The 72,089-nt window shown below is 41.8% G+C and overlaps 2 protein-coding genes across 2 annotated transcripts in view; one reads left to right on the top strand and one right to left on the bottom strand.

Moving 5' to 3' along the window:
- The window catches only part of LOC145393707 (uncharacterized), a 4,941-nt gene extending 4,747 nt beyond the window's left edge, over positions 1-194 (top strand). The window contains exons 4-5 of the mRNA XM_080267754.1: positions 1-40; positions 179-194. The exon at positions 1-40 is cut by the window's left edge and continues 249 nt beyond it. Coding sequence (XP_080123880.1) covers positions 1-40; positions 179-194 — 56 coding nt within the window. The remainder of the gene's footprint in view (positions 41-178) is intronic.
- A 27,722-nt stretch (positions 195-27,916) lies between these two features.
- LOC145393706 (uncharacterized) lies at positions 27,917-63,052 on the bottom strand. Its single transcript, XM_080267753.1, has 10 exons — positions 62,955-63,052; positions 62,497-62,592; positions 61,790-61,958; positions 60,454-60,569; positions 58,778-59,011; positions 54,499-54,625; positions 51,129-51,266; positions 49,832-49,999; positions 35,030-35,154; positions 27,917-28,079 (listed from the first exon to the last, which is right to left on the bottom strand). Exons 1-10 carry the CDS (start codon positions 63,050-63,052, stop codon positions 27,917-27,919), a joined length of 1,434 nt encoding a protein of 477 aa, XP_080123879.1.
- Between the last annotated feature and the right edge of the window lie 9,037 nt (positions 63,053-72,089).

The raw sequence follows: 72,089 nt of genomic DNA, 5'->3' as shown, positions 1-72,089 counted from the left end.
AACCTGCATCAAAGAAACAGGGAAATGCAGATGCTAAAATGTATGTAGAAGGAATCCTGTATTGTCTCTCAATTGTTCATGAAGAAAAAAAAAAACTGTTGTGTAACACATGCTGTAATTATGTATGTCAAAACTTGTTATACTAAAGTAATGCTTTCTTTCCATAAACTCTTTGCAGAATTCAGTTTGAGTGATATTAATTTTGAAAGGTTTGCATTGTTGGGTTTTTTAATGTACAGTGTATTGGACTAGCTGTTACTGTCCAGTAGATCTTCGTTATGTATTGCGTTTTTTTACCCTTAGCTTTACCATGAAGCCTAGAATAAATGACAGAAAGTTGTTCATTAAAGTTCTGTTGCTGCTTGTAATTACATAAGAGTTTAATATTACAGCAGTTTCTTCTGTTTTAAAGGTTGAAGGTGAAGGAGGAGTTAATTGACGATCAATTATGTGGTGCTCCATCGACAGACCTGGGTGAGAAGACCTTAGTCTATTCTGTTTTCATGTAATCACTGGTCATACTGGGTACTGGTATAGTGTTCTTGTTTTCATGATTCTCTCCCTCTCTCTCTCTCTCTCTCTCTCTCTCTCTCTTTCTCTCAAGGGGAGAGAGGCTGGGATGATGATGTCAGTGCTTTTGGATTGTGCTGACATCATAGCATTACTGAGAAATTGGTTTGATGTAATGGTGATGGTGATTGTTTACAGTCACTTTCTTGCTTTCTCTTCTGTGTTTCTGGACATAACCCATCCTTTTGAAATAGAAACTGGGATATCCTTTTCCCAGATGACAGATTTTGTATTTTAATGTTGCTACCACCAGATTATTTTCTTCAGCTTTGAAGAGAGACCTGGTAGTGAGGGGGCTGGAAACAAACTTCATTATTCCATATTGCAACAAGAAGTATCTCTTAAATTGAATAATGTCATCTTAAAGTAGCAGAAATACAATGAAAAGCATGTCATTGGAGAGGTGTTAGGAGGAGGAGGAGCAGGAGTAGTACTGTATTTTGCTAATACCACTCTTGACATTTATTATAAAAGAGGTACAAGGTAGGGTAGTGGATGTTGGAGTGGCCCTGGTGAGAAAGGATAGTGTTTGGAAACTCCCTGTACTGTTGTTTGCAGATGATACTGTGTTGTTGAGTGAAGACGAAGGGGAGCTGCAAGGCTTGGTGGATGAGTTTGGGAGAGTGTGTAAGAAATGGAATATAAAGGTGAATGTAGGGAAGAGTAAAGTGATGGTCTTTGAGAGAGGTGAAGTCAGTGAATGTACAGCGAGGTTGGATGGTGAGGAATTGGAAAATGTGAGTACGTTTAAGTACTTGTGTAGTGTGATGAGTAAAGGCCCGTCCAGACGATCGAGCAATGCCCGCGGGCACAAGCGAGCAGTTTGCCTGTTGACGGGCTCACCGCTTGTGCCCGCGGGCAAATGTGTAAATTGCCACGGGCAAGTTACGCATTTGCCCGCGGGCACAAGCGGTGAGCCCGTCAACAGGCAAACTGCTCGCTTGTGCCCGCGGGCATTGCTCGATCGTCTGGACGGGACTTTAGGATGGAGGTTTGGAGGGTGAAGTGCTTGAAAGGGTACAGCAGGGAAGAAAGGTTGCTGGTTCTTTGAAAGCAGTGATAAGAAACAGGGAAGTGAGCATGGAAGTGAAAAAGTTACTACTTGACAGTATTGTGATACCAGCTCTAACGTATGGAAGTGAAGCTTGGACGTTGTTGGAAGGACACAAGTCAAGAGTGAGAGCAGTGGAAATGAGTTATTTAAGAGGAGCCTGTGGAGTCACATGGAGAGACAGGCTGACGAATGAGGATATAAAGGAGCGTTGTGGTGTGGATGTGGATGTGATAGGAAGCGTTATGAGGAACACACTGATGTGGTTTGGCCATGTGGAGATGATGGAGGGTGAAAGACTGACGAAGAGAGTGTATGTGAGTGAGATGGAGGGGGGAAGAGGGAGGGGGAGGCCGAGGATGAGATGGAGGGATGGGGTGGAGAGGTATATGAGAGAGGGGAGTGTGAGTTGGGAGCAGGGCAGTGAAATGGCGGGGGACAGGGCGATGTGGAGGTGATTTGTTTGTGGCCACCCCAAACGGGATTGAGGCTTCTGGCAATAGATAGATAGATAGACATTTATTATTAGTGGCTAGAGTGGTTATGGGACAGGGATTCAGTTGAAATAAGAACTGAGTATATGGAGAGCAAGAAACACGTAAAGAGACTAATGAAGAGGAAAAAGAAGGAGGTAAATGATGTTCTAGGAAGAAAAATGAATGCAACTTACTTTGAAAATAGGAAGTTATTCTGGAAAGAGGTGTGACACTGTAGAAGTGACAGTAGAAAGAAATGTGAAAGTGTGAAGAATGTAAGTGGTAGATTATTAATCCATGGGAGATAAAGTAAGGACCAGATGGAAAGAATATTTTGAAAACTTGATTGGGAATAGAGAGAGCAGGACTGTTGTAAACGTGATTGGTTTTGGGGATGTGCAGAGAAGGAATGCAGTGCCAGGAAACGTGACACTCACATAGGTGAAGAACCTGTGAAGCAGCTGATAAAATGGGAATGCAGCTGGGGTTGATGAGGTGTATGCAGAGATGATTAAATGTAGTAGAGAGAGCAGAATGAAGTGCTTGTTGGAGATGTAAGAAGGCATGGATGAGTTAAACTGTGCCAGCAGAGTGGAAAAAGGCTGTGATTGTACCCCTATACAAAATAGAGGTGAGCAAAGTGAGTGCAAGAATTACCATTGCTTAAGTTTATTGAGTGTTGTAGGGAAGGTCTGTCTATCTATTGCCAGACGCCATAATCCCGTAAGGGGTGGCCTTTTGACTTTGAGTTATTTGTTTTACTGAAAGGGGCACTAACCCTCCACCAACCCACTTGTTGACACGTAGGGAGCACCAGCGTTGTAAATGGTTTCTTGGCTTACAGGAAACCATTAGGCTTGTCACTCAATGTAAAGCCACCTATAAAGGAAAGAAGAGCAATAAGAAGTGACAGAAAAGATGGGAGAAATAGGAAGAGAGGAGGGCAGCTACAGAAAAAGAATGATAAGGGCTAAGGAAGAAGTAGGCATCACTACATCGTGAGTGGATGATGGTTGCCAACACTATGGAAGAATTATTATAAAGTAAGAGAGATATCAGAAGTCGTAGTGAATGATGAACAGGATGGCTTTAGGAGTGGCAGAGAATGTGTGATTCAAATATTTGCAGTGAGACAGAGGTGGAGAAGGCTTGTGAGAAGGACTATAAGGTGTTTATGGCATTTATGGCTCTGGAAATAGCATACGACAGAGTAGACAGAGAAGGATTGTGGAAGGTTTTGCGCATGTGCGGTGTAGATGGTACGCTGCTAGGTGCCGTCAACAGTTTATATGATGGTAGTGAGGCATATGTAAATGTAAATGGCCCATCTGAGTGAATGGTTCACGATCAGTGTGGGCATGCGACAAGGTTATGTGATGTCCCCAAGTTTGTTCAATATATATGGATGGGGTGATGAGAGAAGTAAAAACATGAGTAATGGAGAGAGGGATGGCATATATGGATGGGGTGATGAGAGAAGTAAAAACATGAGTAATGGAGAGAGGGATGGCATTGGTAATGAATAGTGATGGATGGAATATCTCAAATTTGTTGTATGCTGATGATGTAGCGCTACTTGCAAATACCGGACAAGAGCTTGGTAAACTAGTGCATAGTTTTGCTGATGTCTGTGAGGGTTGTTCCTTGAGAGTAAATGTAGAAAAGAGTAAAGTGATGGTAATTGAGGGAGAAGGTGACTCCCAATGTGATGTTACAGTAAATGGAGAGAGACTGGAGTTGATGATAGAGTTCAAATATCTGGGTACAGTGATAGAAAAGAGAGGGATATGGGCAAAAGAAGTGGAAAGTAGAGTGACACAAGGAATGGAAGTAGCTGGTGCTATGAAGGCCTTGATAAGAAACAGAGGCTTGAGTGTTGCAGCTGTGCGAGGCCTACATGAAGGGGTGTTAGTGCAACCTTTAACATATGGATGTGAAATTATGGTGTGGCATGAAAATGAAAAGTCAAGAGTGAGAGCAGTGGATCTGGGACTGCTTAGAAATGTATGTGGAATACAGAGAGTAGATAGGATACGAACTATTGTGATTTGGGAATCCATTTACTACACAGGGTGGTAACCATATAGCCAAATATTGATATTGGTGCCTGGTGGTTTAGTGGGTAATTATTGCACTCCATTTGGATTGAGCTGGTGAAGGTTTATATCCAAGGGGTGGTTGGGGTTGATTGCTCATGTAATGCCACTCAGGGATGAGTGAGGTTGGTCACTCTCATCTTAAATGTCGGGACCAACTGCCTAACCCCGGGCTCCTACGCTCCTCATGGGGCGGTGTAGGATTGGATGATGGATGGATGGTTGGTGAAACATGCTGAGTGAGGAAGTCTGTGGACACCAGAATCTAAGAGAGTGCAAGGTATTGAGATGGTATGGTCATGTGGAGAGAATGGATAACAATAGAGTGGTGAAAAAGGTATATCTGAGCAAATTTGAAGGAGGGAGGAGACAAGGTAAGCCAAGGAGAAGGTGGAGGGATATGGTGGATGAGTGTGTGAGGAAGTGAGGTTTGGAAGTCGGTGAGGCTAGGGGACAGACAAGAGATCGAACTGGCTGGGTGACTGTTGCGAAAAGAAGTACATGATCAGGGACCTGACACCTCTTTCTATGTGGCAGCGTTTGGATTGACCCTGTCGGATACATTTATGTGAAGCTGCAGAATGTGGTGAAAGTTTTATGACATATCAGATGGAGCCAGGATTCTGGAGGCTTGAATGATGAGTGAATGGATGCATGGCCCATTGGAATGGGCAAGCTTGGGCTGTCTGGACGTTGCTATTCCTCACCCTGCCCTAGGGTGGGAAAGGAGGTCCGGATGATGATGATTGTTTTTAAAAACCTTTTTAGTCCTTTGTGGCATGGGAAGTCGGAAATCTGTGGTAGGAGCCAAGTTATCCTGATTACTGTGGTTGAATCAAGTAGAGAGGTGTATGAATGAGAGGGATTTGAGTTGGGGGGAGGGTAGCAAAATGGCAGGTGACAGGGTGACATGGAGGTGATATGTTTGTGGCCACCCTGTATGGGATTAAAGCATCTGGCTGTAGATAGATAGATAGATAGATGGATAGAATTAAGATTTCTTTTACCAATATTATTCACTTCAGGTACCTAAATAATAGAACAGGAGATGGTATTTAACACTTAATAGTATAGTTGTATACTGTGCTAAGTATTGAAATGTTATTTAAACTGTTTACAGTAGTAATGGTATCATCCTATTCCTGTTTCTCACTTAAATAAATTGAGTACATAGGATGCAGAAATATGAAAAACAAGCATAATTAGCCCCATCAGTCAGATGACCCAATTTTTATTAAGGCACTTTGATTTAGATTTGGAGAGGTTTTTAAATTGGATGGGTATGATTTAACCCTCACTTAGCTTGCCTTCGTAAAAGTTAAACAGAAATGCATGGAAGTAGCAAGAATATAATGAAAATGTTTATTCTGGCTGAAGGTTTTTATATATTTCAACAGATGAGGACGTGGGCCCGTTAAGTAATAGCACAGATGAGAGAACACGGACGTATGTTATGGCCTTCATATTCAACAAGGAGGAACCTGCCGAGCTCAACCGAATTCTGCCACATGTAATTGTATATTCATTAGTGCTTCTGCGTAGTCGCATATATCAGAAATTAAGCAACGTTGGGTCTGGTTAGTACTTGGATGGGTGACCGCCTGGGAACACCAGATGCTGTTGGCATCCCTACGTCAAGTGGGGTTGGTGGAGGATTAGTGCCCCTCCCTGTAAAACAATTAACTCTAAGCCCTTGGCCACCCTGTCTGGGATACATGGCGTCTGGCAATGAATGAATGAATGAATGAAGATCACTTTTAATTTTCTATGCTGATCACTTTGCATGTTCTCTTCATTATGTGCTGGAGGTTAAAATTTGTACCACTTTAATTTTAACTTTATCTCTTACTTGAATCAGGCCTTTTCTGATATGAAGGAAAAGAATAAAAAGTCTTCATTCGTCATTCCAGAGTCATATTAATTATAAGCATTTGTTGATGCAGTTCTACTTAGTTGCCGTGCACAGACATAGAGCAATTACTGCCCTGATGCTATCTTCCAAAAATCTGTTCTGGTGCACAGATATTTCATTATCATCATCATCATCCAGACCACCTTTCCCACCTTAGAGTAGGGTGAGGAGTAGCAGCATCCAGACAGCCCAAGTGTGCCCACTCCAGTGGGCCATGCTTCCATTCATTCATCATTGAGGCCCCTGGAATCCTGGCTCTATCTGATACGCCAAAAAACTTTCACCACATTCTTTAGCTTCACATAAATGTATCCAATAGAATCAGTCTGAACGCTGTCACATTAAAAGTGGTGCCAAATCCCCAATCATGCACTTCTTCTCACGACATTCTTCCAGCCAGTTCGATCTCATGTCAGTCACCTAGTCTAACCAGCTTCCATACCTCTTTTCTGCACACACTCATCCACCATATCCTTCCACCTTCTCCTTGGCCTGCCTCGCCTCCTCCCTCCATGAGATTTGCTCAGATATACCTTTTTCACCACTCTTTTGTTATCCATTCTCTCCACATGACCATACCATCTCAGTACACTCTCTTCGATTCTGGTGTCCACAGACTTCCTTACTCTGCATCTTTTGTGAATCACATTATTTCGTATCCTGTCCACTCCGTACTCCACGTACATTCCTCAGCAGTCCCAGCTCCACTGCTCTCACTCTTGACTTTTCATTTTCGTGCAACACCATAGTCTCACATCCATATGTTAAAGTTGGCACTAACACTCCTTCATGTAAGCCTCGCGCAGCTGCAACACTCAAGCCTTTGTTTCTTACCAAGGTCTTCATAGTACCAGCTACATACCTTCTTTGTGCCACTCTACTTTCCATTTCTTTTGCACATTTTCCTCACTTTTCTGTCATTGTACCCAGGTATTTGAACTCTCTCACCAATTCTAGTCTCTCTCCATTCACTGTAACATCACCTTGGGAGTCACCTTTTCTCTTGATTACCATCATTTTACTCTTTTCTACATTTACTCTCAAGGCAAAACACCCACAGACATTAGCAAAACTCTGAACTAGTCTACCAATTGGGCTCTTGTCCGATATTTGCAAGTAGCACTACATCATCAGCATACAACAAATTTAAGATATTCCATCCATCACCATTCATTACCAGTGCCATCCCTCTCTCCATTACTCGTGTTTTTACTTTTGTCGTCACCTCATTCTTGTAAATATTGAACAACCATGGGGACATCACACAACCTTGTCGCATGCCCACGTTGATCGTGAACCATTCAGTAAGATGCCCATTTACCTGTACACTTGCCTCACTACCATCATCATAACTGTTGACGGCACCTAGAAGCATACCATCTACACTGTACGTACGCAAAACCTTCCACAATCCTTTTCTGTCTGCTTTGTCGTATGCTTTTTCCAGATCCATAAATGCCTTAAACACCTTATAGTCCATCTCACAAGCCTTCTTCACTATCTGTCTCACTGCAAATATATGATCCATACATCCTCTGCCACTCCTAAAGCTACCCTGTTCATCACTCACTACGACATCTGATATCTCTCTTACTTTCTCTATAATAATTCTTCCATATACCTTCCCTACAACACTCAATAAACTTATGCCACGATAATTTTTGCACTCTCTTTGCTTGCCTTGTATTTTTGTAAAAGGATACAGTCACAGCCTTTTTCCACACTGCTGGCAAAGTTTCACTTATCCATGCTCTCTTATTTATCTCCAACAAACACTTCATTCCGCTCTCTCCACTACACTTAATCATCTCTGCATTCACCTCATCAACCCCAGCTGCTCTCCCATATTTCAGCTGCTTCACAGCATTCTTCAACTGTGCAAGTGTCACATTTCCAGTCATTGCATTCCTTCTCTGCACATCCCCCAAACCAATCATGTTTGCAGCCATTCTGCTCTCTCTGTTCCCATTCATCTGGCATTCAATATAATCTTTCCATCTGGTCCTTACTTCACCCTCATGGGTTAATAATCTACCACTTACGTCCTTCACATTTTCACATCACTTACCGCTATCACTTCTACATTTCTGCACATCAGTCCAGAATAACTTCCAATTTTTGAAGTAGTTCGCATTAATTTTTCTTCATATTTCATCATTTACCTCCTTGTTCCTCTTCACTAGTCTCTTTATGTGCTTATTGCTCTCAATATATTCAATTCTTATTTCAATTGAACCCCTGTTCTGTAACTACTCTAACCACTTCTTCCTCTTTTCCTCTTCATCCCACCATGCTGTACAGATATTCCCAGATTAAGTGTTTGTATCCATACATAAGTTTTGAAAACTTTGAGTATGCTACCATTATTGCTTAGACAATGAAGTATGTAGTGCTGCTCTCGGGTGTCTGCCCTTTCCTCTCCTTCATCCTTCTTTCCTTCCATCCTCTTCTGTCTTTCTTTCCTTCAGTCTTTCCTCGTCTTTCTTCCTACAGGTGACTTTACACTCCCTCTTCTGTCTTTCATTCCTTCATTCTTTCCTCTTCCTTCTGCCCGTGGGTGACTCTACACTGAGTGACAAGCCAAATGGTTTCCTGTACACCAGGAAACCATTTACTATGCTGGGTGGTAACCATATACCCGGTAACCAAATTTTGGTGCCTGGTGGTTGAGTGGGTAATTATTGTGCTCCAATCGGATTGAGCCGGTGAAGGTTTATATCCAGAATGTGGCGGTTGGGATTTATGGCTCATGTAATGCCACTCAGGGATGAGTGAGGCTGGTCACTCTCATCTTAAATGTCAGGACCAGCTGCCTAGCCCCAGGCTTCTATGGTCTTCGTGGAGCAACGTAGGATTGGATGGTGGATGGATGGATGGATATACTGTCTGGTATCTCTGAAGTCTGGTGATGTAATGTCCCGTCGTTTCAACCTGGATCAGTTAGGCAGTGAAATTATAGAATTGTAAAAATGCAAAAACAAGGTTATAAGGCATGGGACAAAATACTGTTGACCGTACACAGTCACTGGTGGTTTGGAGTTTACTTCTCGTTATCCTGACGATGCTTGATTTAACATTTCTGTCCTATTCAGCAGTAAAATATTATGTGTATGCCTCGGTAATTAATTGTGTATTGTACTGTAAGTTTGGGTTATTGGGGAGTCAGGTGGGAATAATATAGGAATAAAAGGATTATTTATATTAATATCTTTTGCCTCATCTTCTGCAGGTGATGTTTGCAGGACTTGGCCTCTACCGAAAGATGATTGTGGCATCAGGGAAGTATGAGAATTGTACACAGGACTGGGAAGACAGAGGGTAAGCTGTAGTTACCACCAGGTCCATGTATAGTTGTAATATGGCTTTAGGCAGGTGCTTAAGAGGTCATTTTTACTAGTGTAGTATGAAATAAATGTCCTTTGAGTAAGGCAGTGAAATATTTGTACTTTACTGTGACTTTTTAATTTTTTCTCGTAAGCTATTTATATACAGTCATTACTGATTTTACGATGATTCGCTTTACAATAATTCACTACAACGATAATTGAAAAGTTCCACCCCAAAATTCGATTTACAATATATTTCCCGCTATAATGATTTTGCCATTGGAAAGCGCCAGGCATATGCAAGGTGACCGTAGCTTGTCTCAGGCAAAATGGCAGCCCCGGCGTGCAGGCATTGTTATGGTTTAGGTCCTGCCACCCGTTCAAAGCCCTGTCTTTTCAACTTGTTCATGTGTGCCCCTGTTATCGTCACCTCTCAGCCAAACATCGTACTACAGTACAGCACTGTGGATTTGTGTGCTCAGTGGTAAGGTCAGTGCCAGTGTAGGCCTCAGTGCTATGGTTGGTCAGGAATGGGTCCCAGTGCTAAGGTTGGTGCAGGTATGGACCAGATTCCCCTCCACCTAACCTGTTCCTGTCTGACTCAGAGGCTGACCACTAGTGCATGTAAGCACAGGCTGTCCCCCAGCCTTGGGGGAGACGACTTGGACCAACAGAGGAATGAATGAAGGTGGGTTGTCATTTATGGTTCAGTCTTGGTCAGGTGACTTTGGGAAGTTGAGTTGACATAACCCCCCCTTTTATAATGGGTTTCAATGTACCAATTTATGATAAAATCGGTATAGGATAAGGTATGACCTGACGTAACCCCATCGTAAAACGAGTAATGACTGTATCATAGTTGCTTTTGCTCCATTGATATCCAAGATGAGCTCTCTGAGAACTATTGTATAATTTACCTATGACTTAGCTGAATGGTGAGAATGAGTGGACTTCAAAAAACTGACGAGGATGATTAGAGAGAATGGAAGTAAACCATAGTGTGCAGTTATTATTTTAGAATTTGGGTGAACAAGATGGGTCACAGAATAGTGTATCATATTTATTATAAGTCCTCTTTGTGACATTATAATATATATACAGTATAATTATACTGTACTGTATAAGCCTATTCATTTTAATAAGTTTTACTATATTGGAAGTATAAACCATTTTTTTTCATGAAGTGCGATGCAGTATTTATATGTCGTGTTTTAGCAGGTGATTGTGGTGTGTTTTGTTTATGAATACTTTGCCTGACAACCATTTCCAACAGGTGTGGAATAGTTGTGACATGTTCAACAAAACCTCACCTGAGTTTAAGTACAGTTCTTTAGTACATTGTAATCTTTTCTCCAGTTTATATTCTGCGCATGTGTGCCAATTCCTTCTTGATCATCCTAATTACTTTACCAAGAATATAATTTGAATATTTGTCTTTCTCACCTCATCTTCAGGTGGGAAGAGGGGTCAGGATGATGATGATTGTGATGACAGTGATAGTGATATCTTGTGTACGTCATGTTTCAGAGAGAAACAAATGTTCTTTTTTGTGAAGAACTCATCAGAACTTTCGTCACTACACCGCCTCTCCTGCAACCTCAACCTGCTATCCTGCCTAGTCCAGACCTCACTCACATCCTGCAGTGTCCTAGGTGTCTTTGTCGAGGAGGATATGGCCGGCAGTGTCCTTGGTAACTTGGAGCTCATAGGGTCTTAATGCCAACCATACAGGTAATAGGGTTAGATTGCATATAGTTTATTTTTTATTGGACCTCTAACAGGGATATATTAGAAGTAATTGGTGTAGCTTGCATTAATGTTGGAATGTGTAAGGATATGAATGTCTATCTGCATGTGTGTGTGTGTGTGTAGCAATGTGGGGGGTTTAGCAAATTGATTTTTAGCTTACCTTTAAAGTATATTCTTTTGCCTATGAAGTTATTAGCTTTTATGTGTTCACTATGATAAATTACTTAGATTTTGTAGAAGAAGGTTTTGACCACCATGGAAGTTTATTTGTAAGTGATCTTGGAACAATGAGATGTTAAGATTTTCAGAGCTGAAAGTCTTGCCATTACCGTTGCCTATGTTATTCATATGTACCTGTTTTAATACAGTATACAGTACACTATATTTTATGAAAGTGTAGACACTTGCAGGTTTATCATGCCCTATTTTTCTTATATATTTTGTGAAGACTTATATTGCTTTTTATAATTATGCTTCTGTATTTTTGCCTTTCCTCTGTGTGTGTGTCTTATTTATTTGTGTTAAATTGATTATAATAATTATTTTTCTTTCAGGAGTAACAAATGATGCTTTAATTATAATTATTAGAGTGTAGTATTTAATGAGTTAGTCAGTTATATATTTAAGGAAACTTGGTATATCTCTCTTATGTACATTACGCAGTACCAATTATTTCAGAGCAGTGATTCAATAAATGCAAAATGTGATTTATGAGAGTGGATGTATAAAATATGATGGTAAAGTAGAATAATGGAATATATTTATTCTTGCATTTCCTGTGGTTAATTTTAAGCTGTATTTAAATGCAGGAGAATGTAGTAATGAGTGGCAAGAGAGAGAATGTTTTTATTGCAGGCACCATGGTTGGACTTTGGTATTGAACTACTAGATGGGATAGATATAACTGTCATCATCCCATTCACAAAGAGGGGTTTCTACTAATCTGAAAATTTTTTTCTGGTATTAAATAGAACATAAGAAGGTGCTGAAGTTGGATGCCTTCATGTGGTGGCATGATTATAACTGGATAGATCTGCTTCGTAGTTATATATCCCTCCATTTCCTCCTTATGACCTGAAATAAGAAAGGTGGACTGCAGGAAAAGGGCAACTTCAGCCTGCATTCTAGTAGGTTCACAGCCAGATGAGCCATAGGTCACAGAAAAAATAAATAAATAAATGAAGGTCGAAGGAACTAATTCTCAACACACAATGATGTATTTTGTACTTATTCTTCATACTGCCAGAGAGCTCTTAATTTATGTTTTTTTTTTTTTTTTTTTTTTTTTTTTTTTTTTTTTGAAGCAAGGAAGGAGGAACCAAAGACCAGAAGCCTGTAAGAATGTAGCATTTGTTAATTCCTTCATAGCTTGAGGTCTGGCCTAAGCTAAATAAAGTCATCCATTGGTAACAAGAAGAAGTCATGCTGAAATGATAATGTAGAGAAGTAGAAGAAAGTGTGGAAAGGATTAGTATGACTGTACTTGTCAGGCTTTCACTCATATGTGCTATTGTACTCAGTCCTCTTCAGCCCAGTGACGTAGTTTATTAATTTTTTTTACTCATTTGTTTTTCCTTCCTCTGTTCTGATGTTAAAAAAAAAAAAAAAAAAATTACTCTGATGACCACCAGATGACTTCATTCAATGTTGATCAGACTTCCAGTAGTGAAAGGGTTAATGAGAGCTACATGAAACTCCTTTTGTTTGAAAAGACTTTTCAAAACTGAGTAGTATTGTCTGGTGGAAGGAATACAGTTTGTATATATCAGTGGATTGAAGAAGTTAACGTTTCCTAAAATTGCAGTCTCTCTGTGTTAAGTGCCAAGGTAACATATTTTAAAATTAATTCTTACCACCTCTGGACAGTGTTAAGTTAATTCTTACCATCTCTGGAAAATGTTATTCAACTCATGAGAGCGAGGTTATATGTAACTTCCCTTAACCCCTTCAGTTTGGGATGGCTTTCCTAAAATGAATAAAACTGTCTGGGGGTAGCAAGAATTAAAATGTAAAAATATGTCACTGTAGTGAGGGATTAACATTAAATGGAAATTGGTGTTCAAACTGGATACATAATTTTCATATACCTTGTATAAGTGCAAACTATTATAGGTGATTTTATATTTCCAGGCATGCAGTATGTGTTTGAATCACAACGTAATTACTTTATGTTGGAACTGTTAGTTGTAACGTGTATATTAAAAGAAGCTTACATTTTAAAGAAGCTAGGGACCAAATTAATAAAAATGCACATTAAAAGAATAGTTAAAGTACTTATTTGTGTTCTTCATGCATTTTTCATTCACAGTTGAAGAGCATTATTGGGCATTCTTTTACCTGTACATAGTTCAGATTGTCAGTTGCAGAATATATCATCATTACAATCCAGACATGGAAAACTGTCCTTAGATGCTGCTGATGATGAAATATTTTGCTATTGACACTCAGAATCAGGGATTCAAGGGCCACACTGTGAAACTGTTTGGTGTGTACTGTGGCAGTAAGTGTGAGTTATGCTTATGTGGCCACAACTTGCACAGCATCAGCAAGAGTGTGGGTTTTGCTGGCATGAGTTTAAGGCATAGTCTTTGTGACTCAAACTGAATTAACATCAGAATAAGTTGTGGTTTTATAGGTTGAACAACACTGGTGTGTGTCAGGTTATGTCCACACTCTAATTAATGTGGTGGGGGTTAATCATGGCATGCAGATACTTATAAAGGTCATATAATTCAGTTCTGTTATAGAATTTTATTATTATTTTTTTAAATAACATGAAATAGTTCATATGCAGCCCGGAAATATCAATAATCTGAGCATTTCTCTTCCTAATTATTCAGGTGTGGCAGTGGTTGGTGAACTTCTGTCATCCAGTTGTATGTGTTTTTTTAGCCATGAGGTAGGTTATAATTTGACTTATTGCAGTATAGTGATCTCTAGGGATAGTAATACCATTTTGTGGTCTCATAATGTGAAAGTAAGGAATAATCACAGTATTAGAACATGTCATATGGGGGCCAGAATCATGCTGGCGGCAGTTAATCAGTGGTGTATTTTAGTTTCACTCATTCTTCCTCAATGTTTATTACTTTTGCAGTGCGTTCTTGAAATAAAATCAGCACAGTACATCAAAAGTTATATTCAGAACGGGTGCAGAGTAATATGATACAGTTCTGGAGACAGTTTTTTTATTTGGGGGGGGGGGAGAATATAAGGATGTATTTTTCTTGATGATGATTATAATAATTGTGTTCATCATTTTATACATAGTATTTAGACATAGTAGATGTCTCAGTTATGTAGGATCTGAACCTCTTCCTGTTCCTCTTCCAGATTGTACCCATCCCTTAGTAGTAAGGGGAAATGGGTTATGATGCTGATGATAATGATGAATGATATATTTTTAAATAGAAGTGTGTATTATAAATTGAATGATATTTACATAGTTGTACTTCTGTGTATTTATGATATTGGATAAATTCTAGTTTTACATCTGACTGCAGTATTATTGCACATCAAGCCTTAGAGTTAACCCACTGAGTTTTGCATTTTTTTTTTTAGTATACAATAAAAGTCCTTTAATCTGATCACCAGTAATCCGAATATCCCAGTACTCTGAAATTTTTAGACCACTGTAGTTTTAAAGAAAACAGTAGTGATAGGATAATTTTGAGTGCAGTAATAAATTTAAGTGAATTGAGTGAAAATTAAGTGAATAACTGTAAGTTACTGTTGAGTGATTTGAGTGAAAACTAAGTGAATCAAGTGGATTTTATTCTCTGTGCTTTATGGATTTATCTGGCTTGGGCATGCTCTTGGGCTTGGATGTACCTGCCTGCAGCTATTCAGCTACACTTCTATGCATTTCCAGTGAGTAAGACAATAACCCATATCATTTTAAATGTTTATTTAATGATCATGTACATATTTCTAATGTTTTCAGAGGTCCCACCCAGTAGTCTGAAAAAATACAGTAGTTTGAAAGACCCTGCCATTCGGATTACAGGACTTTTACTGTATTATATATATATATATATATATATATATATATTGTTACGCTGTCCGCCTTTCCGTTCCCACGGATGCAGCCGTTACAGCTGGGCTAGGGGGATTATGCAGTATGTATCCGTGTCATTCGCGGAGTTTACATTAGCGAGTGTTACAAGTTCTTTTGTTTCTTTCGTTCCTGCCACTTAGGGCAATTTTATTTTATACCATGCTGAGTATGCATTTGATTATTTTGATTGTCTTATGTGAGCTACCAGTATATTTAATGATGTTTTGCTTGCATTAGAAGTACCAATTCATTGTATAGAGAGAGAGAGGGGCACGAATATAAGTTCTTATTAATTAATTTGATTCATGCGTTCGCGCTTGGCCGTGCGCGAGCCTTGATCAGGGGCAGTCTCTTCCCAGCTAGCTTCCGTATCGTGCGTGTGTGCACACTCTCTCTCTCCCCAGTCATTTTTTTTCTGCCGAGCTGGCGTTTTCATTTAAGTTTATTTTTATTCTTTTTGTTGCTGACTGAGGGAAGTAGATATTTTATTTGTTTTTGTGACCTTGTTGTCTTTGGAGGGCCAGTCTAGCTCACCGTAGTCTCTCGCTGCCTTTGTTAACGTTCCCCAACACACGTACATACACACACACACCCCTAACCCCTACACAGTTAATCCCATCTCTTTGCTCAAGGCTAGTGAGAACCATCGTGAGCTATTAACTGCGTTCCCCCTTGGACACGGGTTAAGTAGAAAGTCGTCACCACCGGAAGTAAGTGGGAGGTGTTCCTGTATACTGTCTCGGGCGGTATTACTTCCGGTAGTGACGATAGTAGGCTAGATCTATAGGTAGGCTGTTCCGTTTTATTATCAAAGTACAGAGTGTTGCGTTCTTAAGTAAGTACCTTTCCGTTGCGCAGTTTTTCTCTAGTTTGCGGAGTGTCAGTGCCGGGGTCTGCGTTATTTTTGCAACGCAGTGGAGGCCGATCATCTAAGGCTGACTTCTTGTCTTTTTTGTAATAGCCCCGGGCTGGCGCCACCGTAACAGTAGCGACCTCGCATCAGGATATCCTAACAGTGCCTTCTTCTTGCTAGGATATCGTTACCTTGGCGTTCTCTGTGCTTTGAGGTGAAGTTGATGTGTTTGTAGTTTCTCAGTCAGCATTAGTATTTCATTATTGAGTACTGCCATTGATTTGTCGCCATGGAGTCACGCGTGTCTACACCAGATCGCGTACGTGCTGAGTCACCTGTGGATATGGAACAACAAGAGGCACATAGCAAAGGTACTCCCCGTGTGAGCCCTGAGTTTGACTATGGTGCTGAGTTGCCTCGTTTCGCTACCCCACTATTACCATCTATGATGCCGCCGAGCCAGTTTAGAGCAGTTCCCCCAGGTATGTCTAGTGCTTTCCCTGGAGTTGTTCATTCCACTCCCATATACCCTGGAGTCTTGTCACCGGAGGCTCAGTTGCAGTTGGAGTTGAAAAAGATGGAGATGCAGCGTGCAAAAGAAGAGAGGGAGATGGAGATGCAGCGTGCAAGAGAGGAGATGGAGTTGCAGCGTGAAAAAATGCGATTTGAGCTGGAGAAGACTCGCTTGGAGGTGACTGCTAATAGACCAACTTCAGATACCCAAACCTCAGGCCGTGCAGAGGATAGGGAGAGTTGGTTCTCAAGGAGTCTAAAATTAGTGCCAGCATTTGATGAGTTGAAGGTGACAGAATGGTTTGTCAGGTTTGAGAAGAAGGCTAGGGAGTTTGAGTGGCCAAGGCAGCGCTGGGTGGGGTTGGTATCTAATGTGCTGAAGGGAAAAGCCTTGGAAGTGTATAATGGGTTGAGCCCTGAGGATGTAGATGATTATGATGAAAGTTGGTTTGAAACAAGGATGTGTCATGTCTCCATGGTTGTTCAATCTGTACATGGATGGGGTAATAAAAGAGGTACAAGGTAGGGTAGTGGATGTTGGAGTGGCCCTGGTGAGAGAGGATAGTGTTTGGAAACTCCCTGTACTGTTGTTTGCAGATGATACTGTGTTGTTGAGTGAAGACGAAGGGGAGCTGCGAGGCTTGGTGGATGAGTTTGAGAGAGTGTGTAAGAAACGGAACCTAAAGGTGAATGTAGGGAAGAGTAAAGTGATGGTCTTTGAGAGAGGTGAAGTTAGTGAATGTACAGCAAGGTTAGATGGTGAGGAATTGGAAAATGTGAGTACGTTTAAGTATTTGGGTAGTGTGATGAGTAAGGATGGAGGTTTGGAGTGTGAAGTGCTTGAAAGGGTACAGCAGGGAAGAAAGGTTGCTGGTTCCTTGAAAGCAGTGATAAGAAAACAGGGAAGTGAGCATGGAAGTGAAAAAGTTACTACATGACAGTATTGTGATACCAACTCTAACGTACGGAAGTGAAGCTTGGACATTGTTGGAAGGACACAAGTCAAGAGTGAGAGCAGTGGAAATGAGTTATTTAAGAGGAGCCTGTGGAGTCACGTGGAGAGACAGGCTGACGAATGAGGATATAAAGGAGCGTTGTGGTGTGGATGTGGATGTGATAGGAAGCGTTATGAGGAACACACTGAGGTGGTTTGGCCATGTGGAGAGGATGGAGGGCGAAAGACTGACGAAGAGAGTGTATGTGAGTGAGGTGGAGGGGGGAAGAGGGAGGGGGAGGCCGAGGATGAGATGGAGGGATGGGGTGGAGAGGTATATGAGAGAGGGGGGTGTGAGTTGGGAGCAGGGCAGTGAAATGGCGGGGGACAGGGCGACTTGGAGGCGATTTGTTTGTGGCCACCCCAAACGGGATTGAGGCGTCTGGCAATAGATAGATAGATAGATAAAACAGCCATCCTGAAGGCATATGAACTTAGACCAGAGGCTTATCGGTTGTTGTTCCGTGGTGCTCGGAAAAGGCCTGCTGACACCTATATGGCCTACGCTAGGTATCTGGAGGAGAGGTTAGACGAGTGGTTGCTGAGTGAGAGCGCCACTTCGTATAACGAGGTGCGTGAACTGCTTTTGATGGAACATTTTACCAACATGGCTGACAAAGAAATTGGTGTTAAAATTAGGGAGAAGAGATTCAAGACCGTGAAGGAAGCAGCGACGTGGGCTGATGACCGGGTGTTTGCCTTGCGGAGTATGGGGGTCAAGTATGCTAATTTTCAGTATTCCAGGGAGAGGACTGTGAGTGGCCCTGCCTGGGATAAATCTCCCGTGAATCAGTCCAAGGGAAGTACAGAGGAGAAAAAGAATTCAGGGAGAAAGAGCCCTGTATCCAGTTCGAAGCTAGTTTGTTACTTTTGCAAACAGAGTGGGCACATCAAGCCTAACTGCCCTAAGTGGAAGGCCTCCCAAAATGCCAAACCAGTGGCACTAATTGTAGGTTCGAGTCAGGTGAACGAGAGGAGTTGGGAGAGTGGTAACGGTGAAGGAGAAGTCTGTGGAAAGCTGGAGTGCAGCCGGCTGTGCTCGCTGCCAGCTCAGGCTGAAAAGGTTACCCAACATGCTACGCCACCTCCGGATGAACTGCCTCAGAAATCGTCCCTAGACTGGTGTAAACCTTTTATATGTCACGGCACAGTGAAAATTCATGGGATCAGTTATCCAGTTACTATGGCTCGTGATACTTGTGCACAACAGTCTGTGTGCAGAAACGTGACTGGAGGGCCTGTAAACTCAGGGAAGTATGTGCTGTGTAGAGGCATGAACTCAGATGAATACTATGATTATGTTCATGTGGAACTCGATTGCCCCATTGTTCAGGCTGCAGCTCAAGTAGCTGTTGCTGATGTAATGCCACTAGAGGGGGTTGATTTTCTGCTGGGGAACGACCTGGCTGGAGAGAAAGTATTTCCATCTCTTCCCCCACCAGTTGTTGTGGCAGAGAAGTGTTTTGACGCCCCAGAAATTGGTATTGAAGTTGATGCAGAAGTGGAAGCCATGTTCCCGGTCTGTGCAATTACACGATCTATGGCACAGGTTGCAGCCCGGGAGGAAGAACTGGTGAAGTCACAGGTTCTTGGGGTCGACTGTGATGAGGCAGGGCCACCAATGGAGGAACCTAGTGAGCAGAGTGTTGCTGTGGTGGGTGAGGAGAGTGGGAATGCGTGCATGGGTGCCGCCCCACTTCCCACTCAGGACACTAGAGGTGGTGCTGAGTGTGTCTGTGTGGAGACTGAACCCAGCCCACCGACTGAATTAAAAGAATTTCAGGACGCTGGGGTCGACTGCGGGGATGCAGGACCACCGTCAAACGCGCCTGAGGAACAGAGTGCCTCTGTTGAGGGTAGAGGTGATGATGTCAGTGTGGAATCTGACATTCCTCCCCCTGTCGAGTGTATTAGAGGTGACGCTGAGATTGATTGCCCTTCGCAATCCAGTGTCCCGACCAGTCCCTTATCTCAGTCCTCAGTAGAGCTGGCGGGTGTTGGGTCAGCAGAATTGAGGGTGAAGCAACAGGAGGATGTAACATTAAAGCCCTTGTTTGCTCGAGTAGGGGAAGAAAGAAGTATGGAGTGTGGTAAGGAGGAGTTCCTGATTAAAGACAATGTTTTACATCGCCGATGGACGCCCACTGGCGCCACGATGGGTGGAGGAGTGGGTGAGTTAGTGCAGGTGGTGGTGCCTGTGCAGTATAGGGTGCCGTTAATACAGTTAGCACATGAGGGACCTTTAGCAGGTCACTTGGGAAACAGAAAGACAGTGCAGCGCTTAAGATATAACTTTTGGTGGCCAAGTATGCCGGGACAAGTTGCTGCGTACATCAAGAGCTGTCACACGTGTCAGATAGTGGGCAAGCCTAATCAAGTTCTTCCTGTGGCCCCTTTGACTCCCATTCCTGCAGTTGAACCTCCGTTTACCCGGGTAATCATTGATATTGTAGGCCCTTTACCTCCTACTTCTGCTGGAAACAAGTATTTGTTAACCATAATGGATGTTACAACGCGATACCCAGAGGCTATACCAATCAGAAGCATGCAGGCGAAGTCAGTAGTCAAGCAACTTATCCTGTTCTTTACTCATTTTGGCCTGCCCAAGGAGTTGCAGTCAGACCGCGGAGTAAATTTTACATCTAATTTGTTTAAGCAGACAATGACAGAGTTGGGCATCAAACATATTTTGTCCAGTGCCTACCATCCGCAGTCACAAGGTGCCCTGGAGAGGCATCATCAGACCTTAAAGACAATGCTGCGCACCTTCTGCTATGATAGTGGAAAGGATTGGGACCTAGTGGTACCCTTTGTTATGTTTGCAGTGAGAGAGGTACCAACTGAGTCGTTAGGGTTTTCACCCAATGAGTTAGTGTTTGGGCACAGAGTTCGTGGTCCCTTGGATGTGGTGCGAGAGGCCTGGAGTAACAACAAATCTGGCAACCAGGAATCCATGCTTGACTATGTCTGCCGCACTCGGGAGAGACTGCATTGCGCTTTAGAGCTTGCCCGTGACCATCTAATCGGGGCTCAAGCGAAAATGAAGGCTCATTACGATAAGAAGGTCAGAAGTCGTGAGTTTAAGCAAGGAGATGAAGTTTTGGCACTGCTGCCCATGCAAGGAAAACCTCTGGCGGCTAGATTCAGTGGTCCTTATATTGTGAAGAAGAGAGTTGGGGAACTTGACTATCTAATTGTTACCCCAGATAGGCGGAAGAGTACTCAGTTGTGCCACATTAATATGTTGAAGCCATACTACCGCCCAGTTGATTCTCATTGTGGGATGACTGCTGATGTCTCTCACCTGGGATGTGAAGGACGGGGAAAGGAGGACGTGGCATCAAAGGAACGTGCTGTGGAGGGAGCTGTTGGTGCCGGTGATGTGAGTAGTGGACCAGGGTTACAGCCACAGTCCCTGGAAGGTGATTTTGGAGTGGACGTTGAGGGAACCAGGGATAAGAGCGCTCCTGTAGTTTTGGTGGTTGGTAGTGAGTTGGAGGAGCAGGAGGAAGTGCTTAGTCGTGGTGAGATGTTACCAGCTGACCTATGGGAGGGCAATGGTTATGCAGCTCTGGTGGAGAAATTGCGACACCTTGATCCAGTAAAGCGAGAAGAGCTGTGCAACAGATTATGGAAACATCCGAAAGTTTTTGGAGATTCACCGGGATTGACAACTTGGGCTACTCATGACATTGACGTTGGGGATAGTAAGCCTGTAAAATTAGCTCCCTACCGCATCAACCCTATCAGACAGAAAGCTCTCGATAATGAGATCAAGTATATGTTGGACCATGGATTGATCAAGAGGAGTTTCAGTGAGTGGAGTTCACCAGTTACCTTGCAGCCGAAGCCAGATGGGAAGGTTAGGTTGTGTGTGGACTTCCGGAAAGTTAATTCACTGTCTAAGACCGATGCTTATCCTTTACCTCGGGTCGATGACTCCGTGGACAAGGTGGGAAATGCCACTTATATCACCAAACTTGACTTAGTAAAAGGATACTGGCAGGTCCCGCTGACGGAACGGGCTAAACAAGTGGCTAGCTTTGTTGTCAGTGGTGCAGTATATCAGTGCCAGGTGATGCCTTATGGATTGAAGAATGCTCCAGCCACTTTCCAGAGGCTTATGGATAAAGTGGTGGATGGCATACCCAATTGTGTCGTTTACATCGATGATGTCATTGTGTATGACACCAAGTGGGAGGAGCACCTTGATCATGTGGAAATGCTCATTAAGCGGTTGGAGGAAGCTGGCTTAGTAGTCAACTTAGACAAGTGCGAGTTCGTTCGTGCTAAGGTCCAGTACCTTGGATTTGTTGTGGGACATGGGCAAGTGGCTCCACCTCGGGCTAAGGTGGATGCCATTTCCAACTTTGCAGCACCCCAGTGTCGCCGTGCCCTCCAGCGATTTTTGGGCATGATCGGCTATTACCGAAGATTCATTGGGAATTACTCCACAGTGCTTGCCCCTCTTACTGACTTATTGCGCAAGGATAAGAAGTGGCAGTGGACAGCCGAGTGTGAGCAAGCTTTTATTACGGTTAAGTCTCTGCTGTGCCACCACCCTATATTGCGTGCACCAGATTTTGACAAACCTTTTGTGCTGGCAGTTGATGCTAGCCGAGTAGGGGTAGGAGCAGTGTTGATGCAGCCAGATGAGGGCCAGGTTGAACATCCCATATCATACTTCTCAAAGAAGTTTAATAGAGCCCAGAAGAACTATTCCGTCATAGAGCAGGAGTTATTAGCGATTATCCTGGCCCTGCAACACTTTGCTGTCTACCTGCCCCCTTTTGGCCCTGTGATCAAGATTTATTCAGACCATCATCCCCTGCAGTTTTTGAACAAGTTTAAATTTAAGAACCAGCGTTTGACCCGCTGGAGTTTGCTTTTGCAAGAGTACAATTTAGAAGTTAGGCATATTAAGGGGATTGATAACGTAATTGCTGATTGTTTATCCAGGGAGGGGTCAGGGTCTTGATTCGAAAATTTTGATCCAGGGCTCAAAATTTTCCCTTGGGGAAGGGCGTGTTAGGCTGTCCGCTTTTCCGTTCCCACGGATGCAGCCGTTACAGCTGGGCTAGGGGGATTATGCAGTATGTATCCGTGTCATTCGCGGAGTTTACATTAGCGAGTGTTACAAGTTCTTTTGTTTCTTTCGTTCCTGCCACTGAGGGCAATTTTATTTTAGACCATGCTGAGTATGCATTTGATTATTTTGATTGTCTTATGTGAGCTACCAGTATATTTAATGATGTTTTGCTTGCATTAGAAGTACCAATTCATTGTATAGAGAGAGAGAGGGGCACGAATATAAGTTCTTATTAATTAATTTGATTCATGCGTTCGCGCTTGGCCGTGCGCGAGCCTTGATCAGGGGCAGTCTCTTCCCAGCTAGCTTCCGTATCGTGCGTGTGTGCACACTCTCTCTCTCCCCAGTCATTTTTTTTCTGCCGAGCTGGTGTTTTCATTTAAGTTTATTTTTATTCTTTTTGTTGCTGACTGAGGGAAGTAGATATTTTATTTGTTTTTGTGACCTTGTTGTCTTTGGAGGGCCAGTCTAGCTCACCGTAGTCTCTCGCTGCCTTTGTTAACGTTCCCCAACACACGTACATACACACACACACACCCCTAACCCCTACACAGTTAATCCCATCTCTTTGCTCAAGGCTAGTGAGAACCATTGTGAGCTATTAACTGCGTTCCCCCTTGGACACGGGTTAAGTAGAAAGTCGTCACCACCGGAAGTAAGTGGGAGGTGTTCCTGTATACTGTCTCGGGCGGTATTACTTCCGGTAGTGACGATAGTAGGCTAGATCTATAGGTAGGCTGTTCCGTTTTATTATCAAAGTACAGAGTGTTGCGTTCTTAAGTAAGTACCTTTCCGTTGCGCAGTTTTTCTCTAGTTTGCGGAGTGTCAGTGCCCGGGGTCTGCGTTATTTTTGCAACGCAGTAGAGGCCGATCATCTAAGGCTGACTTCTTGTCTTTTTTGTAATAGCCCCGGGCTGACGCCACCGTAACAATATATATATATATATATATAGCACATACTGTATATATATATATATATATATATATATATATATATATAGCACATACTGTATATATATATATATATATATATATATATAGTGATAGGTGGGGGCGCTCACCATCCGTTCACTCGATGTATTGCTGCTCTCGGGTGTCTGCACTTTCCTCTCTTCCATCCTTCTTTCCTTCCATCCTCTCCGGTCTTTCTATCCTTCATTCTTTCCTTGTCCTTCTGCCTGTGGGTGACTCTACACTGAGTGACAAGCCAAATGGTTTCCTGTACACAAGGAAACCATTTACTATTCTGGGTGGTAACCATATAACCAGATTTTGGCATCTAGTGGTTTAGTGGGTAATTATTGCACTCCAGTCAGATTGAGCTGGTGAAGGTTTATATCCAAGGGGTGGTTGGGGTTTATTGCTCATGTAATGCCACTCAGGGATGAGTGAGGCTGGTCACTCTCATCGTAAATGTCGAGACCAACTGCCTAGCCCCGGGCACCTACGCTCCTCATTAGGAGCTCCCCGTGAGGAGCGTAGAAGCCCGGGGCTGGGCAATTCGGTCCTGACATTTAAGATGAGAGTGACCAGCCTCACTCTTCCCTGAGTGGCATTGCATGAGCAATAACCCCAACCACCCCTTGGATATAAACCTTCACCGGCTCAAGCCGATTGGAGTGCTGTAATTACTGTACCCACTAAAATCCACCAGACGTCATAATTTGGTTATATGGTTACCACCCAGCGTAGTAAATGGTTTCCTGGTGTACAGGAAACCATTAGGCTTGTCACTTAGTGTAGAGTCACCCATAGGCAGAAGGAAAATGAAAGAATGAAGGAAAGAAAGACAAAAGAGGGAGTGGAAAGTCACCCGTAGGCAGAAGGATGAGGAAAGAATGAAGTAAAGAAAGACAGAAGAGGATGAAAGGAATGGAGAGAGGAGAGGAAAGGGCAGACACCCAAGAGCAGCACTACATCGAGTGAGTGGATGGTGAGCGCTCCCACTGGATATATATATATATATATATATATATATATATATATATATATATATATATACACAGTATATAATAAATTTATATATTTATAGATACCGGTAGATAGATTTTCCAAGTTTATGGGAAGTGGTGTAGTGAAGGGGTTTTGATCAGTCTCCATTAACCTCTTCAGTATTTTGATGTCTCTAATTTTATTCTTTCTACTGTTATTTGATTCTATTCAGCTAAGTTAAGACCTATCAGAGTGAAGGAGACAGAAACTATGTCCATTAACCCTTTGATTATTTTGTTGTCAGATGATTTTATCCTTGCTTCTGCATAGATGATTTTACTTATTTTAGCAGACCTTTGTCATAGGAAAATGGTATGTCTGTTCATTCCTTACTGCTTTAGTCTCTGGTTACTTTATTTTTGCAACTACTAAATATATTTCTTTTTTTTTTTTTCTCATCTTACAGGAGTTTTCATGATGAAGGGGTTAGAAACAACTATTATCTTAGCACAGTGCATTTCAGGTACGGTATGTTCTTGGCAATCCCAGATGATTTATTTATCTTAGGGGGAACCTATTGTAGTAAGGGGGGATACAGTAGAATCAGTTTCAGTTAAACTCACTAGTATTATTATTTTTTTTATTTTTTTATTTATTTTTTTTTCAAGAAGATATATTGTGCTGGAGATGGTAGAAACCTCTTCCCTATTATATCTTATATTTTGATCTTTCTTACTACCAAATGACTACACAGCTCAAGGAAGATACCCTAGTGATATGGCAGGTCTTTGTTAGTCTTCTCATTTTGATATATATTTTATTATTGCCACTGCAAGATGGTCTTTTCAGCACATGGATGTAAAGTATGCATAACTTGTGGCCTGAACCTTGGCTTAACGCCCTTGAGTAGGTGTCCCTCTTGTCTTTGTTTTCTACATTTTTTGCATCCAGTACTTTTGCGTGCCTTGTAGTTTTCCAGTGCTCTCTAATATTTTATTGCTATTTCTGATCTTTTTGCCCTTATTCTGTGTGTGTACTAAGGTTCATTAATATTAAGCAAATACTGTAGTTTTTGTGATATAGTTCTTGCTTTATGTGTTATCCTATATGTTGCACATTTACTAAGATTTTTTTTTTTTTCTTAATTTCACTCACTGATATTAGCAGTGACCCTAACTTCATCATTAAGTCCACCATTGATATCATTATAGCAGTGTAGTTTATGTTTGTCTGTCTTTTTTATTTAGTTGTTCATGGCTTATAGCAGGTAATACTTTGGACCAAATTCACTTTGCATATTACTGATTGACCTATACTGTACAGTACTCACATGACAGGTATATAATGCTCATATGGTGTAAATTTCAGTTTTAGATATACAGTACCTCACAGCTCTTTAATTAAAGAGTTAGGTATTGTAGTACTGGCCCATCATAACAATAACTGTTTTAAACGAGGTTGTTAGCTAGGAATAAAACACATTGGTTTCATATGCAACATTTTTGGTACCACATACAAAACACTACTATAGTGTACTTAACAGTAGAGGTCCAGCTATAGTAATAAGTTAACATGCAGTTATGTATTACACACAGCTGAACATTGCAGCCACAATTGATGTATAAGAAATGTATAACCAATATGAACATGGATAATACAGCTCTTGGTGCAGATATACTCACAAACCACTAACTCTTCCAAATTTTTCCTGTAAATGAGTTTGTGTGTGGTACTTTGGTTTTTTACCAAGTGTGTTCAGATACTGTGGTGTACCTTTTTATTTACATTGTCGTATTAGCTGAGCTGTATATTTCATTTGTATTACAGTAATTGTTTTTGCCTGAATTTTTTAAAGGCAGATTTAATTTCTTGTGCTAATACCATATTTCCATATGGTTGTTTGTTTGATGGTGTATAATGGGAGTGGTGCATTCACATGTTTATTATTGAGTACAAGCTAATAATAAGTTAACTAACAGTACAGAATACCTAACCTATTTACACTACGGAAATGCTCGACTGTACTGAACGTACAAAGTACAGTATTATAATGACAAACAAGACCAAAGAGCAAGCAGACTGCTTGGGAAAAAAGAAATGATTGGCCAGAGTATATTCATCCATCAATCATCCAATCCTATGTCGTCCCATGAGGAGCATAGGAACCTGGGGATAGGCAAATTGGTCCTGACATTTAAGATGAGAGTAACCAGTCTCACTCATCCGTGAGTGACATTACAAGAGCAATAAACCCCAACCACCCCTTGGATATAAACCTGCACCATCTCAATCCGAGTGGAGCACCTTAATCACCCACTAAACCACCAGGCACCATAATTTGGTTATGTGGTTACCATCCAGCATAGTAAATGGTTACCTGGTGTACAGGAAACATTGGTACAAAAGAATACCTGAATTATAGAGTCACAGCAAGATGGTAAATGATTGGCCATTGTAAACATTGGTACAAAACAGTACCTGACTTTTACTGTAGAGTCACAATAAGATAGTCAGATTGAGAGTCTTAACAATGTAAGCTCAACCAAACTACTCTGATGCAAGGGGAAAGATGTACAGTATCTGAGTGAGAAAACATGACAGGATGATAAAAGGTAAGACTGGGAGAGAAGGCAGGGTAGAGAGGGAGAGACTAGGTGAATGGGTAAGGCAGGATGGGGTAAGAAGGAAGAGTATGTGGGTGAATGAAATAGCAGAAAAAAAGGGGGGGGGGGGACAGGATAGGGCAAAAGAGAGGATTGCATGAAAAAACAGGATGGAAAGAGAAGATGGGCATTAGAGAAGGCACGGTGGACAAAGAGAGGGTAGGACAGAAAGAGAGGATGCATGAAAGGATGGAAAAGGAGAGAACAATTTTCAGGGAAGGCAGCACAGAAAGGGTGAAAGGGCAGGATGGGAAATGAGAGGATGGATGAGAAGACAGAACTGGAAAACCCAGGGTAGGCATCAGAGAGGTCAAGATAAATAATGAATGACTTCGTGTGACACAAGGACAAGGAGGAGCAGAACTAGAATTTGTTAAGGAGTGTGATACGACTGTTTCACTATTTGAAGAGAGTGAGAAGGTAGGCTGATTTGTATGTATGAGGCAGTAACACAAGTATGGCAAAACAGATTGAAAGTGTGTACATGTGTGACTTGGCGGTGTGTGTGTACCTGCCTTTGCTTCTGTCCTCGGAGATAAAAAATAAAAAAAAAATAAAAAAAATAATGGAAAAAAATATGTAATGAAAAGCAACTAGACAAATTGCAGCACAAGTACAGTTCCTTCATTCCTCCCTCAGAAGTAGGAGGCAGTCTCTGTCCTGGCACGGGGTGGAACAGGGCTGTCCTCATTATTCTTGGGTTGGTAGGACAGCAGTAGTGGGGTGGGGCGGGAGCGGAATGTGTTGTTGGTGGGTTCATTTTTTGGTGCATGAGGTGCTGGAGCCGGGGCAGAGTACCTGTGGGGGTTGACACTGAGTTAGGTAGGCTAGATAAAGTTGATGTACTATTTTGTGGTACAGTAATATGAAGATGTGCAGTATTGAGGCAATACTGATTAATAGATCAATTCTATTGATTATCAAATGCATCCGTGAAAAACCACAGTATGGTACAAGAAAGTGTGTGTGTGTGTATTTACCTAGTTGTGATACACAGGAAATAAGCTATGCTCGTGGGGTCCCGTCTCTGTTTCTCAGTCAGTCAGATTTTGCTTTGAACTCATTTATGTTTGTAGACTGGACAATCTCTTTGTCCAGACTATTCCACAGGTCTATGCATCTATATGGAAAACTATATTTCTTGATATCCCTCAAGCAGCTTTGGGGGAGGTGGTGACTCAGTTGGTAGAGAGGTAGCCTGCAGTCCTACCGGACCCAGGTTCAAATCCCCGCCGGGGCAGGGAACAGTTTAAGGATTTGAATTTCAAAAAATTGGACGTTACTGATCTACCACGAGACCCTCCAACATGTTGTAAAAATATCTCCACTAATACCAATACACCAGTCCTGTATAGCATGTATTCATTATGGATGGTGGGTGTTAGTGCTGAAAAGGTGACATGTAGAGGTGTATAGTATGTAGGAGGACTACTGGGCCTTGGGAACAGGCTGTGAAGCCTATGCCCGGAGTCGAACACATTAGGGAAAAAAAAAAAAAAACTTTGGCTTTCTCAGTTTCACTCTGTGTCCTCATGTTGCTCTCCCATCCTATACAAACAGATCTTTTCTGTCAGTTTTGTCTGCTTCCATCATGGCCCTGAACACTGCAATCATGTCGCCCCTCTCTCTCTCCTTCTAAGGAAGGCAGATCCAACTTATCCAGCCTCTCTCTGTACGACAGATCTGCCAGGCTAGGAACCATCTTGGTTGCTGTTCTCTATATTCTCTCAGTCTTGTTTATATCCTTCTTTTTGTGTGGGGACCACACTACTGCTGCATATTCCAACCTGGTGCAGATCTTGGCCACTATCAATTTTTTCATTGTCATCTCATCTATATAATTAATTGCTACTTTTATGTTAGTCAAGAGATTATGTCTCTCTAGCTATCTTGTTAATGTGTTTTTCTGGTGACAAACTATCCTGGATGAGCACTCCCTAATTTTTCTCTTAGCTTGCTTTTGTGATTGATTCATTACTCATCAAATAGGACAGTGATGGCCTCTTGGTACTTTTATCCATTTCCAATGTTTTACATTTTTGTGCGTTGAATTTCATTCCCCACGTCCGGCTAAGAAACGGAACCTAAAGGTGAATGTAGGGAAGAGTAAAGTGATGGTCTTTGAAAGAGGTGAAGTTAGTGAATGTATAGCGAGTTTAGATGGTGAGGAATTGGAAAATGTGAGTACGTTTAAGTATTTGGGTAGTGTGATGAGTAAGGATGGAGGTTTGGAGGGTGAAGTGCTTGAAAGGGTACAGCAGGGAAGAAAGGTTGCTGGTTCCTTGAAAGCAGTGATAAGAAACAGGGAAGTGAGCATGGAAGTGAAAAAGTTACTGCATGACAGTATTGTGATACCAACTCTAACGTACGGAAGTGAAGCTTGGACATTGTTGGAAGGACACAAGTCAAGAGTGAGAGCAGTGGAAATGAGTTATTTAAGAGGAGCCTGTGGAGTCACGTGGAGAGACAGGCTGACGAATGAGGATATAAAGGAGCGTTGTGGTGTGGATGTGGATGTGATAGGAAGCGTTATGAGGAATACACTGAGGTGGTTTGGCCATGTGGAGAGGATGGAGGGTGAAAGACTGACGAAGAGAGTGTATGTGAGTGAGGTGGAGGGGGAAAGAGGGAGGGGGAGGCCGAGGATGAGATGGAGGGATGGGGTGGAGAGGTATATGAGAGAGGGGGGTGTGAGCTGGGAGCAGGGCAGTGAAATGGCGGGGGACAGGGCGACTTGGAGGCGATTTGTTTGTGGCCACCCCAAACGGGATTGAGGCATCTGGCAATAGATAGATAGATAGACGTCCGGCTCCAATGATGAATCTTATCCAGGTCCTCCTACAGTATTTTACAGTCTTCCTCAACTTCTACTCTCCTCAAGATCCTTGCATCATCAGCAAACAGACTTATATAATTGTTCATTCCATCAACCACATTGTTTACATAAATCAGGAACATTACTGGCACTAACACCAAGCCCTGTGGGACTCCACTTGTTACCTACCTCCATCCAGACATCCTGTCCATTATTACTGTCCTCATTTGTCTGTCTCTCAAGAAGTCGCTCATCCACTCCAGGACGTTCCTCTTCACTCCTCCTATGTGTTCCAGTTTCCACAGTAGATGCTTGTCGGGTACCTTGTCAAAAGCTTTCTCCAAATCTAAATACTGTACACACAGTCCACCCAACGGTCTCTCTCCTTCAGCTTGTCAGTCGCTCTTGAGTAAAAGGTCAACAAGTTGGAAACAGACAACCTTCCACTTCTGAATCCAAACTAACTCTCAACCAAAATGTTCATCTCCTCCAGATATGTTATCCATCTGTCTTTCAGGATTCTCTCGCGCATTTTTGTGACTATACTGGTCAGGGACACTGGTCTATAATTCAGGGGTTCTTCCTTGTTTCCTCCCCTATAAATTGGTATCACATTGTCTCTTTTTCCATTCCCGAGGGACTTTCCCTTCTTCCAGAGAGCACCCAATTAAACCGTGAATCTTATCTGCCAGTTGTTCTCTGCATTCCTTCTGTACCCAATTAGAGATTCCGTCAGGTCCTGGGGCTTTCCTTACATCGTGAGTTTCCAGTAATTTATACACTTCCTGCACTTCCACTTTTATATCTTTTATCACTACATTTCTGGTCATTCCCTCCCCCTCCACAAAATCTCCTTTAGTGAAAACCAATTGGAAATACCTGTTCATTATTTCAGCTTGCCTTGCCGCATCTTTATAGACTTCTCTTTCTACTTTCAGTTTAGTGATTCCTTCCTTTTGTTTCAGTGTGCCATTAATGAATCTATAAAACAATTTCGGTTCTTCTTTGCATTTGTCAATTATACTTTTATCAAAGTTCCTTTCTTCCTCTCTCTGTATTCTTGTTTATTCATTTCTAGTTCTTCTATATTCTTCCTTAGTTCTGCTATTCTCTCTCTTTCTCCACTTGTTCCATGCCATGTCCCTGTCTTTTTTTTTTTTTTTTTTTTTCATACACCTTCTGTTAAACCAATCCTTTTTCCTGTTTTCTTTCCCGCTTACTCCTGGCGCATACTTTTCCACCTCCGTATTGTAGAGGTCTAGAAAGATATCCCACTTCCTCTGCATCTCTCTTGTTTCTCTGAATTTTCTCCAGTCTGCATTTTCAAAAAAATTTCCTCAGTCCTGTAAGTTTGCTTTCCCAAAGTTGTATCTTCCCAGCCAATAAAGCTCATCTCTTGGCACCACATTCCCTTTTATCATCTGAAACTCAGTGACCATATGGTCACCTTTTCTTATAGGACACAGATATTTCAAAGATTCAGTTACATCAGGTTCTTTGGTTAGCAGTAAATCTAGTCTTGCTGGTGTGTCATCACCTCTGAATCTTGTCTCTTCTTTGACCCACTGGATCATTACATCACTCATTGCTGTATTTAACAGTATAATGCCCCATGAATCTTCACTGCCTCCTGAGTCCCACTCCTCCCAGTTCACCTCTTTACAATTGACCCATGGATTTTGGAGTTACCTTTTTATCCCACCCCACAGTGTGCAAAAAAATGAAGATTTTTTTTTTTTTTTTTTTTTTTTTTTTTTTTTTTTTTAAATGAACTTGAAGATAAACATCCTGGGCATCATCTGGTGAAAAGAAAAAAAATCTCTCTCTCTCTCTCTCTCTCTCTCTCTCTCCCTCCGTCTTTGCATAGCGCCATGCGTAAGTTTGCATAGGAGGTTGAGTAGTTAATGGTGATGCACGGCCAGCACAGCCTGAGCTGTGGCTCGCAGCGCAATGCTACCCAGCCTGAGCTGTGGCTTGCAATGTGACGCTACCCAGCCTGAGCTGTGGCTCGCAATCCACGGGTTAAAATCACCCATCAGAATTATGTTGTTGGCTTTCTCAATCACTTTCTGTAGATATCTGACCATGTCTGACAACATCTGCTAGTATTCATCGTCATTCCATGCCCTTGTCTTGGGGGGAACATATACTACCGGTACTGCTAAGTCTCTCTTGTCATTCTCTCCAGTTTCTAATTTTATATTTATCACTTCAGCCCTAACCTCTCCCAGTTCCACATTATCCTCATTTATGTTGTTCTTCACTGCTATCACCACTCCTCCTACCATTTTTTCTTTTCTGTCTCTTCTCCACAGTTTGTATTTACCATTTCCTTTATAGATATCAGTATCCTATCTTAACTTGGTCTCTACAAAGCATATAATGTGTGGTTCATGTACCATCAAGAAATCGTTGATTTCTAACCTTGCTGATATTAAACCATCAACAATAGCATATGCCACATTTCAACTTTTTTCATTGTTCTTCAGTCCCTCTTCTCTCCCTCTCTCTATCGGTACCACTTCCTCAGTTTCTGATCCATGACTCTCCAATAGAACACTGTCTTCTCTTCCTCTGTTCTCTGTTCGTTTTTTGCCTTTACTTCCTTTACTAGCTCCTTTATTTTAGTTCTTTCTTCCTCATTTGCATCTCTCCTTATCCAGACATTCTTGATCTGCTCTTTGTCTGGTATTTTCCATGTTCTCTTGCTGATTTAGTTTACCATCACCTGAGACTTAACCCCTAAAGTACGCAATTTGCTCAGCAGGTCTGTCCCTCCAGCCGCAAAACATGGTTGATTTTTCGACTTTCACCAAGGTAAAAATATTTCTTCCACATTTCAAGAGACTGAATTTACGCCTGAAAATGTATGTTTCAGTCAGATTGACCAAATAGTTATCACACAATCGACCGTCAAAGATGCAAAAAAGTTACCAATCCCCCATGGGCGAAAATAGAAAATGTACAGAAAATGCATTATTTATGGTAAATAATTATATATACATAACTAATGTCAATGTGAAGTGTTCCCTAGGCAAGAAATGTCAGTCTGGTATACGCTCATAACAACAAAACAAGCCAGGCGAAAAGTGGAGTTGGAGTGTGTGTGGCTGGAGGGGGGAGGAGGATGGAGGGAAAGGGGAGAAGGGTTGCTATGCACACATCGCTGTAGGAGGTATGTTGGGGTACAATTGGTTGGGAGGGGACAATGTGGAGATGAAGCAATGGGGCTGAGGGAGGTAAAGTGATGGTGGTGGGGGGGGGGTTCCTTCTCCCCCACCTTAGGGGGGGCCAATCACGCCATACCACCCCAGACACTCTAGCTCTCGTTGATCTGATCCCATGTACGTCTCCAAAGAGGCGGAGTTACCCTCCCCCAGTTTTTTGTGTGTCTTTATCAGTCATTTGGGATAGGCTGGGGTGTCAAATTACACAAAAGCACGATTGTGTGGCATACTGTAGGTCTTTAGGGGTTAAACTTTAAGTTGCCTTGCCCCTCCTTCCTCATACTTTCCAAGCCTAAACACTCTTTAATCTCTTCTTGAGCTTCGTTGTTACCCTCCATAACTACTGATACTATCTCTTTAGCTTTACTTAGTTCTTCTCTTTCCCTTTCTGATCTTACTGTCTCAAGTTTTTCTTTTACTCCTGAGATTATGACACATTTTTTCTTGTCTGCTACGTCCCTGACTCAAGATTCTCTACTTCTTAGTACCCTAAACACTTCTTTCTCCACCTTTTCCTTGCTTTGTTCTATAATTTCTTTCAAATTTATATTTCCTTGCTCTTGAATTTTCTTCCACGCCTTGTGTTGCTCCTTCTGTCTATCTATCTATTGCCAGACGCCTCAATCCCATTTGGGGTGGCCACAAACAAATCGGCTCCAAGTCGCCCTGTCCCCCGCCATTTCACTGCCCTGCTCCCAACTCACACCCCCCTCTCTCATATACTCCTTGATTTCCTTAATGTGTTCATCGTGCATCCTTGATTTTGTTTCATGCTTATCTAGTTTACTTTTCATCCTGTCCCTTTCTTCTTCCAATCTCTTGTTTTCCCTCTTGAGCTGTTTTATTTCATTTGAGGCAGATTTGTTACTCACTTTTAATTCTGTAACTTGCTTTTCTTGTTCAGCATTGTCTCTGCAGATGCTTTCCAATTTGCTGTGCATTATCTTAATCTCATTCTCCTGTTCTAAGGTCTGTTCCTGCAACTCTATCGTTATTGACTATACCTTTATTAACTGCTGGACATTCCTCTCCTTCATTTTATCCACTCCTGCTACTCTTGTTTGGTTCAGTTTAGTACTTCCTTTACCCTTATCTTCATTGGAGAAGCCCACATATTCACCACCACCAGATGTAAACAATGAATTATCCTTTTCCACCATGATGCAGCCTATGAAAAGTTTCTAATTCCGCTGGGTCTTGTACTCTCGTATGACCGAAACCTGCATTTTTTTTTCACTAATATCAGATGGGACCAACACACGTATTCATTCACATAATCACAATGGGCTGGTTTCCTTTTTGCTGCTGATTCGGCGATTATTTCCCCTTGATCCACAGAGAATTCCATCAGTGTTGGTGACCTGTGTGTGTGTGTGTGTGTGTGTGTGTGTGTGTGTATGCACATATGTGCATTTGTGTAATTTATGTATTGTTAGGTGGTTGGTTGGTTGGTCTGCATAATATGTAAATGTGTGTATAAACTCTGTAATGGCATCTTGCTTCATTTATTAATTTATTTATTTATTTATTTTTCTTGTTGAAAGAGTTAATGGAAGATAAATTCAATCTCTTGTGTTGAAAGAGTTAATGGAAGATAAATTCAATCTCTCTAGTTCAAAATACATATTCTTAGCTAAGTAAAATTGTTTAGAGGTAGCAAGCATGAAATAAGACATGATTGTATTGAAGAGATTAACAGTTCTCACCTTTGTTTTGGGATGTTATTCTGAGCGGAGGCAGAAGTGGCCCAGGGAGAGTGGTCAGGCCGGGAGGAGCTTGGAGGAGGGCCAGAGGGGGGAGGGGGTGGTGGTGGTGGAGGTGGGGGTGGAGGTGGAGGTGGAGTGGTGGTGGTGGCATGAGAGCGGAGTACTGGATTGACTGCTTGTGTTGCTGGCATTGCTTGACGGGATCTACGAATGTTGACATTCTGTTCAGAAGAAAAATTGTTACCAATTACATATTAACTCTCAGGCTGCAGTGATTCTTTTAGTTGCATAGCTTCACATGGCATTAGTTGAAATAGAACAGTAAATTTCTGGCATTAGCTTAAATAGAATACTAAAAGAGTGGCCATCAGTAGGGTGCAAAACCAAGGTGGAAGGGGGCAGTAATGGCTTGGGTGGTGCTGCTGTTTGGTGAAAGTTCATGTATTGGGGATCAGTAAGTTGTGAGTGAGTTCTCGATTGTCCACTTGTGTGGAAGGAGTCGATCTGAGTAACTGATGAGAAAAGTTCGCTTCCAACCCCGTGGAACCTGCGAGGTGGAAACCTTCTGGGTTGCTCACTCCCTTTACTTGCTGTGATCCACCTGGAACTGATCTTGCAGTTGTTCTCCCCACCTACTTTTGGTTTACCCCAAAGTAGGGTATATTCCCCCCCTCCGCTACTGTGGATTTACCACAGAGTAGGTCCCAGTATTTCAGCTTTACCTTGAAGTAGAATTCCCTTAGTAGGTTGCCTATTGAAGGATAGGTGAATATAGAGAGCCAGAGTAAATAGTTTTCTAGAGAGAGGGAATGTACAGATGACTTGGTGGATTAGTATAGGAGGGAGAGAAAAAGTACTCATTTGAGGGAGAGAGAGAAGGTATGGATGATAGAGATGATTAGTTTAAGGAAAAGAGAGAAAGGGTTTGCAAAGATATAGATGTATGTACAAAAGAGAGAAAAGTGGTGAAGGATAGACAAGAAGGCAGAGAAATTCGGAAGGATTGTTCTGGAGGATGAGAAGCCTCATTAAGAATTGTTAGGGAGAGATGTGTAAATTTGGAGAATCTGAAGTGTAAGAGGATTGAGGAAGAATTAGTAGAGAGAGAAGAGGGAAAGAATTGAAAGAGGGCAAAGTGCAGAAGGATTAGTTAAGAGTAAGAAACACATTAATTGGAAGTGGACTGGACAATGTTTGGTTGATATATTGGACTGAGTAAAGATCAATTAAGAGCAAGGGAAAGTGTCAGAAAGAACTGAAAATGTGTTAGCTGGGTGAGTGGTCAGACTGGGCAAAAATTATAGAGAGGACTAAGAATGTAGTCATCGGCAAAGACCACCGGAAAAATTGGTTGTGAATTGAATGAGAAAGAAGAGGCCAGGTACTGTACTGACAACACACACACACACACACACACACACACACACACTCACACACCGCTCGCTGGTGCAGTGGTAACGCTCTCGTTTGCCAACTGGTGGACGGGAGTTCGCGCCTCGCTCAGGTTGCGAAAAGTTTCACTGACGAAGTGGGTGGTTACTGTCCCCCTCGAGCAAGGGGACGGGTGTGTGCGTGTGTGAAGGTCACAGCCTTGCCCTTAGATCGGACTATATGAGCTCTCAAGTGATCCTGACCGACCCGGTGAATTACACACACACACACACACATGCACGCATGCACACACACACACACACACACACACACACACACACACACACACACACACACACACACACACACACACACCGCCTCCCAGGTCAGTGCCCCTATTGTTGGTCGAGTTAAACTCACTGAAGTTGAACTTTTGTTTAGGTTGACAGTTGAAGTGAGACAAACAGTTCCAAAGTAGGTAAACTTTGCCCAAAGCAAGGCGCCAAACACTCACCCTGAACCTTAGCAAAGTTGGTTTAGTTATGATTTCATTTGTTCCTGATTTAATGAAATACTGTTTAAGCTTTTTGAGTAGCATTAAGTGAATTATAATGCAGGTAAATTGCATAGTTCTGTGACCATATGATGCTGTATGATGGAGAACCTTTCATGATGGTCACCCTCCCTCCAATTAATACATCTTGAGTCTTGAAGAGAGTTTACTGTGCTGATTTTTAAAGTTTGGCAAAAATTTAAAATTGGTTGGATAGTTTCAAGGATTCTGTACATATTTTAAATTTTAAGTAGAACAGCCAACATACCAAGGTGGTGCAGGTACCATACACAATGAATGCAGGTGTTGAAGAGTGAAAACAGAGTGACTGTATTCTGTTCACCTTAACAAGGCTTGAAGTTTTGCCAGTTCTCTATCTCAAATGCTGAGCTATAGTAAGAGATTAATACTAGAATATGATGTTGGTTAGAAAGAAGTGTCATTGGAAAGATCAGCAGCATAGTATTGTTATATGCAGTGAGTGAACTATGTGCTGAAATAAGTTGTAAAATTATGAAAATCTACAAGTTATAGTGAATGAACCATGAGACCATAGGAAAATATAAATTTTAAGCTAAATATAGAGAATAAATGTAAATCAGTATAGATTGTGTAAGAAAGCCACAGGTAGTGCAGGTAATTGCATACAGTAGCCTATTTGGTTCTCCTGTGTGCAGAAATTAACGTGTAAATGCTAGTGTAAAAATTGTAAATATGGAAAACAAGTACATTATAAGTAAATATATTTAGAGTAAGAAAGGACACAGTTGTTGTTTTGGCAGAGTAACAGTCGGATATGGGGGTGTAGGTGCGATGGTTGTGGAGAAATGAGTGGAATATGTTTTGAATGTTATGAGAGTAAGTGATAGGATGTTTAGTGAAAATTTTGTTCGGTGGAATGACGTTTGCAATTATATCGGCCTATGCACCATAGGCAGGCTTGGATGAGGTAGAGAACGATAGATTTTGGGATAACTTAATACGTGTAGTAGGTGGTATGGGAGATGATGAGATGGTGGTTTTGGGAGGGGACTTAAATGGTCATGTAGGTGAAGCAGCTCAAGGATATGAAGGAGTACATGGGGGATGTGCATATGGTACAAGAAATGAGAAATGGGAAAGGATACTCGAGTTTGGGGAGGCAATGAACATGATTGTGTGCAACACACATTTCAGGAAAAGAGAGAGTAGGTTGATTACATATGAGTCTGGGGGAAACAGCAGTCAGCTAGGTTATTTTATGGTCAGGAGGGCTGATAGGAGGTTAGTGAGGGTTGTTAAAGTTATAGGGAGTGAGGAGTGTGTGCAGCAGCACAAATTATTGATATGTGACATGGTGCTTAAAGAACGAGTGATGAAAAAGAGGACTTATGTACCTAGGAGGAAAATATGGAAGCTGGAAAACCAAGTAGTAAGGGATGCTTTCTATAGTGAGGTGAGGAGAGTGGTGGCTGAACAGGGAGCCATTGACAGAGGTGTTAATGAACAGTACAGAGCCCTCAAGAACAACCTCTTGAGAGTTAGTGATGCAGTATGTGGTTGGACAAGAGGCCCACCAAGTCACAAAGTAACTTGGTGGTGGGATGAGGGTGTAGGAGCTGCAGTAAAGGAGAAAAGAAGGCTTTTCTGAGAATGGAAGAAGAGTGGTAACCAAGAGGAATACTTGGCTGCCAATTGTAGGGCTAGAAAAGAGGTATACAGGGAGAAGTCCGAGTCACAGAGACTTTTACTTGATAACCTAAATCGTGTTGAAAGGAAGTATATGATATTTAAGGTGGAAAATCAGGTGAAAAAGGATACTTGGGATATTACAGGTGAGCAGTGTGTGAAGAATGATGATGGGTGGGTAGTGGTGAACAGTGGGGATATTAAAGATGCATGGAGAGAGCGTTATAGCCAGTTGTTGAATGAGGAGTTTGACTGGGACAGAGAACGTTTGGAGCCAGCAGATCCAGTGTTTGGCCTTTGGTCTTTGATTGATGCTGCTACTGTGAGTGAGGCAGTAGGCAGGATGCAAGTGGGGAAGGTAGCAGGTGTGTGTAGGTTGACTGCTGAAATGTTGAAAGCCTCAGGAGATACAGGAGTGAGGTTAGTCACTGACGTGATAAATATCATTATATATGAGTGTGTTGTCCTAGGTGATTGGCTGAGGAGTGTAATTGTAAATGTGTACAAGGGGAAGGGTGATGCCCTGGAAAGATTAAATTGTAGAGATATAGCTTTTAGATCAGATAATGAAGGTATTGGGGAGAGTTATAGAAGGTATTATTAGAGAAAGAGTGAATATTGATGAGTTGCAGTTTGGGTTTATGCCAGGCAAAGGGACCACTGATGCCATATTCATTGTTCGACAGCTTCAGGAAAAATATATTGGAAAGAAAACGGAACTGTACTTTGTTTTTGTTGATTTGGAGAAAGCCTTTGACAGAGTCCCTAGACAGGTGGTGAAGTGGGTAATGAGAAAGCTTGGGATGGAGGAGTGGTTGGTTAGGGTGGTTATCTCCATGTATGTGGGTGCTCGCACCCAGGTAAGGGTGAATGGAGATTTAAGTGATGAATTTTCCATGAATATTGGCTTGCATCAGGGGTCAGTTTTGAGTCCCTTGTTGCTTATCTTGTTACTTGAAGCCCTGTCACGTGACTTCAGAAATGAACTCCCTTGGGAGATGTTGTATGCTGATGATTTGGTTTTGATTGCAGAAAACGAAAAGGAGGTGGAAGAAAGATTTAGGAATTGGAGAGATGGTATGGGGCACAAGGGCTTAAGGGTAAATGCAGATAAAACAAAAGTGATGATATCTAAGGTTGGTGGCAGTACTGTCAGAGAAGAGAGGGAGTGGCCATGTGCAATTTGGCACAAGGGTGTGGGAAGTAATTCCATCTTATGCAGTGTTTGTGATAAGTGGGTGCATAAGCGATGTGGTGGTATTAGATGTAAACTACGAGATAATGCTGATTTCATGTGTGTCCAGGAGATTAGGTGTGCTAAGCCGACTCTGTACCTTCTTTAGCCCAGCACAATTGTTGACTTTATACACGGGTTTTATTCCCCCTGGTTATGGTACAACTCTCATGTGGGGAGGCTCCCCACATATAGCTCTTCTTAATCAGGTGGAGTCAAAGGCTTTTCGTCTCATCAACTCTCCTCCTCTTACTGGCTTCCTTCAGCCTCTGTCTCTTTGCCGCACTGTTGCATCTTTATCTCTTTTCTCTTGCTACATCAGTGGTCGCTGCGTCTCAGAACTGTCAGCATGCATCCCTCCACCTCTTCGACAAGTGCGTAGCACCCGTCTATCAACAAACTCTCATCCCTTTTCTGTCCAACTATCTGATGCAAGAGTTAACCGTTACTCCCAGTCCTTCATTTATGCAACAAGTCAACTCTGGAACTGTCTCCCACTTGTCTGTATTTCCTGCTTCCTATGATCTCCAGTCTTTCAAACGCAGTGTATCCATGCATCTCGAAATGAACGGATCTTGAATTTGGCTCTCTCTTGTATTGTTTTTGTTTTTTCTTGGAGGGAACGGTTTGTTGGCTCCTGGCCTTTGGTTCCTTCCTTCTTGCATTAAAAAAAAAAAAAAAAAAAAAAAAAAAAATGCAATGCATCCCTTCATGCAAGGCCTGGGGGGGCTGGGTTTTACAATGGAAGAGTTGAGAGGTAGGATGGAGCTGGAGTGTATTGGTGTTGTGATGAGGAGAGGTAGATTGAGGTAGTTTGGGCATGTAGAGAGGATGGGGGATGATAATTGAGTGAGGAAGGTGAGAAGCCTTCATGCTGGGGGTTAGCTTGTGAGGGGTAGGCTGAAAAATACATGGGACAAGGTCATTAACCCATTAACTGCTCTATACAGCCTGGGCTGTTCTGAGTGCAACTGCTCAGTACAGCCCTGGCTGCGTAGGTGAATTTGGAATATAGTGCCATGGTGACCAAGGCTGACCCATGCAAGCATGTTTGAGCCTTCAAAACCGAAACCAAAAAAGAAAAAGAAAACAAAAACCATACATTCCAATTGGGAATCAGACACTTTGATGTTCATCCATGGCTTTACCAAGGTAAATATTAAGCTAATATTTCGTTACTATATACTTTGGCTTGTGTTCTTTCGATTCCTAAGACAAAATTTGGCCTTTGGGAAATTTCATTTTTACCCCTATGTCTGCACACCACGGACACCTCCAAAAAACCGCCATGCGCAATTAACGGGTTAAGTGTGATCTTAGGGTTAAGAGACTGAACAGGGAGGCTGCCATAGATCGAGCAGCATGGAGAGCTGCCAATAGGTGACCGAGGCTGATGCATGCAAGCACGTAGGAGCCTTCAAAAACGAAGGGTGCCATAATGGTGTAGTGTTTCATATATGGTATTTTCATATGTAGAGACTAGCATCAGTATGATTAAATGAAAATAGGGAAAAGTAAATGCAAATCCGCTTAAATTTTGTCCAAGAAAGAAGTCACTAGTGTAAATATGATGCTAACATATGTGAAACTATTGTAAATAAATGTAAATGTAGAAAAGTGGTAGGTGGTGGTGACCATCATCCACTCATGTTGTAGTGCTGCCTACTGTACTTCTTCCTTCTCCCTTATCATTCGTTTTTTGTATCTGCTCTCCTCTCCTACCATTTCTCCCACCTTTCTTGCCCCTTTAAGCATATATACTCTTTTTTGAGGTGGCTTTACATTAAGTGTCAAGCCTAATAGTTCCTGTAAGTCAGAAAGACATTTACATCACTGAGTGGTAACCATATAATGAACCCATGCATGCTCCCTACTTGTCAGCAAGTGGGTTGGCTGAGGGCTAGTGTCCTTCCCCGTAAAACAAACAACTCAGAGACAAACGGCAACCCTTTACGGTGTTATGGCTTGTGGATATAGGTAGAATACAGGGAGGTCCCGAAGATACGAACAGTTAGGTTCCATTTGGCATAGTCGTATAATGAATTCCTGTATAACGAAACACATAATTAAAGGTAAAATATTGGTTGGGTTCAGGGACCTAATCAGAGGCAAGTTTTCAAGCTAAAATATATGATACCAAATGCAACAAACATATCTATATTACTGAACTGTAGAGAAAGCAACCTGAAAGAGCAGGTAGTATGCAAATAACATGACTGCACATCATTTAAACAGATAAAACATGCATAACACTCATCTGTAGGTGGTAATGTTGTGTTGGAGGTGGGAAGCTGGTGGTCTCCAGCTGAACAACGTTGCCAGATTCCCAAACCCATATTATTGTACCCAGCACGTTAAAATTATCGCTTTTTGATCAAAATTATCGCACTCATAAACAAAGGCATTTCTTCGCATAAATCGGTAATTACTGTGGAATTAATATATTTATATATGGATTGATTAACTGAGGCGCTTCCTACAGAAGTGAGGTAAGTGACCCGGAGGTCGAAACTGAGTTATTACTTGCATCAGTCAAAACTGAGTTATCACTTGCACCAGTCTGGAATTGGTGTATAGAGTCTCTTAGTGTAAAAATTTGCCTCAAAATGGAACCAGAAAGGTCTTTAAGGGCTATATTCCTGAAAAAAAAAAAAAAAAAATTAATAAGATGTAACATTACTACCAAAGCAAGTGACCGAGAAAACAGTGGTTGACAGCAGAGTGTATCCCAGAGTCTTGAGCGACTTGATGCAGTAGTGAGACAAGGATTGACCCAGACTCTGAGATACCCAAAAGTTCAACCGCTGTTTTCTCGTTTTTTTGTTGCTGTCACTTGCTTCACTTCTGCAGGGAGTTCCTCAATTAACATTACTGAATTTGTTTAACTGTTAAGTACCTACCAGATTATTATACTGGTTATCGTAAGAGTTACTAAATCCTACTGTTGTACTAGTCTTACAGTGGACTTGTTGATTTTACAATCCCTGATTTATTTTATGAAATTATGAAAGTTAGCACCATCGCATGCATACTATCGCATATCGCAAAGTGTGCCAAAATATCACATTTTGCAAAAATTATCACTCGTTTGGCGATGCTGCAGCTGAGCAGTCCTGTTAATGCTCTCCGAGGTTGAGAGGAAATGGCGGTGACTGCGTTTGTTGGGAGGACTGAGTTAGAATCCTCCCACTTCACCCCAGACTGAATGTCGTATCATTAAATTTTCGAGATCATATAACGAAAAGAGTCCCAAATTTATCCAGGTTGCATCATCGGTTTCTCATATATCGAGTGGTCGTATAACGGGACCTACCTGTACTAGGGTTGTTGCAACCATGAGAGGGTTAATGGTTTTAGTATTTAAGCTCCCATGCTTTATCTACAAATGAATGGTAGAGTTGACATGACCATGAGGGGGAACCTTGAAATATTAAGACATGGAGATTCAAGAGAGCTGTGGAGTAACAAGGTCTGTTGATAAGTACACTGTCAGTTTCCAAGCATTCTTTTAAATCTGCACATGTTCTTTCCATCATTTTGGCATTTCAGCATCTTGCCATCCCCATTTCAGTATTTTTAGATCTCAGGACATCTTCCATCTTTACTGCCCTTGTTTCACTGCCTTAAAGCATCCCATTTCTCGTGCATAAAGCACATACAGCACTGTAGTTACTACACTGTCAAGAGGGGCATTGGCTTTCAACTTACTTGAGCCACTTTTAGCTCTAATAAACGAGCAGAGTTATGCACCATGTCTCGCATTAATCATATCCTTCAAGTAGCAAAATCCAGCATATGTACCCTAGAGCAGTACAGTATACTCCAACCATAGCGTTTCCATATGATATCCCTTGTTAATTGCACACAGATTACTGGTTAGCTGTATGGTTACATTGCAGTATGCCAGGGCTATTCAATAGCTGGTGGCTTGTGGGCCAAATCTGTCCCTTGAGTCGTTTTTCATTGGCCCTTTGACAGACTTGGAAGAAAGCAAATAAACAAACATGAACCAGAAAATTTTGCATTTTTCTTTTTATTTATGCGCCTAGCAGAAAATGTAATCTATAAATAAATTTTTTGTTTTGTTCCATGTTTGAGTGTTTAGAGAGAGGAAAAAATGGAGCTAAAATAAGTGTATGTACCTTCAATCAGTATGATTTTCCTAATCTGGCCCTACTCTTAAAGTACTTGAATAGCCCTGCACTATGCCTCTCACAGTGCCCTATCTCATATGTACTCACCCTTCGGTACCACATAAGATGGGTTTTCTGCTAACTCCTTTTCTACTTTTGGCACAAGACCGCTGACTGCTGTTCACCTAGGTACACTTGTCTGTCACTTTCCATAATCTTTGACTTCCCTACATTAATGCTCAGACCCCCAGAATGGATGCTCTTCTACACTAACTAAATTTCTCCACAGCATCTTTATTGCTATCCACAGTAAGAATTCAAATAACTGTCATGCAAAAATTTCCATGACAAGCCAGACCTAAGTCCCACAATAGTACAACAGTATTTAATACACAGTATTAAACAGGAGTTCAAGAGAAACCTCTGTTGTACTTCCACATTCATTGTACTCTACATTCATTACTTTCCACTCCATATATTTTTAAATATTGTACTTTGCCTAGCATATCAGCCATTCTTCCAATCTTAGCTTTTTCTCACTGCCTACTGTAGTTATGACCTGGGTATCCTGTTCAGTGCATTCTCCAAATCCTTAGTTCAGTAACTAGTCAAGTGTCTTGAAAGGCTTCCTGCATGCTTGCCTGTGTCAGCTTTGTTCACCTAATGGTGGCTTTCTGTGCTACAGTACCTGGTACCAACTTCTATCAGTACCATAACCCTGATATTATTTTGTAGGATTTTGTTTTAAGTCTTTATTGGGAGTAGGCTGTAGCACCAGCTGATCAGGGTGGTACACCCAAGGGGAATGGGAATGCTGGTGACAGAGAGAGCTGGTGTTCTCATTTCAATAGCTTCCGGACTATCCCACTTTGCTGACCTTTTCAGTGTGACACTTACATGGAGAGTAGACCAGCATACTCTCCCAGACACTTTCCTCTAACAATCTCATGCACTACTATACATACTCTTTACATATCACACAACATATCCTGCTATGTACAGGGGTTGATGTCAGCAGTGGTATGTGGCCAGAAAACTTTGCTCCTTCTATCTTGTGGTGGACCTGTTGCGGGGAGACATGATGAGGGCTTTGCTAGCTTAGATTTTGATTCCGGGATGGGATGGGGTTCAACCTGTTTTAGAGGGTACAGGGCATTGTGATTCTCAGGCTGTCATTCTCGCCCAATAGGGAGGGGCCCAAACTTGGGAGTAGTGCCTCAGGAGGCTGCCCTATTAGTGGGTGTATAATGGCAGGGTAGTTACAGTGCCAAGGCACTTGGAAGGTGACCCTGTACCTGTCCTATCAGGGTGCCCCAAGGCCACTGCCATAGCCAGTGGTCACGGCTGGTGGACTATGGGTCCCAGATCCAATGCCTAGGCCTGGGACTGCGGGTGGGTTGGGCCTGTGCTATGTTTCTCCTCATTATGTATTCTTAGCAAATTATGACTAGAAAGATCTTTTAGGCAAGCCTGAGAAAACTAAATCGCCCAAGAGGATTAGAGTGGCATTGTGGAATGTGGGAAGTTTGAGGGGTAGAGCGGGGAAAGTAGTTGAGGCATTTAGTTGGAGCTGGATGGATGTGGGATGTGTGCAGGAAGTCAGGTATAGAGGAGGATCAGCCAGAATGATTGCCAGGAGGGATGCACGTTTCCAGTTGTTTTGGCAAGGTAGGGCTGATGGATGTGGTGGTGTGGGTGTGTTGGTTGTGGAGAAATGGGTGGAATATGTCATGAATGTAATGAGAGTCAGTGAAAGAATAATAGTGAAAATTTTGTTCAGTAGTATTATGTTTGCATTTATATCGGTGTATGCACCATAGGCAGGCATGGATGAGATAGAGAAGGATAGATTCTGGGATGACCTAATACATACATTTAGTAAGTGATATGGGGGATGATGAGATTGTAATTTTGGGAGGGGACTTAAATGGTCATGTGGGTGAAGCAGCTCAAGGATATGAAGGAGTACATGGGGATGTGCATATGGTACAAGAAATGAGGAAGGGGAGAGGATACTCGAGTTTGGGGAGGCAGTGAGCATGATTGTGTACGACACACATTTCAGGAAAGGGAAGAGTAGGTTGATTACATATGCGTCTGGGAGAAATAGTAGCCAGATAGATTATTTCATGGTCAGGAGGGCTGATAGGGGATTATTGAGGGATGCTAAAGTTATAGGGAGCGAGGAGTGTGTGCTGCAATGCCAGTTACTGATACGTGACATGGTGCCTAAGAAGTGGATGATGAAAAGAGGACCTATGTACCTAGGAGGAAAATATAGAAGTTGAAAAACCAAGCAGTAAGGGATGTCTTCTATAGTGAGAGGAATAGATTGGTGGTTGAGCAAGGAGACGTTGATAAAAGTTTTAACGAACAGTACAGAGCCTTAGAGAAGAACCTCTTGAGAGTTACTGATTCTGTGTGTGGATGGACAAGGGGCCCACCAAGACAAAGTAACTTGATGGTGGGATGAGGTTGTAGAAGCAGCAGTTAAGGAGAAAGGAAGTCTTTTCCAGGAGTGGAGAAAAGGTGGTAGCAGAGTGGAATACTGGGTTGCCAAGCATAGGGCTAGAAGAGAGGTTAACAGGGCAAAGTCTGAATCACAGAGACTTTTACTTGATAACCTAAATAGTGGGGAAAGGAAGAATGTGATATTTAAGGTGGCAAATCAGATGAAGAGAGAGAATAGGGATATCATAGGTGAGCAGTGTGTGAAGAATGAAGGAAAGGTAGTAGTGAACAGTGGGGATATTTAAGACACCTGGAGAGAGCACTACAATTGGTTGTTGAATGAGGAGTTTTACTGGGACAGGGAAGGTTTGGAGCCAGCAGATCCAGTGTTTGGCCCTTGGCCTTTGATTGACTGCTACTACTGTAAGCTGGGCATTAGGCAGGATGCAGGCATGGAAGGCAGTGGGTGTGTCTGGGTTGACTTCTGAAATGTTGAAAGCCTCAGGAGATATAGGGGTGGGGTTAGTTACTGATTTGATAAATATAATTATATATGAGTTTGGTGTCCCAGATGATTGGCTGAAGAGTGTAGTTGTAAATGTTCACAAGGGGAAGGGTGATGCCCTGGAAGAAGGAAATTATAGAGGCATGAAGCTTTTGGACCAGATATTGACAGTAATGGAGAGAGTTATAGGTATGATTAAAGAAAGAGTGAATATTGATGAGATGCAGTTTGGGTTTATGCCAGGCAAAGGGACCACTGATGTCATATTCATTGTTTGACAGCTTCAGGAAAAATATATCGGAAAGAAAAGGGAACTGTTTTGAGAAGGCCTCTGACAGAGCTTCTAGGGAAGTGGTGTAGTGGGCAATGAGAAAGCTTGGGATGGAGGAGTGGCTGGTTAGGGTGGTTATCTCCATGTATGTGGGTGCTCACACCCAGGTAAGGGTGAATGAGTTTTGAGTGAGGAGTTTTCCATGAATGTTGGTGTGCGTCATGGGTCAGTCTTGAGCCCCATGACATTTATTATGGTACTTGAAGCTCTCTCACATGACTTCAGAAATGGACTCTTGTGGGAGATGTTGTATGATGATGATTTGGTGTTGATTGCAGAGAATGAAGATTTAAGAAATGGAGAGAGGGTATGGGGCACAAGAGCTTAAGAGTAAATTCAGATAAAACACAAGCAATGGTATGTAGGGCTTGGGGCAGGACTGTCAATGAAGAGGGGGAGTGGCCATGTGCGATTTGCCATGAGGGCATGGGAAGTAATTCCATCTTGTGCAGTGTTTGTCATAAGTGGGTGCATAAAAGATGTAATGGTGTTAGAGGTAAACTGCAAGATAACACCGATTTCATGTGTGCAGTGTGTTGGGGAGAGCCTGTGGAGATTGCCAGGTGTGAAAAGATTGAACTTGCTGGTAAGTCTCTTGTGTGTTTGGAAGTGTTGTTATTTGGGAGGTATGTTCTGTGCTGGAGGTGGGACTGGAGCTAGTTCTGTGGCTAGAGTGAGGAGTGGTTGGAAGAAGATCAGGGAGCTTTTGCCTCTCCTGACATTGAGAGGGCTGTCCCTCCATGCTAAGGGATTTTTGTACGTGACATGTTAGGAGTGTAATGCTGTATGGTAGTGCGACCTGGGCAGTAAAGAAAGAGGATATTCGCAGGCTCAGACGTACGGAAATGGCAATGATTAGGCAGATGTGCAGTGCGTCCCTGAGTACGAGACCTGGGGAAGCTAAATTTACGATGGATGAGTTGAGTGGTAGGATGGGACTGGAGTGTACTGGTGTTGTGATGAGGAGGAGTAGATTGAGATGATTTGGGCATGTGAAGAGGATGGAGGATGATAATTGGATGCAGAGTGTGAGAAGTGTTAATGTGGGGGATAGGGTAGCAAGAGGTAGACCGAAAAAGACCTAGGACGAGGTCATTGAGTGTAACCTCATGGATAAGGGATTAAATAGGGAAGCTGCCAGAGATTGAGCAGCATGGAGAGTCACCAGTGGGTGACCAAGGCCAACACATGCAAGCATTTTGGAGCCTTCAAAAATTAAATGAATTGGTTTACATCTTGGTGTTGTACCCTGCACATGCACACTTGGATCTCTTCACCCATTTTCATTTTCCATTCTCTCTGTTACCGGCATTGTGTGAAATTAGGTATTGTATAGAATGCCTAGGTATTCTATAGAATGTCTAGCAATTTTTTGGCAACATGTGAAATGAACTTATTTCTTACCTTGTATACTTTAACAAGGGATTTTAATAGAATACCTAGGTATTCTATAGAATGTCTAGCATTTTTTTGGCAATGTGAGGTATAATGGACAACATGGGGTTAGGCTGGGATAATCTCTGTTAAATTTAAATTAGTTTAGGCTAGGTTAAGTTAGGTTAATTTAGAAGAACGCTAAATTATGTTAAGCATTTTTCTAACCTAACCCAACCTTTCTAACCTAGCCTAATATAACCTATACTTAACCTAGATTATCCCAGCCTGACCTAAATTAATTCAGTGTAAATGAAATGACTGATTTCACAGTTTTCCTGTTTGCTGCAGTTTGGTTGTTTCACATGTTGCCTATAACACACTCAGTAATGTACTGAATACCTAGGAAATTTGTACAGATGATTTTATTTTATACCTTGAAGTTTTAGGCATTCTGTACGATGATGGGTTTCCCACTTTGCCGGTAACATCTCCACTTATCTTATAATTCAGTGTCCTTTTATGTCTATCATCAAGAAAGCCTTTAAGTCCGTAAATGGACCCAGGTTCGAATCCTGGCTGGGGCAGGGAACAGTTTAAGGATTTGAATTTCATTAAATCAGGCTTTACTGATCCACCAGAAGACCCGCCGACATGTCGTAAAAATACCTCCGCTAATACCAATACACCAGTCCTGTATGAGACAGCCCTAGCATGTATTCAATATGGACGGTGGGTGTTAGCGCCGAAGTGGTGACATGTAGAGGTGTATGGTATGTAGGAGGACTGCTGGGCCTTGATAGCAGGCTGTGAAGCCTATGCCCAGAGTCGGACACATAAAAAATATATATATATATATATATATATAGCATAAATCCAAATTCCATCTTATCATTTGCTGTTCTTTCCTACTAACAACTTTCATTATCAGGTCTAGTTCTTTATTCTTCTATGGCTGATGCAATCAGCTGCATTTTTTTTTTTTTTTTTTTTTTTTTTTTTTTTTTTTTTACACAGTACTATATATGCATTCATGATCACACTTCTGCCAGTCTGACATTGATTAATAAAACAGAAACTGTAACACTGGCACAGAAATAAAGCCCAAGCTTTAGGAATAAAGGAGAGAAGAATGCAATAACAGTAACAGGGGAGAAGAGAAACAAGGACACAATGTCCTACCCTTGGTAGTGTCGTAGCACGAGGGATGATGGGGAAGGAATCTAAGTTTAGAGCCAGGGTGTTGTAGGTGAACTCTTCCTCATCACTGCTGTCATCAAGCTCACTCTCAGACAGCTGAAGCTCCACACCTCCTCCTCCTCTTTGTGCATTCTGGGATTTTGTCTTTACCTGTAGAAGGAAGAGGAGAATTTTGTCGCCACCACCGCCATCATCATTATCATTGTTGTCATTGTATTTCTGTTGCTAATATCATTGTCATTTTTGTCATCATCCTATTTCTGCTGTTGTACATGGGGTGGGTAGTATTAGTAGATTGACCCTGGTATGTTTGGCTGGGCAGACTGATCAACCACAGGCAATCAGTTACCCTTGCAGGGCCATCCCTTGCAGCAGACCAATGTACCCTTGCTGTGGACAACACCTTGTCAAAGCAAGGCGCAAGGAAGAATATAAAGGTTAGGTTCCTCAGTGGATGCCGTGTTTGTGTCCCTCCATCCAATTACCAGGGGGCACCATAGTAGACTCCACGTTGCACTGTTATTTCGCTATATAGTTACCACCCAGTGCTGTAAATACTTTCCATTGTTACTGGAAACCATTTGGTTTGTCATTCAGTGTAGAGTCACCTTAGAAGAAGTAGGGAGATAGGGTTGGTTAGCATACAGAGACAGGCAAAATGAACAGCTCAGACAAGGAGAACTGCAGTATGAGCCCTGCAGATATACTGTACCATAACAAAGATATTAAGTTTGGCTGGAGGGGTTCTGAAGAAGTGAAGTTAAACTTGAGTACAGTATTCATGTAGTAAACTTCAGGTAATGTATTACACCATCCCAGCAGATAAATATGCAGTCCATTACTGGATGTTGAATTGCCATAGCAGTGCAGTACATTTTACATATCAATTATTGTGTCATTCGAGAGGTTCCTGATTTTAAAGAGAATTTTCAGGGTCTGAATGATGAACAGTTCAACTGCCTTCACCTCTAAGTACTACAGGATTTGGCATGTTGAAGCCCTTTCAGGCACTAGTGTATTTGTTTATGTCTCACATTTTCTTCATTGGAACAAGCCCAATACAGTAATCAAATAACAGTAGGTGTAAGATGTAAGCAAGTCCACTTGTGACATATAAGATCCCAACACTTCACCTGTAGTACTTGGAAGTGGAGGCGATTGTACAACACAATACTGTTTGTAAGAATGAGTCCAGTGAAGCATAAATAAGTTATGCAGGCATGGTTTTAATACTCAAACACTCCAGTCATATTTGTGGAAAGATGTGAGAGTTGTTTACCATATGTGTTATGTCTGGTGACCCACTGAGTGGCACCAAAGGCAGGAGCTGACTGTTCCTTCCCCCTCCGTCTGCGTCAGTCTGTAGCACTCGCATCCGCCATGCTCTTTCATAAAACCCATTCATTACCCCATATACCTGATGGTGAGATGAGAGAGAGAGAGGGATTTGCAGTAAGATAACATTGTCAGTACAGTTTATAACTGGTAACAGGTAAAAAAAAAAAAAAAGGTCAGTCCAATATCCTCAGGGCATACTGAGGCTGAAGGCTAGATAATTGTACTCCAGAGCATTTGAAGGGTAGGAGACCAGCAAACTTCCCTAGCAGGATTTTTAATGTCAGAAAAATCTTCAGTTATGGTTTGATAGATAAAACCACTCTGTGTAAGGCATTCCTCACACCTCGATCTTGAATGATCTACAACTAAATCACCAGGTTTCTAATTTAAAAATTCGGTCATGTGTTGTCTTGGAAAATCAATAGGATGGAAGTAGTGGAAGCAGTGAAGAAAGTCAAAATGGGGAAAGCCCCAGGAATTGATGGAGTGTGTGGTGAAATGCTGAAGCATGGGGGAGAGATAGTAGTAGAATGGATATGGAAGATTTGTAGATTGGCCTGGGAGGAAGATGAGTCCCGGAGGATTGAAAGTCAGGTATAATTGTTTCCCTGTACAAAGGAAAAGGTGAAAAAGAAGCGTGTGGTCATGATAGAGACATTTGTCTTCTTCGTGTAATAGGAAAAGTGTATGGTAGGATATTTATTGACAGAGTTAAGGAAATAACAGAGGAATTAGTTGGTGAAGAACAGGGAGATTGTAGGAAGGGAAGAGGTTTCATAGATCAGATATTCATTCATAGGTCTTTAGTGGAAAAGTTTCTAGAGAAGGGAAAGAAGGTGTATGCAGCCTTCATGGATTTGGAGAAAGCATATGACAGAGTGGATAGACAAGGAATGTGGAAAATATTAAGAATGTATGGCAGTAGTTTCCAACCTGTGGGGCGCGCCCCCCTAGGGGGGCACAAAGGGCTGCCTGGGGGGGCACGAAGGCTTGATAAAGAGGGAAATTATATTTGAAAACTATGAATTTTGATTGAATTCAGTAATTTCTAAATAAGGAGAAAATATTTCAGATATGAATAAGAAATCTAGTTATCTGAATATATAAACAATTTCAAAGATTAAGAATCTATGATATATATTGACATGTGCCAGCTATGCCAGTAAAATACGGTATTTGAGGAAGGGGGACGCAGAGAACATGTCATTCAGTGAGAGGGGGGGTGAGAATTAGAAATGGTTGGGAACCACTGATGTATGGAGTAAATGAGAAGTTGTTGAATGCTGTGAAGAGTATGTATGATGGGTTAAGGCTGCAGTGTATGTGGATAGTGAATTGAGCGAATTTTTCTTTTTGAATGTCGTGTCTCCATGGTTGTTCAGTCTGAATATAGATGGGGTTATAAAAGAGATACAAAGTAGGGCAGTGGATGTTGAGACAACTTTGATGAGAGAGGGCAATGTTTAGAAACTCCCTGGACTAGTGTTTGCAGATGATACTGTACATTGTTAAGTGAAGAAGAAGGGGAACTGCAAGGCTTGGTGAATGAGTTTGGAAGAGTGTGTAAGAAACCGAATGTAAAAGTGAATGTAGGGAAGAATAAAGTAATGGTCTTCGAGAGAAATGAAGTCACTGGATGTACAATGAGGTTGGATGATGAGGAAATGGAAAATGTGAGTGCATTTAAGTACATAGGTAGTGTGATGAGTAAGGATAGAAGTTACGGAGGGTGAAGTGCTGGAAAGGGTATGAAGAAGAAAGGCTGCTGGTTCTTTGACAGCATTGATAAGAAACAGGGAAATGAGCATGGGAGTAAAAAAGTCGCTGCATGTCGGTATTGTGATACCAACTCTAACATATGGAAGTGAAGCTTGTACCTTGTTGAAGGGACACAAAGTCAAGAGTGAGAACAGTGGAAATAAGTTATTTGAGAGGAGCATGTGGAGTTACATGGAGAGAGAGAATGACAAACGAGGAAGTGAAGGAGTGTTGTGGTGTGGATGTGGAAATGATAGAAAGTGTTAGAAATACATTGAGGTAGTTTGATCATGTGGAGAGCGAGAGGCTAATGAGGAGAGTGTATGTGAGTGAGGTGGAGAAGGGGAGAGGGAGGGGGAGGCCAAGGATGAGGTGGAGGAATTGAGTGAAGTACATGAGAGAGGGGGGTGAGCTGGGAGCACGGCAGTGAAATGGAAGGGAACCGGGTGACATTGAGGTGATTTGTTTATGGTCACCCCTTTTGGCATTAAGGCATCTGGCAATAGATAGATAGAACTTCGGCCATGTTCCATATTCATAAAGTTTGAGCTTAAATATATAATCACAACACAGTAATTTGTACACACGAGTAAATCATTATAATTTCCAAGGCCTTGCTTCCTTCTGGGAACCCTCTGATGAGATGACCATGACAGAACTGTCCCCATACAACTTTGTTCTGATGTGCTTCTGCCATTTTTTCATTCATTCCATAGCATTTCTTACAAAAATCTGGCCATATCTGTGCCATGCAAAATTAGTGGAGTTACTTTATACCAACATTGTCCTATGATGTGACCCATTGCTGTGGAATTGTACATCCTTTGCAAAACTTTACAGCTTGTTTAAAGATTTTGCTTTTAGTTTCCCACATACTCTGTGTTGCCTGTCCAAACATTGAGAGGGTTCTCCCTCCATGCCAAAGGATCTTTGTATGCAGCTTGTGTTAGGAGTGCAATGCAGTATGATAATGAGACCTGGGCAGTAAAGGAAGAGGATATTCATAGACTCAAACATAAAGAAATGATAATAATTAGATGGATGTGTAGTGCATCCGTGAGGCCTAGAGGTCTAGGATTGCAAATGAAGAGTTAAGAGGAAGGCTGGGACTTGATTGTATTGGTGTTGTGATAAGGAGGGGTAGATTGAGGTGGTTTGGGCATGTTGAGAGGATGGAAGATGACATTTGGGTGCGAAAGGTGAGAGGTGTGAACGTCGAGGGTAGGGTTGCAAGAGGCAGGCCACAAAAGACCCGAGACAAAGGCATAGAGTGTGACCTCAGGGATAAGGGACTGAATAGCGAGGCTACCAAGATCAAGCTGCGTGGAGAGCCACCATTAGGGGACCAAGGCCAATGCATGCAAGCATGTTGTAGCCTTTATAAATGATATGATATGATACTCTCAGGTGCGTTGGAGTCCTTATATACAGTACGATATGAAACTTTGTACATCCAGTTCTTTTTAACATTTTATTCCCTATATACTGGTAACTGGTTGTCACCGTGACAGAGCAATACATTCAGCATTGCCAAATAACTGAACCAAACTTACCATACCAAGGGCCGCCAGTGTTCCAATAACAGCTCCGGCCAGGAGCTGTGCGGGTGTGGCATTGTGGGTGAGATATGGGTGTATGGCCCCTATACCTGCCATCACCCACACCCCAACACCTGTCACCACCAACGCACCACCCCTCACACCCACCACCCGTCTCACACTGATGCTTAAGTATGCCCATGTCCACACTCCCCTGGGGGTTGGATATCACATATTAGTATAACATGTTGCAGAAAAGGTCCTAAGTTGCAGACTAACCTGGTCTCAAATAGGCTGACATCGTCTGGCAGATGTGTATCGCGTGTTGGTACATCACGTTGCAGAACAATTTGTACACTGCAGTAGTTTGTTCACCTTGACTTGGCAGCTTTTTTTTTTTTTTTTTTTAATAGCATACATCCATCCATACATCCATCATCCTATCCTATGTCGCCCCATGAGGACCGTAGGAACCTGGGGCTAGGCAAGTTCGTCCTGACATTTAAGATGAGTGACCAGCCTCACTTATCCCTGAGTGGCATTATGTGAGCAATAAACCCCAACCACCCCTTAGATATAAACCTACACAGGCTCAATCCGATTGGAGCACCTTACTTACCCACTGAACCACCAGGCGCCATAATTTGGTTATATGGTTACCACCCAGCGTAGTGAATGGTTTCCTGATGTACAGGAAACCATTTGGGTTGTCACAGTGTAGAATTACCCATAGGCAAAAAGAAGAGGAAAGAATGAAGAAAAGAAAGAAGAGGGACATATGCAAAATAAGAAAGTACAGCTGGAAATCCTTTCATAGCACCTCATGAAGAGCAGCACCATAATCTAGTGTAGTGTCTCATTGTCTTGTTGTAGATGACTACAAGATAGAGAGCAATTTTAAGTTAATTTAAAGTAGACAAAGCATAATCTTTGCATTCTAATTTGCAGTATAACTAGGTCAGATGGGACGTAGATATCTTTACTGTAAAACAACTTAAAGTATTACTTCAAATCTTAGTTCTTTTACCTTGTTAATACGTACTTAAATACAATATGGTGCTCACCATCCACTCACTTGATGTAGTGCTGCTCTTGGGTGCCTGCCCTTTCCTTTCCTACTTCCTTCATTTTCTGTCTTTATTTCTTTCATTCTTTCCTCTTCCTTCGTCTATGCGTGATTCTATACTGAATGACAAGCTAAGTGGTTTTCTGTACACCAGGAAACCATATACTACACTGGGTGGTAACCATTTAACCATATTATGGTACCTGGTGGTTTAGTGGGTTATTAAGGCACCCCAATCGGATTGAGCTGGTGCAGGCTTACATCCAAGGGGTGGTTGGGGTTTATTGCTCCTGTAATGCCACTGAGTGAGGCTGGTCACTCTTAAGTGTCAGGACCAACTTGCCTATCCTCAGGCTGCTCCTCATGGGGCAACACTGATTAGATGATGAATAAAAAAACAATGATACTTCCATTCAGTATTACATGTCCTATTGGACGTAAACAATTCAGGTAATTTTAGTTGTCCCTACTGCTTAATCCTGGTCTGTCTGATGGAGTGGACCCATCAGTTGCATATAAGCAACCACCCTTGTTTGGTTGTCCCCTAGGTTCTCTGCGCCATTTATGTTAAGCCACATCTTAGTGTATTGTGTGCTGTGCAGTGCTCCATTATGCATATTGACACTTGGACATAATATACAAGTGGGGCATGGGTTGTCTGTGACTCCACCCGACCTATATCTAGGTTGGTAGCATAGGAGGGCTGGATAGTGTCCTGATCTAACCTAGTGAGGTGAACTTGATCAGTTCTATTTAATGATGCCTCCATTGAGTGTATGTTGGAAGGGGAGAGGGGAGAGGTTTTTAGTGTAGTGTTCTTATCGAAGTGTCATATGGCCCCGTGCATGAAGTGGTTGTGTAGGTGTGTATTCATTGTTAGTGTAGAAGTGTCTGGAGGAGGGATGTTAAAAAGGGTCTGGTAATGATTGTGGGGATGACTTTATGTACCTTGTTATAATATGTGGTTTGCTCATATAATAATAAGGGTGAATTGTGTGTCGGCACAAGCTTTTGCTTTGAGCTGTATGCCTTTCATATCAAAATAATCCCCAACTGTGAGGTCTTTAGCTTCAGAAGGTCAATGAGCTATAATAGTGATACAGTATACAGCCAGTGTGGGTTCTCTTCAGCTGAATATACCCAGTAATTATGAGTGTGAGCGCCTTGTTAGTCATGGTGCTTGAAGCACTCGCACGTGGTTTCAGAAATGGACTCCCGTGGGAGATGTATGCTGATGACTTGGTGTTAATTGCAGAGCGTGGAAGGGAGGCAGAGGAATGATTTAGTGGACAGACTGAATGGGGCACAAGGGTTTGAGAGTAAATGTGAATAAAACAAAGATGGTGATATCTATGGCTGGTGGTGGTACTTTCAAAGCAGACCATGTGCAGTTTGCCATAAGGGTGTGGGAAGTAACTCCATGTTGTGCAGTCTTTGTGATAAGTGGGTGCATAAGAGATGTAGTGGTATTAGAGGTAGACTGCAATATAACGTTGATTTTGTGTGTGCAGTGTGTTGGGGAGAGCAAATCGAGATTGTCAGGCATGACAGGATTGATCTTGCTGGTGAGTCTCTTGAGTGTGTGAATGAGTTTTGTTACTTGAGGGCAGGTTATGTGCTGGAGGTGGGACTGGAGCTACCTGTGTGGCTAGAGTGAGGAGTGTTTTGAGGAAGTTCAGAAAGCTGCTGCCCCTCCTGACATTGAGAGAGCTCTCCCTTTGTGCTAAGAGATCTTTGTATGCATCTTGTGTTAGGAGTGTAATGCTGTATGATAGTGAGACTTTGGCAATAAAGAAAGAGGATATGCATAGACTCAGGAGTACAGAGATGAGTGATAAAGGTGGATGTATGGTACGTCCTTGAATGCAACGCCTGGGGGAGCTCGGTTTACATTGAAGAGTTGAGAGGAAGGATGGGACTGGAGTGTATTGGCGTTGTGATGAGGAGGGGTAGATTGAGATGGTTTGAGTTTGTGGAGAGTGTTTGGATGCAGGAAGTGAGAAATGTGAACATCAGGGGTAGGGTTGCATGAGGCAGACTGAAAAGGACATGAGACAAACTCATAGAGTTTGACCTCAGAGATGAGGGACGGAATAGGGAGGCTGCCAGAGATTGAGCAGCGTGGAGAGCCACCATTAGGTGACCAAGGCTGATGCATGCAAGCATGTTGAAGCCTTTATAAACTTTATGATGGTACAATATGTTTTAGAGTGGATGGGAGCCCATGCTGGGGAAGTATAGGACACTTACAAATCAAATATATTGTTTGTAGAATAATGAAAATATTTCTTTTTGTTATCCAAAATTTGACCCTGCAAGAGCTCTTAAATGTGTTTAGTCTGGAGTTGCATTGTCTTCAGCAGTTAATATATAGTACTGAAATGGAGGAGTTAGAATATTGAGTAGGAAAATGTAATACTGATCTCACTCCAAGCTAGTTAAAGTAACAGTTAGGCTTAGAATTTTAGGTAGGATGTATGAAAATTTTGGTATGGAAAAAAGAATGGAAGGTGTGCATGTGGTGGTGTGGAAAGGTACACTGAGATGGTATGAATATTTGGACAGATTACCAGAAAATGCAATGAGTGTGTGAGATTGTGGAAGGGTTGATGAAGGCTGTATCTAAACCCTTCCATGTAAATAGTCTATCCACTGGTGAATGAAATCTTCTGATGGTAGGAAGAACAAAAAAAAAAAAAAAATGAGAGAAGGGGTTGAGAGAGGAATTTGAATAGTCATGGCTGGCATAAAGGAACACTGATACTGGGAGGCTTTAATAAAGGTATACAGAATTAACCTTTTGGTTGTGGGTTCTCGTCAGCTGATTACACCTGATAATCATGTAGCAGTAGGTGGATATACCAGTTTGATAATTTTGCGGCCAAAATATTAGATACTTTTGCTTTTTAAAAATATTGCATTAAGCATTCAGAGACAAATAATGTTTTGTATAATTATTGCAAGTTACCCAGAATGAAATGCTAGGTTCGCTATGCACAACCAATGAAAGACTGACCTGTATCGAGAAAAGATAACACGACAAAACACACAGTTGTTTGACAGTTCCACATTTGTGCTTTCTCTTATATCAGATCTTGCCTTACCTCATCCATTCAAGGCTGGGATGATGATGATAATGACAGTTGTAGTAACAGTGATGATGATGATGATGACAATGGTAGTAGCGATGGTGATGGTGTTGAGTTTGGCACAGTTAACAAGACTGACCCATAGAGAGCAAGAGCAGCATGATAGGATGGGAATCCCCTGAGCGCCTCATGTAGGAGCCCCTTTTCAGCCTGGCATACGTCCTCGGGCAGCCACATCAGTGGAGTGGGGTCACCATTACAAGGGTCGGGGGTGGTGGAGTTACAGGTGGCCAGTAGATGTGGGCGGGGGGCCGGTATCAGTAGCTTCAGTACTGCTACTACCACACCCGTCGCTGACCCGCCGACCAGGTAGCTTACTGTGTAGGGATTGGAGTTCATTGGTTTTAAAAGCCGTATTTGAATTGCATCTACATTATTGTGGTTCATTATTTAAGAAAAGCTGTATTGAAGTGCGTGTGTTGTAAGATTGGACAAGAAGGAAGTCGTAGTTATAAAAAGATAATGTTTATGTGAGGTGCATCTACTGTATTGTAGGGAAGGCAGCAAATGAGGTTACTATATTTATAAAGTGCAAGTTAAGTGGACATATACAGAAAGATACAGTAAATTTGGGGGTTCAGAGTGACAGGCAGCCAGCAGGTATATGGATACTAAGATTTTCAGTATGTACTGTCACCATTACACTCATTGCTGACACCTGCTCATAAAGTGGAGGGGCAGAAAAGAGGGTTACTATTTGAAAAGAGATGTATGTTAAGTGAATATTTACAGTAGTAGGGGTGGTTAAGAAGGGGATTATTATATACAGAAAGATGTATGTGAACTGCATTCATTATAGGGCTGGCAGGGAATGGGACTACTGAAAAAATAGTGTATATGAAGTGGCTTTGTAAAGAAAAATGCAAAAGAATATGCACGGATGATGATTATCCTTTTGTGGTGGGACCAGGATTCCAGTGATTTCATTGATTGTGTGGCATATTAACTTGGCATGCTGTTACTAGTTCCCTCACTTTCATGTTTGGATTGTACCTCACGTAAGTGTGAATAAAGATTGGATTGATGATGATGTACGGTAAATTTAAAGATAAAGCAAGTGGCACCCACTGTAGCCCCTTCACCACAATGAATTTTAAATTCTTGCTGCAACCAGATGATTTTACTCAGCATAGGAGGTCCCTCTTGAGTTGGAGGAGTTACATGTAAAGGTAAAAAGTACAAGTGGGAACTGATGCCATGATGCACTTCGTGGTACTTATCGCCTTAACGTAGGCCTTGGAGTCTGTGGCAGGTTATTTACCCACAACCTTGGGATGCAAGACCACTGCATCATCCGGGTTACCACAGTAACCTCCCCTAGGTGTTGCCCAAGGCACTCTTTGTACCTACCAACCCATAAAGGGTGGAGAGACACCTGAGGTCAAGTGGCTCCAGTAACTCGCATTGGGATTTGAAGCCTGGTACTATCACTCTTGACAGCATTGCTGCTAACAGTGCTAAATAAATACTGGGAAACTGCATATAACTGGGATTGTATACTGTATAGCGTTCAGTAAACTCCGTTATGACAAGATAATTCTGCTAAGCTGCATAAAATGATCTTTATAGCCAAAATTGAGAGATAGATAGAGAGAGCATCATGCAGAAGAGGTTCAGATATTGTACAGCTCAACAGGCAATTCCATATAGTCCCATGTGAAGTGCAAGTATCGTAGATTAGGCCACCACAGTCCGGAACATTTTAATTCCCATGATTACGATTGAGAGAGAGAGAGAGAGAGAAATCCACAATACTTACATATAAACCTTGGTATCCTTCTGGAAAACTGTGGTAGCCTCAGACGCCCCACTACCACCTCCTTTCTCTTGCGACTAGGGAACTGTGACTTCACTCCCTCCACCAGAATCACCTGCAGAGAGTCGTAGGGCAGGGCAGAGCAGGTCAAGTGTTAGAGGAAATAGTATTTTATTATGATTATTATTGTTGTTATTATTATTATTATTACTCATTATTTTTATCATTATTAATGTAACTGCGCATCGTTTTTTGTTTCCTTTCCTCCTCAACATCTCGGTGCTACTAAACTCTTTTGATCCTCATGAATAATTTTTAGTTTATTCTTCTGAGCTTCAGGTGTCTTATTCAAGTCATTTGAGACTTTCTGAACTGGGAGAGCTACACATAGCCTTCATTACTTCATTCAGTATTAGAGATCCTTCCCAAGTTCAAACATCCGATGATTTTGCAGTTTTAAAATTAAAAGGACGTCAGTGTAGTGAAGGAGTATCCTTTGAGTGGTAGGATTTCTCGCGGCTGAACAAATTAGCTGTTAGTGCGAACAAATTGCTTTAATGCATAAATAGCAGGAAAACGGTAGTGTGTTATCCATTTTACTGCCGAAATGTACTCAACAAAATTGAGCGTTTGCCTGAATAAAATACCTGAATTCGTTCATTGCAGTGAAAGATCAGGTCATGTTAACCCCTTCAGTCCAGTTTGTATTTACCCAATACTCTTTCAGTAGCAGTCTTCCTCATTTTGTTATAGCGAATGTTGGCTTTCAGGTGAAATAGAAGTTGAAATGTATCTTCGTATGTGGCAAGTCTAAATGATCAAGAATCTAATCCGGTCAAGAAATAGTAAAACTCTTCCTTTAAAATATGCCTTATTTTCGTACACATGACCAGACATCTCGAATTGAAATAATCTTGATTTGGACTTTTTTTTTTTTTTTTTTTATGCGAGGAAGAAGGAACCAAAGGCCATGAGCCCGCAGTAACAGTTCCCTCCAAGAGAAAAACAAAATACAATAGAGAACCAAATTCAAGATCCGATCATTTTGAGATGCCTGGACACACTACGTTTGAAAGACTGGAGATCATAGGCAGGAGGAAATACAGACAGAGGGAGACAGTTCCAGAGCTGACCTGTTGCATAAATGAAAGACTGGGAGTAACGGTTAACTCTTGCATTAGAGAGTTGGACAGAAAAGGGATGAGAGTTTGCTGCCAGACGGGTGCTACGCGCCCGTCGTAGAGGTGGAGGAATGCAAGCTTGACTTTATGTAGCTTTCAAGTTGTGGTTCCCTCAATTTCAGAAAAAATAAATAAAATAAAATGCTAAGCTCACCAAGCAACAAGGCACCACGATGACACAAGTAAAGAATACGGAATCTGGGAGTGCGAAGGTAACAGCATAATCAGATAGAGAGTAGGATATGCTGGGTAGGTCAGCACAAGGTAGCACCACACCACCCCAGCTGATCATACTGCTGTCCTCACGTATGGTAGGATCATATCTGGGGGTGAAATTAGTAGGTAAATGCATAGATGGATAGGTACAGAGAGGACAAGTGTCGAGTCGTACATGGAGCACATGAACTTTATGGATGACAGAAATTGAACCGCTTTATCTGGACTGTCCCAGAGATTTTTCGTTGATGAAATTGAAGGATCGTTTTGTGAGGTGATGTAAATATGTGATATTAGGGTGTAGCATTATAGTGTAAGCAGAGTAGATTGTACATGAGTTATATTTTGTGCTAGTTGTGTTGTAAAGAATGGTTGCCACATCATTGTCTGAAAGGTGAGCTCTTGTTGCTGTTGGATGGATTATTTCTGTTAATGCATGTCGCGACAATGCCACAGGAAAGTTCCTCTTAGTGTAAATAGCGATTATGGGCCCATAAAGTTTCAGTAAATATCAGTAACAACAGTACCCCCAGAATGTTTTTATAAATGCAGAAAGCAGCAGTACCCCGGAAAGTTTCTGTAGATGCAAATAACAACAGTAAGTTCTGTAAATGCTGATAACGAACAATACCGTCTTGAACTAACCTCAGGCAGTAGTTAAGGGCACAGAGGGCAGCAGCGAGGAGGATGTCTAGTATGGCGATGGGTATGATGAGTGGGTTCCTCACTACTGCCACATTCCTGAAGAAGGAGAAGTTAAGGATATTGATTAATTTGTACGATAAACAGGTCTCCATAGCAGTTAATATCAGGTCAGGTCGTATTATATTATTTGCTTGAGTAGTCATTGGTTTCATCTGAAGTTGTTCTGTAACTCTATGAGTGGAGATGAAAGTTTAGGAAAATAATGTTTCACACAAGCTCAAGTTGTAAAGTGTTCAGCAACTGCATGAGTGAAGATGAAAGCACAAACATGGAGTCTTTCATAGCTGAGGCTCGGCTGAAGAAAGTTTAACTGCGAATGAAGATAATAGTATGTACAAACCTTTTTTTATTTTATAATTATTTACTGTTTTTAACAACAAACAATGAACATACAGTACCTGCCCTCCTCCCGCTCCTCCACCCTCACCACCTCACCGCGTCGCCACCGTCCCCATTTCTCCCGCCATCCAACATTACCATGGTCACCCTTCTTCATCCTGGGGAATAATTTTACTGTGTCAGTAACTGTTAGACGATGTGCAGCAACTCTGATGCAGCAATGAAATTATCAACTTCCTATCATCGGAGAGTTTTTATCGTATATTTTAATTTCTGGAACCGTTAATTTCCCAGCTACGCTATCATCTTCCCATTAGTCGCCTTTATGAGACAGGAAGTATATTGGAGACCTGCTGGAAATAGAAGAATCTTGATGTTTGTTGTAATGATGATGTACGTTTTGCTTTTTCCTCGTGAAGGGCTAAGGTACTCCCCATATTCAGAAGACTACTGAAGCATTTAGCACTGTGATGAGATGCCCCTCCTGGTTCCAGACAGTATTCACTGGGTAGGATCGAATGCGCGACCCTTCAGTTAATAGTACTACAATCCACTGGAACAGCTTTCTCTAGTGTGTGTGTGTGAACTTGGAGTGTGAGTGTGCATACTTATTTACGTTTCCTGCAAAAGGATGATAATTGCGTGGCTAATTGCGAGACTTGTAATCACACCGCCACACCTACTGTCTCCAAACATGAAGCATGCATGGAGACGCACTTATAGTCAGAGTTGCATCCCTTATTAGCTTGGCAGTCGACGAAAAGGTATCCACCTCATGAGCGCTGTGAAAGTTGCTTAGTCAGATTTAGTATACTGAACAGTACATATATGCCTGTGAAATTTAACTGAGAATTTCGAAGGTTTCATTGATGAGTACGTATGACCGGATTGACTATTCAGTACTTTTTTAATCGAAAAAGTTTTCGTCCTTTGGCAGCTTATTTCTTATAACTCAGTGACAGAAAAACACAATACTACCACTCTTCATCTTTTTCATAACACTTCTTTGTGAGTAGCACCATATTGTAGTGGAAATCTGTTGTTATAACTCAGCATTCAGGATAGAGAGATGGCAAATTTAGCCCAAGTCTTAGTACAAAGTGTATAGGCGCCTGATTATTTTCATACTTTGTTGCTTTCCTGTTCCGGTTCTTACCCACGGCATGATGAATTGTGTGCAAATGATGATGATACGATAATTGTAGTGGATTCAGAATGTGTATAGTTTTACAACCATATTTTATGGGTTTCACATTCTGGATATGTAACGTAGCAACACTATCGATGACGTATTTATAGGATATTTTTTAAATCGATATCTCGTAAGAGTACGTTATTATTTAACTGGTGGAATTAGAAATTGCCTTGACCCCTTCAGCATTAGAAATCCTTTGTAATTAGAGAGAGAGAGAGAGAGAGAGAGCATATTTGATTGGCCCAAGACTTGGTTAGAGAGAGAGAGAGAGAATTTATGATAGGGTGACGAATTTTACTTGTGAGTTGATGTCTATGATCCTGTTGATCCTCTTGAGATGAATTATATAGCACAATACAGCCCAGTAATCTCTCTCTCTCTCTCTCTCTCTCTCTCTCTCTCTCTCTCTTTCTTTCTTTCTCGTCTCCTATGATGATCTTGTGTGTTACCAATCCACAGTAAATAAAAACCGATTAAAGATAAAGATATGTTGCAGTCAAATTATGGCGCCTGGTGGTTTAGTGGGTAATTAAGGCGCTCCAGACGGATTGAGCCTGTGTAGGTTTATATCCAATGGGTGGTTGGGGTTTATTGCTCACATGATGCCACTCAGGGATGAGTGAGGCTGGTCACTCATCTTAAATGTTAGGACCAACTTGCCAAGCCCCGGGTTCCTACGCTTCTCATTGGGGCAACATAGGATTGGATGATGGATGGATGCATCTTATAAGGTTGTAAAAGTCATTTTTTTCTGTACTTGTTTGCTACCAGTTAACAAAAATTACACACACACACACACACACACACACACACACACACACACACACACACACACACACACACACACACACACCGCGCGCGCGCGCGCGCGCGCTCATCAGCTGCATGCCCATTGCATTAGTCCAGCTCATTTATTGCCCATCCACATCATTTTTTAACAATTTTATAATCGTCCTATACACCCGCACCTGAGGCACATCGATCAGCAGTTAAAAGACCTATCAGATTCTCCACAGCTTAACGAATCTTAATAATAATAATAATAGTAATAATGTTCCTGCATTATGATGTAACGATCAGAAAAGGCGACTCCGCTACACTGCACTGTAAAATAAAGGTTCGTTTTTTACCCGGCAGTGACAGTGTAATGTTCAGTAACACTATTGCACGACGCTTGTCACAAAATACATAGTAGTCCTGTGTCGTAACCACCAAATATGATGACTTTATTTCACTGCAGTACCGGTATTGCAGGAAAACCCAATATATGTTTCTGAAGTACAGTGTTTTCCAGACATGGGCCATATTGCATTTTGTCAAGCATCAGGAGTCACTAGATATAGAATTTTATACTTAGGTTTATTAGGTAACACCAGTTAGGGACCCCCATTCTGTCGACCATCTTATGGAAAGCAAACAGTGCAAGATTAATTTCTTTATCTTGAAATGATTTGTTTGTCAGTATTCCCGGGGAGAATAACACATGGAATTTTGGATGACAGGACTTTATACTTATCATGAAACTAGCTGCTTGGATGTTTCTGGCATGTAGTTTACGTATGTCAGCAGAGTAGAAGTTTTCGAGTTCTTGATGAAATCACAAGATCATTACTTTATACCTGGTGGAAGATGCCTTGCGCCCTTGTGACTAAGCCTCGGGTACCCCACTGAGCAGCCAGGGTACTAGCAGTCATAGAGTTATCAATTCACTTTTGAAGTGCATGCACTTCGTCTCTGTAATTACCAGTATTGTTAAAGTTTCATATGCAACATACTCATTCAAGTGACATTGCTTTGTTTGCTTCTTCAACGCAAAATGTGGATAGGGGCCACGGATGTTATTGTCTGGGGAGCCACAGAATCTAACAGTTTGAGAACCGCTTTTGTAGTATAACGTTCAGTTACCCTACTTCACTATCATACCAGCGCTCACAGTATTCCTTCCGTAGCGGTGTAATGGTCAGAAATGGCATCCCTACTCCACTGTCTTACCAAAAGCTCACACGGTTCCAGCTGTAGCGTTGTACTGTGCAGAAATGGTCACCCTACTGCACTATCTTAATTAAAGTCCATAATTTTCCTGCAGTATGGATGTATTGTTCAGAAGTGGTCATCCTACTACACTGGCTTAAGCAACTCACTATATTCCTGCCGTGGCGCGATGTTGTGTAACGTTCAGAAATGGTAGCTAAATTTCCCTGTCTTACCAAAACCTTGAAATGTTTCTTCAGGAGCGACGTACAAGTAAGCCCAGAACGCTTTCTGAGGTGCCACTAGAATCTTGTGGCCACGTTGTGGTCATGTTACTCAGATTAGATACGCCTTATCTCTTATCAGGGGCCCTATATGTACACTCTCCCTGGCTTAAATTGTGAATAAAAATGCTAGTTCATAGTTTTCACATATATAGCTACCAAACACTTCACAACCAAGCCAGAAGGAATAATAACATGAAAACACACAAAAAAGAGATTATGTCTGGTAGGTTAACCGCCATGGAGACTCGTTCATTAATCAGTTTGGTTACGAGTCATGAATACGGCCAACTGCCTTGGGGTTCCGTCTCCTGTACTGTTGGTAGTGTGTTTGGGATATTGATCATCGTTTGGGATTTAGATTGGTAAATGCTGTGGCTTTGGTAGATGTTGTCATAGGGGTCTGAAATTTTAATCTTTCTGTCTCCCTTGGATTTGATATAGCAAAGGTGTAATCTTTCGTCTTAAGGGTTAACCTCCAAAATTCTGTGACGTCTTATATTTTTACTATTATTTATTTATTATGGAGAGATTTTCGAACTGGAGTAGTTAGATGTACCGGTTAGCTCTTTACTGCGAGGTGGTCCTCTTAACTGTTCGTTAATAAAATCCTCTGTCACTGGCTACAACAAAATGAAAAACACGTCCTGAGACTGAAGTATTTTGTCTCCCCTAACCCTGGCAAGACGAAACCACTTTTATTTTGTTGTTGCCAGACGATTTTCTTCAGCGTCTCGTCGTCCAAGGGTTAAAATAGTCTCCAGTAACCCCCTAATGATCTTTATTCTTGTTGCTGCCAGACGACTTTATTCATCTTAGGGTAGCCTCTTCCTTGCATAATTTTTAATTGTTAAAACATTAATCTCTTTATCAAGATTCCGTGTGTGTGTTTGTGTGTGTGTGTGTGTTTTTTTTTGTGTGTTTTTGTGTGTGTGTAATTCACCGGGTTGGTCAGGATCACTTGATGGTCGTGATCTGCTATTACCCTCCCGGAAGGAAGCTGAGAGCTCATATAGTCCGATCTAAGGGCAAGGCTGTGACCTTCACACACACACACACACACACACACACACACACACCCGTCCCCTTGCTCAAGGGGGACAGTAACCACCCACTTCGTCAGTGAAACTTTTCGCAGCCTGAGCGAGGCGCGAACTCCCGTCTGCCAGATGGCAAGCGAGAACGCTACCACTGAGCCAGCGAGCGGTGTGTGTGTGTGTGTGTGTGTGAGTTCGTTCATCATTTGGGAAACTTCCCCGATAATGGAGGAGTAAGGAGGTGACCGATAAAAGTGTTTAATTAAGAAGCATTGATCCGCCAAATCCTGTCACTTAAACCTCACGTTGACACTTGACACTTAGGTGTTACCTCGATAAAACACAACCTTTACCTTGACGTCTTTTGTTTGGTATATTCCTGGAAACGTGCAAATGATTTTATCGAGCTTAGGAGAGGGGCTTGAAATAAAAGGGGCGACGGGCTGAATTTCTTTGTGAATTATTATTATTATTATTATTATTATATATATATATATATATATATATATATATATATATATATATATATATATATATATATATATGTGTGTGTGTGTGTGTGTGTGTGTGTGTGTGTGAGAGAGAGAGAGAGAGAGAGAGGGAGGGAGGGAGGGAGGAAGGGTTAAATCCCTTTGCAACAAGATTATTCCTTAAGTTGCATGAAGTAATTTCTTTGATAGCCAGTGTGTGAGAGAGGGAGAGAGTAGCACTCACTTTTCCTTTTACATTGGTCTTTTTTCTTAGCGATCTCCTTCGGTTTCAGCCAAGTATAATTTGAGTAAATACACCATCGATTTTTTAATGGTCAAATATAGTCGTCGTAATGGAGACGATGATGGTGACTAAGTATGATGATGAAGATGAAAACAGATGAGTGATGATGGTGACAACATAGGGAAAAGATAATGACAGCAGCCTTCCTGATACGAGTAAAACACAGATTCCTTATATGACTAGAAAACACACACACACACACACACACACACACACACACACACACTTCAAGGTTAGGTGCCATTCATTCCATAGCACCTGTTGTGTTGCGTCATGGCTTCCGTCTTGAGATAGCGAGATCCTTTTATTGTGGGCGTTACTGAGAGGGGGATATTGAGCCAGGTGTGTCGTAATGGTGTACTTCCCCATTACCCACTTTATGTCGGGCTATGCGGCCGCATCACGTATCCGGCTCAGGGAAGATGAACGCCCCTGCCCTGCATAGTCCCGGGTCACCCTTTGGCAAGGTGTCGCACTCGTTAGCCCACCAAAAAGGTAATAGGTGGATGGTTATCATCGTCCCGGGAAATACTACCATGGGAATGACGTGGTGCCAAGGTCCGGTAGCTGACCTTGTGCAGCACTCCCAGACGGGGAACTCAACCACATTTACCAAATAGTCAAAGTCTGGCCTGTGCTTCCTCCAATTCCCATGCACCTCGCCATGTGGAAGGACCCGTTCCGACCCTGGCGAGGCGTTGTCTGCCACAGGAAGGCGGCTGCTTGCTTGTGGTCGATGGGTCTTGTCGGACAGATATACCAGGGTAGAGCAGCAACAATAGCAACGCATTTTATGCAGTAACTATAGGGTGTTTAATTTTTAAATGTGCTGTTGAGAGAATTGGTGACGGGCCGTATTCTACTTGTCATAAGAGACGTCTTAGTACTCTTTCACGAGATAGTTTTGATCTTGTCTCTTACTTTCTTATGTATGTGTGTGCTTAATATCGACACAGTTGACATTAGTTATGGGCAAAACAAGTCGCTGAGGGAGTTTCATTGAGAATCTCTGAAGCCAACGAAAAATACGACTCGGAGAGGTTGATGTGGCTGGAGAGAATGGTGGCAAGTGGTGATGACGAGTGCTTAGGCTTGAATGCTAGAATGAGGCTAGAACCAGGCTTGGAGGTCAGGCTTGGGACGATGTCAGGGGCAGGTGCACGGCTTCTTAGAGTCTGTCTTAACAAATCTAACTTTCTCATATACAGGATCAGAACTCAAGCATAATTTAAATCGGGCCCAGGTCGCAGACTAGATATAAACGTTCGATTTTTTTCAGATCAGACTGCACCTATTTTATTTTTATTTATTTTTACAGATAGAGAAGCTAGAAGTCAGGGGAGGGGGAAATTGATAGAGACGTGGAGTGAAGGGAGGGGGTGATGATAGGGAGGCTTGGAGGGGTGCAGCTTGGCGATAGGGAGGCCTAGAGGGGTGTAGTACGGCAGTTTATCCCTTTAATGCGGAATTAAGGGAAAGGAAATATCAGAGGGATCAGTGAGGGTAGCCTTTTATGAATAGAAACTTCGTACTCGCATTCAACTTGTTCTTGTTACTTCCAGTGAAAGGGTTAAGCTTCTTTGGTACGTTCATATTTTTTTTTTTTTTTTTTTTTTTTTTTTTTTTTTTCACTTTAATAGGGAAATTATTGACTGCGGTACTTTTCATTTCGTATACATGTTATTGGTGATGGTAGTAGTGGTAGTAATAATAATAATAATAATAATAATAATAATTATATAGTACTGGCAAATTATTTTCAAAGATGTTGGGTGTTCTGGCCCAACTGTGTGAGTCCTTCAAACGTACTCTTTGACTAATTCTCTGCAGGGCTCATAGGGTCGTCTGTTAAAGAAGCTCCCTATTACCTCTTCCTTAGCGATTTATTTTTCATCGTGGGTGGTTAGTATCCTTTTGTATGTTATTTATGTTGAGTGTTGTATTGGAATGATTTGAGTGACACAGTAAGGAGTAAGAAGCAAAATAAATCGCTTAGGAAGAGACGTTGGGCGATTTATTTTTTGATATAGGTTGTTAATATCTTTTTGTCTGTTTTGTGTGGGGGTATTGGAATGATCTAGATGACACAGTAAGCAGTAAGAAGCAAAGTAAATCGCCTAGGAAGAGGTGTTAGGGACCTTCCTTAACCTATGAGAAGAGGGACCTTAGTCACTAGTGAAATGTAGCTGTCGTATGTGGGGTTGGTGGATGGGATGGGGATTGGGGTGGAGGTCGGAATAGGGGGGATCATTATACAGAGAACAATGATAGGATTTTCGTCTCATCCACTCCCCTCCTCTCACTGGCCTCCTTTTTTATTAGGACTAAATAAGTGTGTGAATAAGTATTCGAGTATGAAGGCATGTTCGCGTCATTTCGTTAGCTTGTATTATTTTTTTATAGAGTGGTATGCAGTATTGATAACTAGGAGTGTGTGTGTGTGTGTGTGTGTGTGTGTGTGTGTGTGTGTGTGTGTGTGTGTGTGTGTGTGTGTGTGTGTTTACCCTGTCTGTATTGTGGCTTCATTTTTATATTATTCCTGCCCATTATTTGTGTGTGTGTGTGTGTGTGTGTGTGTGTGTGTGTGTGTGTAGGAGATTATTTTTGGGCTGGAGTGCTTTCTTAACCCATTCAGCCCGACGACGGGATTTTGATTTATTCCCGTGACCTCCAAACGATTCTGTTCAACTTAGCCATCTTGCAGTGAGGGGGTTACGGAAGACCATAATATAAATCCTCAGATTCAAAATACCTCAAAACACACACACTCACACACACACACACACACACACACACACACACACACACACACACATCGCCGATAGGTAATATAAAGTGCAAATTACGTCATGGAACTGAAGGGGTTAATGTTAATAATCTCGTATGGTGGCAAAAATAATAAACTAGAAAGAAAAAAAAAGCCATGGTTTGAAAGACACAGAGCTTCCGGTGAGCTTTAGCAAAATTTAAATATATTAGCCAGTAAGAAAACATAAGCTCCAATAATGTACAAGTTGATAATCCGGGATTCGATCTTGTGATATTACTATTTAAAGACCGTACACAATAAGACAAAAAGTGTAGCCTACACAGTAAGAAAAAACAATTGAACCCCAATAATACCTCACTTGATAAACCGGGATTCGATCTTGTGATATCATGATTATCAGATCGGTATCATGTCCACTCCACCACACTGTTGATGGGAAGAATGGAGGAAAAACAAAGTATGAGGTGAATGACTGCACATATTAGGACTGGATGAATGTGTATGAGAAATGAATAAGTGACTATGAAGGCCGGATACAAGTGTGAGTATGTCTAAGTGTGAGGGATGAGTAGAAGTATGAATAAGTAAGTGTGAAATATGAATTTAAAATGTAAGTTTGTAAATGTGAGGAATAGATACGTATCATTATGTGTGTGTCGGGGCTTAAGTGTATGAATAAGGAAATGAGTAAGTGAGAGGCATAAAAGTATGACTAAGTATGTAAGTGAATTGGAGAATGCTTTAAAAGTATGGTCGATGAATGAGTGTAAGGGATGAACATAAGTATGAATAAGTATGTAATATGTATGGGCAGAGTGAGTAGAAGTGTGAGAATGATTAAGTATGAGCAATGAATGATCCTGAAGCCAATAAGTATGCGATTAAATGCCAAATTCAGTTAAAAGTATGAAAGTGTGATAGTGAAGAGCTGAATAAAAGCATGCGAGATGATTATTAAGCCTTAACAAGAAAATAGCGCTACAATAAGGTGGTAGTCACGAAGAAGTGTTGTGGAAAAGTTGAATTGACTTATCGCTGATGGTGAATGAGTATGAAGGTGGAATGAGTGTGAAGGTGAATGAATGCGAAGGTGAATGAATGCGAAGGTGAATGAATGCGAAGGTGAATGGGTGTGAGGGTAAATGGGTGTGTACGTGACTGTG

The sequence above is a fragment of the Coenobita brevimanus genome, chromosome 25 (genome assembly GCF_032717465.1).
Source record: "Coenobita brevimanus isolate Jiangsu-jjx chromosome 25, ASM3271746v2, whole genome shotgun sequence".
Classification (NCBI taxonomy): Eukaryota; Metazoa; Arthropoda; class Malacostraca; order Decapoda; family Coenobitidae; genus Coenobita; species Coenobita brevimanus.
The sequence above is the reverse complement of the archived record's forward strand: the minus strand, read 5'-3'. Positions and strand labels throughout refer to the sequence as shown.

Excerpts from the sequence above, each read along its gene's own strand:
- LOC145393706 (XM_080267753.1), bottom strand. The coding sequence starts at position 63,052 with ATGAAGAAGGGTGACCATGGTAATGTTGGATGGCGGGAGAAATGGGGA. Across the intron at positions 61,959-62,496 it reads GCCCTTAACTACTGCCTGAG|ATATGATCCTACCATACGTG; the intron begins GTTAGTTCAAGA and ends TTTCACCCCCAG. Across the intron at positions 51,267-54,498 it reads CACTGGCGGCCCTTGGTATG|GTATATGGGGTAATGAATGG; the intron begins GTAAGTTTGGTT and ends TCTCACCATCAG.